At 33.7% G+C, this 72,089-nt stretch overlaps 2 protein-coding genes and 2 pseudogenes across 7 annotated transcripts; all 4 read left to right on the top strand.

Annotated features, from left to right (window-relative positions):
* Positions 1-17,914: 17,914 nt before the first annotated feature.
* Positions 17,915-21,516, top strand: LOC133831810 (uncharacterized). Of its 4 annotated transcripts, XM_062262227.1 has the most exons (7): positions 17,920-18,254; positions 18,356-18,423; positions 18,652-18,717; positions 19,285-19,372; positions 19,486-19,575; positions 20,611-20,692; positions 20,799-21,516. In XM_062262227.1, the coding sequence occupies exons 4-7, from the start codon at positions 19,302-19,304 to the stop codon at positions 20,892-20,894; spliced, it is 339 nt and encodes a 112-aa protein (XP_062118211.1). In that variant the 5' UTR covers positions 17,920-18,254; positions 18,356-18,423; positions 18,652-18,717; positions 19,285-19,301; the 3' UTR covers positions 20,895-21,516. The 4 variants fall into 4 exon arrangements, with proteins under 4 accessions (XP_062118219.1, XP_062118214.1, XP_062118207.1 ...); XM_062262235.1 differs by lacking the exon at positions 18,652-18,717 and having other exon boundaries at positions 17,915-18,254; XM_062262230.1 differs by lacking the exon at positions 18,356-18,423 and having other exon boundaries at positions 17,915-18,254.
* Positions 21,517-22,226: 710 nt separating this feature from the next.
* Positions 22,227-43,406, top strand: LOC133805649 (putative callose synthase 6). Of its 3 annotated transcripts, XR_009878991.1 has the most exons (11): positions 22,236-22,417; positions 23,468-23,542; positions 23,769-23,864; positions 23,941-24,005; positions 25,974-26,040; positions 26,346-26,400; positions 26,805-26,857; positions 26,950-27,010; positions 42,650-42,748; positions 42,868-42,900; positions 43,379-43,406. XR_009878991.1 is itself a non-coding variant. In XM_062243821.1 (9 exons), exons 4-9 carry the CDS (start codon positions 24,003-24,005, stop codon positions 28,105-28,107), a joined length of 372 nt encoding a protein of 123 aa, XP_062099805.1. In that variant the 5' UTR covers positions 22,227-22,417; positions 23,468-23,542; positions 23,769-23,864; positions 23,941-24,002; the 3' UTR covers positions 28,108-28,150. The 3 variants fall into 3 exon arrangements, 1 of the variants encoding a protein (XP_062099805.1); XM_062243821.1 differs by lacking the exons at positions 42,650-42,748; positions 42,868-42,900; positions 43,379-43,406 and adding an exon at positions 27,970-28,150 and having other exon boundaries at positions 22,227-22,417; positions 26,810-26,857; XR_009878992.1 differs by lacking the exons at positions 42,650-42,748; positions 42,868-42,900; positions 43,379-43,406 and adding an exon at positions 27,970-28,095 and having other exon boundaries at positions 22,239-22,417.
* Positions 43,407-48,399: 4,993 nt separating this feature from the next.
* On the top strand, positions 48,400-54,481 carry LOC133832583 (uncharacterized; annotated as a pseudogene).
* Positions 51,499-55,171, top strand: LOC133832588 (ureide permease 1-like; annotated as a pseudogene).
* The last annotated feature ends 16,918 nt before the right edge of the window (positions 55,172-72,089 follow it).

Below are 72,089 nucleotides of genomic sequence, written 5' to 3' on the forward strand. Positions count from 1 at the left end.
ATCAAACATCTGTTTTTAATAAAATTTAATCGTTTATAATCAAAATTCTTTTAAACCTAATCTGTTTGTGTAATTAGATACACAATTTGAATTAAATGACTTGGTTAGCAAGTCTTGCACTATTTCAAACACACAATGTAACGGTCTTGGTTATCCAGGGCGTTACAGCTATGGACTTCGTGACAGGTTTGCCAAGGACGAATAAGCAGCATGATTCCGCTTGGATAGTAATAGATAGACTAACCAAGTCGGCTCATTTCCTGTCTGTTAAGACTTCATACACGGAAGACCAATATGCAGATATCTACGTCCAAGAGATAGTACGGTTGCATGGAATCCCCAAGACAATAGTGTTAGATAGAGAATCGGTGTTTACATCGAGATTTTGGGGAAGTTTACAACAAGCTATGGGTACTAAGTTAAGTCTTAGTACAGCTTTTCATCCTCAGACAGACGGGCAGTCCAAGCGTACGATTCAGATTTGAGAAGATATGCTATGTGCATGTGTACTTGATTTTGGAGGATCATGGAATAAGTACTTGCTGCTAATAGAGTTCTCCTACAATAATAGCTACCAGTCAACGATCGGGATGGCACCTTATGAGTTGCTATATGGAAGGAGGTGCCGATCACCGTTGCACTGGGACAAGGTAGGAGAAAGGCAGCTTCTAGGTCCCGAAGCTGTTAGACAAGCTGAAGAAGCAGTAGTGCTTATTAGACAGCATATGCTTGCTGCTCAAAGTCGTCAGAAAAGCTATGCGGATGCCAAGCGACGCAATGTGGAATTCAAAGTCGGAGATCAAGTCTTCTTGAAGATATCTCCTCGGTTTGGGAAGAAAGGCAAGCTTAGTCCTCGATTTATAGGTCCTTTTGAGATATTGGACAAAGTGGGAGCAGTTGCGTATAGACTAGCCCTACTGCCAGCACTAGCAGATAGTCACAACGTATTCCACATCTTGATGCTACGCAAGTATGTGTCAGACCCATCTCACGTCCTCAATTACGATACGATAGCACTCTAGAAGGACTTGAGTTACGAGTAACGACCGGTTAGCATCCTGGATAGGGGGTGAAGCAGTTACGGTCCAAGAGCATTCCTACAGTCAAAGTCCTATGGAGTAATAGTTCTGAACGAAAGGCAACGTGGGAGTTGGAGGAGGACATGCAAGGCCGGTGTCCGGAGTTATTTGGTAAGTAAATTTCGAGGATGAAATTCTTCATAGTAGGGGGGAATTGTAGAGTCCAAGAACTTTACTTAGCTAGTTAGATAGTAGTATAATAGTAATAGTAGTAGTATTTTTATGACTGTGGACTTTAGTTCAGATTGGGATTTATTTGGACACTCATAGTAACACTTGTAGATTTTCTAAGTTTAACCTATAGTTTAAGAATATTAATTTTAACCTAAGGTTTGATTAATATGAGTGATATTGATGGTAATATTTATTATATTATAAGGTTTAGATAGACCCAATAAGAAAGTAACACTTGTCATGTGTATGTTTAATGATAATTAAGTATTTTTGAGGAATAAGTTTATTAAGAGTAATATTTGAATATCCTAGGGTCTGTCAGCCGCTTTGAAAACGTTAGAGGACTTAGTCAAGGCTGTTTACTCAATTCAAATTAAGCTTAAAATGTGCAATTTCGTGTTTAAATATTCAGCGTATGCCGATATATCGCAGCTATAGGGGGCGATATATCGCAGTACGGGGATACGAAAAACACGTAACTTCGCACGAGCACCTCGACGAGCCTCGGGCATGCTGGCCCAGGCGATATATCGCCTACAAGGGGCGATATATCGACTCCCTTAGCATACTTTTGAATATTTTTGAAAACGTTCTCATTTTAATCTTTAACCTCTTGATAAGTCCAACATCTTTCTGACCGAGTCTTCAGCCTCTGTTGAACGACAATTCAAATATTTTTCACTTAAAAAACCATTATTTTTATTCAAGTTAAATGAAGATCTTTTCATTCTTGAAATCTATAAATAGGACCTAGTACCCAGCCATTTATTCATTCATCAAGCTAAGTTCAGAGGCTGCAAGCTGCTAGGTTATTTTTCTGAGTGTAAACACTTGGGTTGGGGATTATAAGCTTACCAAACACTTGGGAAGTAAGGTTTATAACTCATTTCGGTTCAAGGTTTAGATTGGTCATAGAAGCATTCAAGGTATTCCAAACTCTAGTTCATTTTGGTATCATTTTCTTTAAGTTCTTATAGTTTTCCACTCAGCATCCTAACTTTATTCTTTATTCTTGGTAAGTATATTTTGATGGTATAGTTCTTTCATCACTTTCATCCCTTTTTCTTTAGTATACTCACCCTTTCATTTATGGTTTATAGGAGTGTTCCAAAGTCCCAAACCTGTTCTCATATCCCGGTACTTTTGGTAAGGAAAATAGGATAGGATTTTATATGTTATGTTATGTGTTATCTTATGATTTAAGTGTTATGTATATGTTATATGCTATATTATGTATGTTTGTAGACTTGGGCATATGACCTGTATAACTAACAGGCCCCAATAAATTTATGGGCATATGACTTGCTTAACTAGCAAGCCCCACAAATCTAATGGGCATATGACTTGTTTAGTTTACGGGACCCCAGGTAATAATGGGCATTATAGTATATGTTACGTATGTTATGATATGTTTTAGTATATGTTGATATGAATATTATGTATATGATTTATGTGTTAGATTTTCCTTGCTGGGCATTAGGCTCATTCCTTTATGTTTAATATGTGCAGGAAAATAGCTTTGGTGGCGGGAAAGGTTCTTGGAAGCTTGGGGATGTGTATTGAGGCGGAATGGAGTCAAAGGACCGAGTGTTCGATTCGAGGATGAAGTCTCTTTAATTATGGTTTTATATGTATTTTTCGCACTTTATTATGTAATCAATTTTATTTACAATTATGTTATGTTTTATTTTAAACAATGGGATCCCATATCCTACTTTAAACTCTATGTAGTTTAACATTTGTTTTACAAGTTTTAATGAAGTAATGATTATTTCACTTGTAAGTTTTATTAAAAATTAGTGTCTATGTATAGTTTTCGTTAATGGTCCAAAGTCTAGACTAGTTGGGTCATTATATGACATTACAGTCACCTGAGCCTTTGGTCCTGACCCTATGTAACTAGGCTTTAGATAAGACAAGCGCTTTTGATTTCATCAAACTTATGGTCGGTCAAGCATTTCATGCTAATGATGATAATGCTTATGTCAATTAGATCTAATATTTTCAGCTTGCGTTAAACACACTAATACCTTTCTTGACTCATAGGTCAATTCCATATGACCAGTGCTCAGTACTACTGTCAAACTTAACTAATAAGTCACAGCTTCATAGTCAATACTGAAACCATTGTCGATTCTTACTATGGAGTCAGTTCCACTCACAAGTGAGCAATGCATTCTGGTATCTATCATATGTCAGATATCCAAATATAAGGCTTTCGGCATGCTTAATCAATAATCTCAAGCATAATTATAATCATGCACAATTACAGAGACTCAAGCTCTGGGGAATTCCATGTTTCACATTCATGCTATGCCATAATCACATATATCGTAATCAGATGAGCTGCTAGCATTTACAATGCAATCATTGTCCATATATAGAGCACTCAACATGCCTCATCAAAAACCATGCATGTCACGTACTGGGTGTAGTTTTCTTACCTCTGGTTCGATCGTTAAATAATAAAAGAACGACCCTTGAGAATGATCGTTCCTTTGGTCCCTTAGCGGTCACCTAGTCATAACCAAATATGGAATTCCATCAATAAAATCAACAATAAAAGGTTCATGATCTAAACCTCGCTCCCAGGACCTCGAATCCTACTAATTAACACGGTTAATAAATTCGATCACAAGCCTTAAGAATTGAAACCCCAAGCCAAAAACCCTTAAAAGTACCCAAAAGAATGCCTTGGAAAAATAGGGTAGCGCTACAGCGTTGCCCCCCAAGCGCTATGGCGCTACAACCAAAGCTGCCATGCCCTGAACAACGTTGTAGCGCCAGAACTAGGGTATTCGAGCCTTGGTTTGTACCCTTCGTGTTCTCCAATTTCCAAACTTCAAAAGCTGCTTCCAAACCTCAACTAAACCTAAAAATGAACTCAAAAACCAAACCTACAAGTCTTAGGCATCCAAACCCAATCAAACTTTCCCAAAAACTTCATTGAATTCACAACTATCAAATCCAAAATTCCAACTGAAACTCAATTAAAAAAACAGGGCATAAACCAGAGTTTCCATGGCTGAATTCTTACCTCAAGCTCAAGATTAAACCCTCTTCAATGGTAGAACACCATCCTAGACCATCAAGGCTTGATTCCCTAGCTTTAATCCTCAATTGGAGCTTCAAAATTTCAAAGGAAGAAGAAGAAGAAAGGATGATCGGGAAGAAGAGGAGAGAAGCTCTGTTTTTGGTTCCTTAAATCCATAGCCTTCCTACTTTAAATATATCCTTTGGTCAAAAGACCAAAAATGCCCCTAGGTTAAATAATTTCCTTTGAAGCTAGCAAGGGAAAAATCGTCCTTTCCCGTCTATCTCGTTAATTATAATTAACATCCTCCAATTCCCGTTATTCCCAATATTTTCAAATACTAATAAATCATATCCCATTACCCTATAATTCTCGGTAATGTACTAATCATGAAATTACCCCGAGACTCACCCCGAGCCCGTAAATTAACCCCGTTATGACCAAACCGTTAACTTGCATCCAAAGATCGTCTTATGCCGAGTAGCTCGAAAAAATCCACATTATAATGTGGCCTCATTCATAATTCACCATCATGCATGAAAATATACAACTATGCCCTCAACGGGCCAAATTACAAAATGTCGTTATAATGAAAAGTGGATCCATATGCATGCATTTATCATCATATAATAATATAACTCACATAATCATTTAATGGCATAATAAATCAATTATGCCCCCCCCCCCCCCCCCGCCCCCGACCTCCTAATCAAGGTCCTAAGCCTTATTAGGAAATTTGGGTAATTACAGCTACAACTTATATAATTATTTAATTTAAATCATGTTTAAAAAGAATAATTAAATAAACAAATTAATTTGAAATAAAAATTCAAATCTCAAGGATAAGAGTCTCTGAAAGTGGTGCCACACACTCACTATGCAGTGAGTGTGGCATGAGTCACTCTCTCTCATTCCCTGATTTTCTTATTTGTTTTTTTAATTGATATTTAAGATAATATATTTATCAAAATAAATATAAGTCAATGAAAATTAATTTTATCTTAAAATATCTGTTTTAAATAAATAAATATCTTATAATAAGATAATTATTTATTTCTCTCTATATTAGTCCAAACATCATTAATATTTATTTTAACATAAATTTTCAAAATAAAATTGTATAGTTAAACAATTAATTAATTCAAAATTAATCAATTGCCCATAACTATCTCATAATTATATTTCTTGCCTTGAAAAATTAATCTTTTTGCAATTAAGTCCATCTCTCTACAAATCTTTTGGTTTGACATCCTTACCCTTGATAGTGTAGGACAGAGGTGACCTAGGGACCATGAACTTATAATATGAAGCTCCAATAAACCAGATTATTAATGAAACTCTTTAATCTAATATTCTTATTTATTAATTCCAAGATTACTCCAATATAAATATGGAATTTCACTCTAAGTATTTATAGAATTATATTTATAGAGTTTTCTTTGTAGTCCATTGATATAATCAATCAATGTAGTTATTGGTTCGTTAAATAGAGCTGGTCAAAATTATTGTTTTACCCTTCTAATTACCTCTTGTTCCTTAAGTACCATTAATTCATGAGCGAATAATTAATCTATAATCAAATTATAGATTTGAGCTCAATAACTATTCACTTCGAGAATTAACCCTTAAGGGAATAATTATTCAATCCATTAGGAAAGTATGGATTCGATTATTGTAAATCATGTTCCTAGCCATTCATGATATTGAATATCCAAAACAAAAGTCACTAGCCTCATTATATTAAGAGACCTTAACGAGCGAATCAAAAGATCCAATAAGCAGAAACATGAGTTCATGACTACTCGAGATTTAGACTGGTCTACAAATGATCATCTATTATGATAAGAATTAAGTGTTTATGGAAAACAAAAAGTTTATAGATATAGTTAATTCATATTGGTCATGTCATATATAATCTCTATTATATACAATACATTTTCCAAGATGTCTATCCACATCAGTAATTTGAACCTAGATTACTTGCATCCTGTATGCTTAGTAAACCGTACTAGTAACCATTCATTGAAGATTCCTTACTTTAATATGTTACTAACTATTTTATTCATTGTATATGATCTTAATTCTCTCATACTAATACAAGATCATGTCCTCATAAATGAATATGAAATTTTCTTGATATTCATATAAATTATTCAAACAATAATTATAACATTCAAATATAATAAAATTATACTTTTATTTAAATCAATAAAATATCTTTACATATTTTTAGGGCATAAATCCTAACACATACAAGGTCCAAAAGACATGAATTTAAACATTTGTCTTATTAATTGATTAGGCCTACTATAATCATGCAAAAAAATGAGTCTTCACAAGTGGAATCATGCACAAAAGAGGAAGTTAACTTTCATATTTTCTAGTGGTCCCAAATAAAGCTTATCAGATTATGAATGTTTTATTTTGCAAAAATACTATATATTACCAAAACATATGGGCCATCACTATATGCAACTAAGCCCAATTTCACAAATGTCATTTTATAATGATGCATGACATGCTAATAATTGGATGAGCCTAATATGTTACTATATGATCATGTATTATTAATTTATGCAAATATACCACAATAATAAATAATTTTGCAAAAATAACATAATTAATTAACATAGAATTCATCAAACAAAATTCAATATAATTAATTAAACAATTTGTAAAATATTAAATTATTTAAAATATAATTTATCAAACAGAATTCGATTTTAAATAGTTAATTTAAACTAGGTTGTTAGGAATGAAAATATATATTTTTTAAAAATATTTTCACCAATTTTAAAATATCAAAAATATCCTTTAACAAAAATATTTTAAAATATCAAAATTATTAGATAGCCAATTTTAATATTTTAAACAATAAAAATATCTTGAATAGTTTGATAACCAATTTTAATATTTTTATGATAACAAAATAAAAAAAATATCTTAAAATATCTGAATTATCAAATAACCAATTCAAATAATTTTTAACACATCAAATATTTGGAATAATTAGACAATCCATTTTAAATATTTTGAATTTAACTAGACAAAATATCTAATTTAAAAAATCAACCAAAAGATAAAAATATCTATTTTAAAAAACCTCAAAAAAATCAAATTTAATTTTTTTTATGTGAATAGAGCCCTGACCGTACGAACACCGTACGGATCCGTACAGCCCCGAAACCCGGCAGCCTCCTTGGCATGCATGTCAACAGCCACCCTCGTGGTGCACTCAAACAGTCCAAAACAAAATTCTTTGCACTTTTTCAATCCCAAAAACTAAAAACTACCAAATTATTGTTAAATATACACAAAACATAAAAATGCATCAAATAACATGTTCCATCCAATTAACATCCTAACATCTCAATCAAATTCATACATATTCAATCAAAATAAACTAGCAACCTATGACTCTGAGGCGAGTTGAAGGAAATACATATCACATGATCTTGTTTATTTTCATGTGATTCACATATTATCAAACAAACATGCAAATTCCTAGAATATGCTCATATGAAATTGACATCATATAGAGTAAAGTAATTATTAGTAACTTACATAACGTAACGGAACTGGAACAACTCCTCATTCAAGTCCTCTAACCCTTTCAATCTTGGTAGTAGCAGGGTATATTTAAGAACTTGGACTGGATCAACAACACAGTTATCCTCACCAAACCTTCGATCAACCTAGAACTAGTGTTAGTTGGTTCTCAACACATAAGATAGATTCTAGAAGAGAAGAAGCGAGAATGGCTAGAAGAGTGTAATTCTAGAGTTTTTTATGACTGAGCACTTACCAAAACTTGTTCTCTGTCAACAGTCATTTGTAAACCCTAGATATAACACTCTATTTATAGACACATCCATGAGCTTATTTTCATAATTAAATTAATTAAAAAATAAAATGTAAATAAGGGCCTATCATGGCTGGCCCACACCATATGGGTTGGGCTCATGATATGTCTTAAATTTAAGGCCCAATGGACTCAAATTCAAGACCCTTTTATTTATACATTTTATAATTAACTAATTAAATCCTTATTCAAATCAACTATTTATAATTTGAAACTCGATTTAATATTATGTTATTATTAACAATATGCACAGTATTCTCTTTTATTCTCTAAATCACATATTTGTGTAAAAATTTCAAAAATTGGCCTAGTCAACTTTAAAAATCCTAATTGATAATTAAATCAATTAATTGAGTCATTCTAGATGATTTACTCAAAGGTGATGCGGGGACCATGAATCCATGAAATCAAGCTCCAATAAGTTACTTTGAATTTATTTAAAAATAATTTCACTACCTTATTAATTCGTTGTGACTCCACCATAGAATCGAAATTGCACTCTTGAATTCATAGAATGCTTTGCACAAAATATAAATACGTTATCCACTGTTACAACCATTATCGTCATTGAAACCTCTATAGATGATTTACTAATGAGATTGGTGCTAATTAACGTTTTACCCCTCATTTATGCTTTTATCCTTAAATACCACTAAGTTCCTTGCAAATGATATTTTCGTAAACTTAATGACAAAAATTAGATCTCTATCATTTAACACTTGAACTAAGCTACAAGAAAATCATCATTTCACTTCTTAGATAGACGCTACAAATTTCATATCTATGATAAATACTCTCGCTCAATTATACTACCAAGTCCCCAATATGTAAGTATGAGCTAGTCCGTAGGGTACACTACAAGAAAAAGACTCTACAGCAATGACTTTTGTCGTCGCTGTAGATAAAGAATTCACCGTTGTAGATATACAGTGATGACATGTCGTCGCCAAAGTGCGTCGCTGTAGGTCTGTATGTGTAACAACCTACAACAACGACATGTCGGTTGCAGTAAGAAATCTCTTTTTTAGGTTGCACTAAGATATTGCGACGACATGTCATCGCTGTAGATGGTTACAAAATTTGAAAATTTGAATTTCAAAAACTCCTACAACGACCACATGTTGTCGTTGTAAGTCTGTCGACCACCCACATCTACAACGACAATATGTCGTCGCTGTTATGAACAAGTTTCCTAATACACAGCGGAATAGTGATGGGATGGCCCAATGTACAACAAAAAAAATTGTAACATATTTAAAATACCTTTAAATATGCGGATCCATTAATATACATACATTAATCATAAACAAGAAAAGAATTTAGAACATTCCTCTTGATGCCTATCAAGTGTCCTAGCTATCTTTTCGTAAAATAAACGATCTTCCTATCCAAGCTGCTCCCAGATACTCACACCAAGATCTTCCACAATGTTCTCTACACCTCAAGAAGTGTATGGGCACTTAGAGAATAAAGGACGGAATTTTTTTGATTCAACATGATGTACGCAACACATGAGATCAGGAGAATAGGCCTGAGATTGGTTCTGTATCTTTTTTAGGGAGAGATAGAAAATATCGTTCTTTTTCTTAGACCGAATAAATTCAGTATCTTATTTATTTTCTGATAAGTCTAACTTATATGGAAAATATTTAAATTTAAAAAATAAATATGTAACCAATTTACAATTTATCTTTTAATTAATTAATTATCTCATTAATGAAAATATCAAAAACTAACCTTTCAATTTTCCATTCATTACTTAATTAAATAAATAAAATTGAAAAATCTATCCCATATTTTTATATAGCTGTACGCCACACACAGTTCCGGGACTGTGTGTGTCGTGCAGCACCCTATAAATTAGGGATGTTTGATTTTTTCCAAAACTATTTAATTATTTATTCAAACTACCTTATCAGATAAAACCCAACAACCTGATAATTAATTCAAATTTGAATCTATCATCTTTCTAACTAATTATCAAATATAATTAATTATTTGAATAAATATCAATCTTTGAAGCTCAATCCAATTTTAACTTATTAGATTATTATCTCCCACTCAAATAAAGATATTTAATTAATTCTACTAATTCATTAAAACCAATTGTAATTAAATACTAATTTCAAAAATTAAATATTTGTTATATTATAATTTTGAAAATTATAATAAATTAATTATTCATATAATTTGTAAAATTATAATAAATTATTATTTATATAATTTGGAAAAAAATAAAATAATTAATTATTAATTAATTATTATAATTATAACTAATTTGTAATTAATTAATTAATCACTATTACTACATAATTGCATATTTGGCCCGAAGAACAAATTTCTTCTTAAATATGTCTTTTCACTAGTTTTACCCTTTATATCAACTCTTGCCTTGAATAGTGTTGATAGAGCCGCTGTGGGGACCTATGGACCTATAATTCCAACCACCAATAAATTTGTGATTATTAATTAAACTCTTTAATTAAATAATATTAATTTATTAATCTCATGATTACTCCACTATTAATATGAGACTGCACTCTTGTAATTATAGACATTTCATTTACTAAGTACTTTATAATAATAAAGCGTCCATTGATATAATCATTACATACAAATCAACCCTTTAATAATGGTTCATAATTAATTGGGAATAAAATTACTGTTTTACCCTTTTAATTATATCTTGTTTCCTTAAGTACTATTGACTTCACTAGTGAAGGTTAATTCATAACTAAATTATGAATTTGATCTCAATAACCTTTGAGTCCCAAAAGTCAACCCTTAAGAGAACCATTATTCAATCTCCTTCGAGAAGGTATAGATTCCATATCTGTATACTATGTCCCTAGCCATTTACATTAATGAGTTCCCAAAACAAAAGTTTCTAGCTTGATTATTCTAACAAACCCTAACGAGTGAATCAAAGAACTCATATAACATAAGCAGGAGTTCATAGTAACTTCAGGATTAAGATATTTAACTAAGTATTAATAAACATATCTGGTCCAGTTCTATATATTCTCTAATATATAAAGTACTTCCACTAAAGTGTCCTACTACACTAGTAATCCGGATCTAGATCACATGTATTCATAATACTAGTGGACCGTACTTGTAGTAATTAATCTAAAGATTCCTTAACTTTATTTTATTGCGAACTATTGAAGTTCATTTATCTCAAATAGAATCCTCCCGTACCAATACATGGTTAGATCACATATATGAAGTTAGGCATTTTTCTGATATTTACTTAATATTATCATAGAATAATATAGTCCATAAAATATATGCATGAAAAAATCAATTTATTTATTTATTTCTTAAAACAATGTCTACTACATATGTTTTTAGGGCACAATTCTCAACAATCTCCCACTTTCCCTAAAGCAAATGAGGCATCTCTCTCATTCCCATGTTTCTTACATGCTCCTTAAAAGATTTCATGGATAAAGTCTTTGCGAAAGGATTTGCAAGATTATGCTCGGAAGCTATCTTCATAACTGCAACATCTCCTTGATGAACTATCTCTCTGATCAAGTTATATTTCATCTTGATGTGGTTTCCCCTCTTGTGACTCCATGGTTCCTTTGAGTTAGCTACTGCCCCACTGTTGTCACAGTATTGGACTAGTGGCTTATCCACATCTGGCACTACTTCCAGATCGGAATAGAACTTCTTGAGCCACACAGCCTCCTTAGCTTCTTCACATGCTGCTATATACTCAGCTTCCATGGTGGAGTCTGCAATGCTGGTTTGTTCAACACTTCGCCAGACTACTGCTCCTCCTCCAAGAGTAAACACTGATCGAGAAGTTGATTTCTGATTATCTCTATTTGATTGAAAATCAGAATCAATGTAACCAGTGGGGTTCTAGTCTCCACCTGAATATACAAGCATATAATATCTAGTATTTCTAAGATACTTGAGAATATTCTTCACTACAATCCAATGACTCAATCCATAATTGGATTGATAACGACTGATTATCCCTAGTGCATAACAGATGTCAAGTCTTGTACATAGATTAGCGTACATAAGACTGCGTACCGCTGAGGCATAGGGATACTATTTCATATCTTCCTCTTCCTGAGGTGTTTTGGGATACTGCTCCTTGGAAAGGACTACTCCAGAATGGGTTGGCATATCACCCTTTTTGGAGTTTTGCATATTAAAGCGTTCTAGCACCTTATCAATATAAGTTGCTTGAGACAGTGCCAAAGTCTTGTTCTGTCTATCTCTAAGAATTTTAATGCCTAGAACATACTTGGCTTCTCCCAAATCTTTCATTTGGAATTGTTCAGCTAACTAGTTCTTTACCTTTGATAATGATGTTACGTCATTGCCAATCGGTAATATATCTTTAACATAAAGAACGAGGAATACTACTACACCATCTTTGATTTTTTTATAGACACATGGTTCGTCAACATTTTGTTCAATACCAAACGTTTTAATTGTGTCATTAAATCTAATATTCCAAGATCTAGAAGCTTGTTTGAGTCCATAGATGGACCTAAGAAGCTTGCAAACTTTTTCCTCTTGACATTTTACTTCGAACCCTTCTGGTTGAGACATGTAAATGGTTTCGTCAAGGTAGCCATTCAAAAAAGTTGTTTTGACATCCATTTGCAAAATCTCATAATCCATGCACGCTGCAATGGATAAGAATATACGAATGGATTTTAGCATGGCTACAGGAGAAAAAGTTTCTTCATAATCAACTCCTTCATTATGTGTGTAGCCTTTGGCTACAATCCTTGCTTTGAAAGTCTCTACTTTCCCATCCGCTCCTCTTTTCTTCTTGAATATCCACTTGCAACGAATGGGTTTGATATTCTCAAGTGGATCTTCAAGAATCAACACAGAATTGGAATACATCGATTCCATTTCTTGGTTCATTGCGTCTTGCCATTTTTCCTTGTCAGAATCATTCATTGCATCTTTGAGTGTCAATGGATCGTCTTTGTTTGTGTCAGACATAAGAATTTGAGTTTCGCATTCATAGTATATGGGTACTATTCTGACTAGAACTAGCAGTTTCCTCTTGCCATTTTTCATTTGTTGTTGCTGGTGACTTTGCAACGTCATTCGAGACCATCTCCTCTAGTACAACCTTACTGCGAGGTTTGTGGTTATTAACATAGTCATGTTCAAGAAAAGTTTCATTTGTCGATACAAATGTTTTATTTTCTTTTGGACTATAGAAAGTTCCACCTCTAGTCTCTTTGGAATATCCCACAAACATGCACACTTTAGAGCGTGATTCCAACTTCCCGGTCTTTCCTTTAAGCACATGTGTAGGACACCCCCAAATGCGAAAATGGTGTAAACTAGGTTTACAACCATTCCATACTTCCATGGGTGTCTTCTGGAGAGACTTAGATGGAAAAACATTCAATATGTACAGCGCACATTGAATCGCATAGCCCCAGAATGATAGTGGTAATGATGAGAAACTCATCATTGATCTAACCATATCTAGTAACGTTCTGTTCTGTCTTTCTAAAACACCATTTTGTTGTGGCGTTCCAGGTGCCTTGAGTTGGGATTGAATGCCATGCTCCCGCAGATGGTCCTCGAATTCAAAATCCAAGTACTCTCCTGTAGTGTCCCAGAATTTTACTTTGCTAGACAGTAGTAGTAGTAGCTGTAGAATTTTAGTTTTCGTGAATATTGGTCAAAGTCGGGATTTAGTTAGAAACTCGTAGAAATAGTTATGGATTTTATAAGTTTAACCCATGGTTTAGAAATATTAATTTTAACATAAGGTTTGATTAATATCGTTGGTCTTAAGAATATAATTTATTATAACCTAAGGTTTAGATAGAATAATTAAGAGCGTGACACTTGTCACAAGCATGTTTATTAAGAATTTAAGTATTTTGATGAATAGTTTAATTAAAAGAAAGATCTGGAAGCTCTACAACCTTCCATTATCTATTAGGATCACGTTTTACACAGTCAAAGTAGTTTTTGATCAATTTCAAATTATCCTGAAATGTGCAAAAAATGTGTTTCAAATATCAGTGTATGTCGATATATCGCAGCTATAGGGATCAATATATCACCTATGATTGATACGGAAAACAAGTCGACTTCGGGCGAACGAAACCACGGACCCTCGATATCATGGTAGGGGCAATATATCGCCTACCCTAGGCGATATATCGGCTCCAGTGGCCAATATTTGAATTTCGTAGAGTTCTGAACTAGAAACAGCCTTCAACAACCTTGACTCATTCCTAAACGTTTTTTACTGAGTTATGGGCATATGTTGAATAAATAATAATTTATTCATTTTTAATCATTTATTTATTCATTGAAATGGGAGTTAGTTTCACTCCTTGAACTCTATAAATAGGACCTTTCCTCAGCCATTTCATTCATCATTCAAGCATAGTTTAGAGACTCCAAGCTGCTAAGATTATTCTAGAGAGAAACACTAGGTTTTGGGGGTTAAAGCTTTCAAATCTAAAGCTATTTTAAACACTTGGGAAGTAAGTTTTTGTGTTTTCGTTGTTCGAGGTATAGATCAAGGTTCTAAGCTATCCAAGGTATTCATTATCTTCAGGTTTAGTTCACTGTAGTTTCTATTATTCTTTCATTTTTCTTCAAATCCTAACTTTTGATAGTGACTTTTGGTTAGGTGTTCAATTCCTTTGAAACATAAGGTTTCCGGTAAGTTCTTATCTCGATGGTTTGGATCTTCTCTTAAACTTCATTTCCTTAGAAACTTATGGTTTCTTTATGTTTGGTTTTAGGAGTTCCAATCCCGCTCTTGTCTCCAATATTCCAATTTTTGGTAAGGAAAATTAGGTAGTTTAGTATTATGACTTAGTTTATGTAATTTATGATATAGTTTATGTTTGTATGACCTAACATTTCAGGTACAATAAAGGGGTAAGTGTGTCTAGATCTATGCTCTCCAATGATGTATGACGGACTATGTCCAGTAGGCTCAGTTGCTAAAACTTTATGACAGACCTAAGTGATCCGGTGTATGACGAACTTTTGTCCGGGGCTTAATTGCCACCCTTGTATAAACACTTATCTTTATATTATATTTGACTTGTTATTATGACCTATAGTTATGATTATGATTTATGACTTAAACCCATAGTTATGACTTATGACTTATGACCTATGATTTGTGATCTATGACTTATGATTTATGACTATGATTATGACTTAGATTATGATTTATGATTATGACTTAGGCTATGATATGACCTATGGTTTTGTGATGTGATATGATTAGTATATTTAAGTTTTTGTTATGACTCTAGTAGGATATGTTTGATTATATGATTATATGACTAACGTTTGTATGTATTTTCCTTTCTGGGCTTAGAAGCTCACCCCTTATGATGTTATTATTTCAGGCAAATAATGATAGAAAGGCCGGTGGCGAGGGGGACCTAAGAGCTTCGTGATCTACTCGTGGGGATCATATAGTCGAGGAAGATCAAATGGGCCTATTTTTTTTATAAAAGCATGTTATTTTAAAGTTTTATATAAATGTTGCTCATTTTTGTGTTAAAGACAATTCTTTTTATTTTTTTGTAAAACCGTGGATCAATGTATGTATTTATTTTCATGTTTTTATTGAATAAAAGAGAAATATTTATGATTATGACCCAACACTGTGTTCTCGGTAATCTATGAGAAACTAGGGAGTTACAGGTGGTATCAGAGCCCACGGCTATATTGGTTCTGAACATTCCCACGAAATACACACGATTGCTACAAAGGACCTACTCGTTACCAAGTAAGTATACACATTTTTTTTCCAAATATGTTTGTAATGTTTTCTTCTGTTATTTTTAGAAATTAGCCCAATGGACTCAAGTGTGGTTAGAAAGGTTAAATCTATAAGAAGAATACCAGACCCTGAGTATGATAATGGATCTGATGTGGAGGATTAGACGTATATAAGAACGCATCGTTAAATTTATGATGTTTTAGAAATTTTTCGCTAGTTTGTAAATTTTTTTTATGAAACCTATTTTTTGCTTTTATTATTATTTCATTGTGTAGTAAGTGTTAAGAAAATTTTGGATTCAGTTGAAAGTGTAAAGTTTAAATTCCTCTCTTATGGGTTAGCCCATTTGTGAAGGCCCATTTGGTTTGCATTATTAGATGAATAACAATTAATTAAGCAGGGGTTCAAATTCCTGTCTTTTGGGTCCAAGTGGAAGTTAGGGGGCCTTAGTAGTGGGTACTGTAACACCCTCAACTTCAGGGACCGTTACGGTGCGCGTTATAAACAGTGCTAAACTCACTAATCGAGTTATTTGGCCATAAATGTGTAACTAAGTATGATTAGCGGTTTAGGGATTAAAAATTTTGGTTAAGATATAACGTTTCATTAGAACGTTTAGTGTATACATTGGGATCTCATAAATATAATTTAAAGGTCTATTATAAGAAAATAATTATAACTAGCCGATCTAAGCGGCAAAACAGGGTTTAACCCTAGTTCAGCTTTCAACCATTGGCCGTGGCGGTCGAGCAGCCGCATATGTACACGTCCTCACCTAAGCTCTTCAACTCAAGGATGGTCCAACTTTCTTTTTCCTTTACCTGCAGCACATACCACCTGTGAGCCGAAGGCCAGCAAGAAAACTCAATATGCACATGAACAGTAATAACATGTCATTGAATCATAATGTCATGCCTAGCAATAATAGCTTTCATCATGAATGCAAATAAGTTGAAATAAATGATTATGGGGTCCTGCATCTGAATAGATGACTAATGAGTCAATCTCTGGGGACCTGCTTCTTTGATAAATGACTTGTAAGTCAATCTCGGAGTGGGTGACTAATGAGTCACACCCTGTATAGGTGACTAATGAGTCACACTTTGTATAGATGACTATGAGTCATACTCTGTACAGAAGACTAATGAGTCTCACTAAGTATAGGAGACTAATGAGTCTCACTCTGTATATGTGACTGATGAGTCACGCTCTATATAGGAGACTAATGAGTCACGCTCTGTATAGGAGACTAATGAGTCTCACTCTGTATAGGAGACTAATGAGTCTCACTCTGTATAGGTGACTGATGAGTTACGCTCTGTATAGGAGACTAATGTGTCTCACTCTGGAGGTCCCATACCCTCCTAGCCATGTGACATGCAGGTCACCTTAGCCATTCTGGTTCTCTATTTAAATAACTAGCCCTTAGACTAGACAAGCACTTTTTAATTTTCATCAAACTTGAGGTCAGTCCGGCATTAATACTCATTTGAGCCATTCAATACAGATTTCGATTAGATCTAATCTTTTATCGACTTACGTTGACATGCTAAGGCTGTACTTGACTTATGAGTCAATCCCATGTGACCAGTGCCCAGTACCACTGCCGAACTTGACTAATGAGTCATAGCTTCATAGTTGATACTGACACCATTTCCAATCCCTGACTAATAATTCAATGCTTCCTCATTTAGGTAGTACAAACAGACATATATTATATTTCAAATAATCAGATATAAGGCATTTGGCATGCTCATTCAGTAATCAGAAGCATAATTATAATCATGCACAATTACAAAGACTCAAGATCTGATCAATCTCATAATTAACATTCATGCCATGCCCTAATCTCATGTATCTTATGCATTTTTAATGCAATCAATATCCACATATAGAGCACTCAACATGCCTCATGAATAATCATGCATGTCAGATATGGGGTGCAATTTTCTTACCTCTGGATCGAGCGAGAATTAGAACAAGAACGACCCTAGCACTACAACAAAAACCCATTTCCATAACACAAAAATTTAACTCTTTTCAAAAAGTATTATAATATATATAAGTGTATATGTATATAGGCAGGACTTAATTGGCGCCTAATTTTCCCTAGCCCCCCAAAAATTTTCACACGGTCCAATTGACCAAAAAAAAAGTAAAAAACCCACCAGTCGGTCCCCATTTCCCCTTTCTCTCTCTTGTTTCTCTGTGTTTACCCCCTCTCTCTCTCTTCGTTTACCCGCTCTCTCTCTCTTCATTTCTCGACCAATCTGCCCAGGAGGACGACGACGACGCTGTGTGTGTCTTCATCACCTCGACGCATGGTGGAAGCAAGATCTGGTATGTTTCCTCTTGGATTTTTTTTCTTATTTGTTGTTGTTGTTGATTGGTTCATGGTAGTCCTTGGATTCCCACCTAACCGTTCTCCCTCTTTCTCACAGGTTAATTAACTATATATATATATATAAATCTCATGTTTTCTTATCCGTGGAGTTCTGATAATATGGAGGTCAGAGAGACCTTTATTTTTTCTATATATTAGCAGTTTACAAAATCAAAATCATATATATAAATATGTATATATATATATGTATAGTGGAACTAGTAAAGTTATGATTCTGTGACTTTTGTTTTGATTTTTTTACTTTGTTTTGTTTGCTGGCATTATTTTGTAGTTGGAACTTGGGTAAGAAAATTTGAAAATGAAAATGGTTTTCTTTTATGAATGTGATTATAGGGTTTCTAACAGATTGGAAGTCATTCACTTTGTGGAGATTTTAAAAAGTTGATCTGCATAAGTTTGGTAACGCTCTAACTTGCAATTTGATTCTTGGTATATATGTTATATCACTTTGTCGAACCACTGCTAAATTTTGAAGTATTGTATTGACTATTGTAGAGTTATTTTGTTGAAAATTTATGTATTTTTGTGACTATGATGCCCAATTAGTTGTCGTGTTGCATTTGAGTTGTGTAAGGTTTATTCTGCCATATATAGCTTGTATTGCCCTAAGCTATTGCAAAAGTTCAACTTAAAAGCTCTGTTTTTCTCCCTTTTTTCTCTCTGTTTACATTGTTGATTTTGGTGCTAATACTAATAATATTGAATCTATACCTATATGAATCTTCAATAATAAGGAGTTTAAGGCATTCTTCTCACCCTCCACTCTTCTTTGTGATTGGTATTTGTGGCTGTAATCTAAGATGTTTATGGGAAGGTGTTTCTGTTTTTGTTTTTGTCTTTCACTACATTTTAGAAGGAGCATTTTTGCTACTGCCTGGGTTGTAATACAGATGATGACTGTCATCTTTTTATTCATACAACTTGCTTTATCAATAGAAAAATAATATTAAATCTATACTTATTCAGGGCTGAGGCAACTAAAGATGATAGATTTGGAGCTTTCAGTAGGTCACAGTAAGGTCTTGTTGACCTTGCAGCTGCTTTATTTTATCGGGTAGTTATTTCTATTCATGTTATAAAAGTTGTGATTTATGTAAGATTTCCTGAGATAAAGATTCAGGTAAGAAGTATCTAATGTGATTTTGCTTCTTAGGCTTATGTTAACAGAGATAAGCCATCATCATCTGCGAAGCGGGTGAAGAGAGAGCATGCTGATGCACGTTTAAGAGAAAAGCTCAAAAAAGGAAAGTGGTTATGGTAAATCATAAACTGATTGATTTGGCAATATCAAGGTTCCTTTTTTGTAATTGTTATTACTTTTTATAAAGAAAATGCAACAATTCTCCCCTTCCTTAATTTAGGAGTCTAATAGTTTATGAGTTGTGTGATGTGAACATTGTAAAATATATTAAGGGAAACTAAATATATAAATAACCACCCTGGTTACCGGTTTTAGATGAGCTGTAACAAATTTTTGTTAACTTTGGATTAGGAGGTTAGGCTTCTTAGTGTGACGCAGGACGCTTTGGTTAGAACAGTTATCATTGTCTTGTCTATATTGATGCTCATCTACTGAAACGAGGCTCTACTCTTTATAGGTTTGGAAGTATTTTTGCTTCATATGTTCAGAGTGGACTGCAGGAATTAATGTATTAGCATTTTTTTTTATGTGTGGAAAAGGTAGAAAGAAGTTCAAGAAAAACTTGGTAATGTACGGATGTAAGTAGGGGATGGAGTAACATTTCTGGACATACTAGTCTGGAGATTTTTTTTTTAAAACAGAGTTTAGCAGCTAGACTATGTGAGGAAAGTGGTGATTTAAAAAAAATAATTGGTTAGTATCAAGGATGAAAAAATCGATATTATCGGTGATATTTCTTTCGAAATATCTGAATTTTCCAAGGTTCTGATATTTTTCTGAGTATAAAACTTTATCTGTCAAAATATAGCAGAAATATTGTGGAAACATTGATGAAATGTCAGAAATATCAATTTAATTTTGAAAAGTATCAAATAAAACATAAAAGAAACAATTTAAATCATATTTTTTAATATGAAAACATAATTGATAGAGACTCTTGCAAGTAATCTTTGTAGAGTATCTTGTAACCACTTTAACATCATTTATGATTTTAGCAACTATAGAATGAAATCTTGTGATAGTTACTACTCTGAGGTTATGATAGTTTGTTGTGGACTCTGAGGTATTAAATAGTTTGTTTCTTTTCAAATTCTCTCCATCTCCACCTTTCTTTTGTGAGCTCATACGTTTCTATATTTTTGCATCTAAAGGAGTTTGCAAGAACTCTCTTTTGTGTTACTGCTACCAGATTCAGAGGATGCAATTTCATCTAGTTCTTCCTCTTTAAATGAGGTACACATTTGGATTTTTATCCTGATAGATTTTGTCTTTACAAACCTTAAGATTGAATGCTTTATATTAACTTCATTGTTATATTAACTGGTTTGTTTACATGTAGGAGTCTTCCATTTTAAATGAGCACATGGTTGTGCTGTTGCCTGGAGCTGTTTATGCTCTTTCTGTTGGTTATAAGGTATTTGGTGATCTATCTTAGTACTAGCTGGCTATAAATTTATACATCCAGTATTCACTACAAAACTAAAACTAGATAATTGTTGTTGTAGACAGAAGAACTTGAGCAGGACTCAATGCACGAACTTTTTGAATGCTCCATTTATGTACTTGCGAATATTGATCAGGTTTCCTCTGTTAAGGTATTGGGGTTTTGTATCATTTCCTTCAATTTTCTGTTTTGCTTTTCTTTGTGTTTTTTTTTTTCTTGTTTATATTAGAAATTATATCTTTTTTCCTCATTAGATGAATGTTACATGTATGTATATATGCATTGCTGAGTTGGGCCATCTCAAATTCCATGGATATGTAGAAGAAGATAATTGTGATCATATAGTCTAGTAAAGCATGCCACCCTGTATGCACCAGTTTTTTCTGGCTGCATACTTGATATTTCTTTCTGTATGTAATGAATTAGATGCTAATTTTTTTAGCAACAATTATCTGGTGGGTTATAGTAGAAATATCAATTTTTAACTTCAGAATGTTTGATTGAAAAAGGTATTTTAAACAATCACGAGAAATTCAAGGCAGATTGGGTACTTTGTGTATATTTTTTTTTACCAAATATGTATTATATTAACTTGATGTGGACCTAGTCTTTATGTGTGTCATATACTCCAAAGGATCTCTTTGGCACTACACTACTGATTTATAATACTAGAAGAACCATATATTATTTATATTAGAGGATCTCTTTGGCACTGCACTACAGGCCTACAATGACACTAATCATTTATATTATCATGGATTTTATTCCAATCAGTATATTGTGCTCTGCATTTTGTATAATAAAAATAATTTTTATACATTTTTTATCTATAAAAGTAATGCATGATAAGAACCATGATAAGTTTTAGTTAATTTAACCATGTATATTTTAAGAATCATTTCATAGTAATATCATAGAACTTAGATAATTCAACCTTCTTTTGGACAGTCCAACCTCTCATTATCGCTTCTTGAGTAAGATTTTTTTATTTTTGGTTTCTGTACAGTTTTTCAATTTGTGGATTTTGGTTTTTAGATTTTTTATTAGTCTTATGACTTCCAACACTTTGGTTTTGAGGGTACTGCAAGAGTACTGATAGAGTGGCTATTAAGCATGTGAACAATTGAATTCATAGCTTGTTGCAGTAATTAGCTAGAAAAGGAAAGCCAGACTTGTTCTGTTCTGCTTCTAGTTTTATTGATGTTGTTATGTCTACCATTTCTCTTGCTTCTGATGGTACATTTAGGTTTGCTTCTAATGTTGTACTTCCTTTGATAATTCTAGATATGCATGTGCTTTGGTTTCCTCTATTTTTATAGCTTCTTTCATTGCTGCAATTTTCAACTTTTATGTTGGATGACTAATTATAAACAATGTTTAGTAAACTCAAAATTTTGTGTTTGATTTTTAGTATCTAGCTTCTGTTCTGCTTCTACTTCTGGGGGTCTCTATTATTGGAGTACCAAGCTTGCTGGCCCAAAATGGTCACCATTTGCTTCATGGATAACTGGCTGGTATGTAATAATATTATTTTTCTAACTATTAACTTGGGAAAATGTCTTTCTTCAATTTTTTCTAGTTGACTGTTTATACTCTGGCTTGGAGCTTTTAGAGTTTCATTTGGGGTCTAAGACTGTAATGCCTGTACAGTACAAAGTCACCATTAGTAAGTATAGCACATACTTTAATCTTAGCACTAGACCTTATATATATATAATTTAGTTAAATCAGTCAGTTTAGTTAAGTTATTGAGAGTAATTTTGAGCTTAGTACTAGACCTTATATGCCTAAATTAGTATAGCACATAACGTTATGCATACAAGAAACAGATGGCAGAAAATGAAATAGATTTTCTTTTGCTTCTGGCTTGCAACTAAAGTTGAATGATTAAGCATAAAGTATGATTGATTTCTTCTATATCATATATAGACCTTTTCTTCAAAAATCATAAACTTGACACTAAAGCCAAGAGTTTAGAACACAAACAGGAAACTGAAATTTAAGACATACCAGAAACCGTCTCCTCAAAACATCGATTCTTGTCATGGTGCGAAGTGAAGACATGAACTTTATGCCCATGTGACGCATGTTCAATAGTCGCATCAACAAGCAATCTCTCAACTCCACCTAGCGAGATCATAATAAAGTCACGTCGTCACGAATTAATTTGTGAATTAACTATCACATTTTGTGTTAGGCCACCACTAAATTAATGAATCCCATAACACTTATTCAATTAGCATAATGACATAATATGATGGAAATGCTAACTGAAGCCGACCAATCAAAAAAAGCTTGGATCTTTACAAAATTTCATACTAACATTAACTTCTTTAATTTTTCCCCTGCTGTATGTGTTTTACATTAGATTGTGTTGTTTCATTGGTTCACATTCTCTCTGTTCTTGTTGTTTCTCCTAATCTTGCTTGCTGTTTTGAACTTGTGTATATTCTTAGTTTGTTAATTTTCACTATCCTTATAAGAAATTTAACCAAAAGATCTTAGTTAAACTAGATTTTTTATATTTAGATTTGATTTATACATGTCTCTAATGTTTTTTGCAGCCACATGTTGACTTGGGATTAAAAGTACTTGGTGCAAATGCTATGTCCATTCCTAGCCTATATAGGTTTGTCCAGGTAGAGTGCTCGTTTAAGTTTCGTTGATTGAGGCTTAGTTGAATAAACACATAAATACATGCATCCATCTTATAGACAAACATAATTTTCTGAGAGTACATATTAATCCTAATATAGTAACTAAATGAATATTGCTTGCAGTTTTTACTTATCTTTTTTTTATTATTCAGAGATGTTTCATTCTGTTCCTTAATACTATTTCTTTTATTATTATTTTCTGCCTCAGGAAATGATTAAAGATCAAGTTCCAAACATGTATTTATGGCTCAAATCTCTAGAAGTACAAAGTATGGATCCAACAAAGTAACGATCTGAGCCCAAGGTCAGTATACATTTTCTTTTTCAGTCATGCTTTTTGTAGTTGTGAAGTTTAGGTATCTCTTTTTCCATTATTTCAGGTAAGGCATCTAGGACACTTAGCCGGTGGTGCTTTAACCAATGCATTGGGTGCTGGAAGAAAATGGTAAGCAATATAAATCAATTAGTGAAGGATTCAACTCTGTTTATTTTAGTCTAAACAATTATTGTTCCAATGTTGAAGAGTCATGCCAATTCAACAACATTATGGGAAAGAATCTGTAGGCATAAGAAACCTGTTGTAGAACCTAGACAATCTTCTTTGTTTTCTGAGTCACTTGAGGTTACTTACATTAGTACTAGCTATATAGACATTATAAGCAAATAGGATTGGCGATTTAAAGTTCTCACTTGTATGTCTAGTGTTTTTGTATCTGAACTTCAAGATGGTTAAGTTCTTGGATTAGTTTTTCTGCCTTTGCTCTTTTGAATTCTGATTCTGGCTCTTTTCTGATTCTGATTCGATTTTGAATTATTTTAAATAAAATAAATGGGAAAGAGTGAGTTAGGGTGGGGAATTATTTTGAATTATTTTCATAGACCTTCTCTTGTGCTTTTTAGTGGGTTTCATGCAATGCACTGGAGAAGAGAAACAAGTGTATCCTTTAGTTGGACTGTTAGGTTGCCAGTAGATTGACTGTAGCCATATAGCCTTGTTGTGCATTTTCACATTGTTTAATAATCCCCTTTACTTTGCTGAAATTCATTCCATATAAACTATTCTTTCACTGGGAAAAATGTGTCTTGCCTTAACATATCCCTGCATGTACTGGTTAATAGAAACAATTATGGTATTGGATTTATAATTATGTTTTTCTATATTTCTTTTATTATTGTTTATTTATTTTATCACATGTTCTCCATCTGCAACCCTTTTGTCTAATTACTTTCTATTTATGCTGCTGGGTGCTCCTTTTGTATAGTTCTTTATTCTGGCAATTAAATAGCCTCCATTATAGTTGCGTTTTATATTTTTCTTTTTCTCTTATTGGTTGGATGTAGTGTATGTTGGGAAATTTTTTTTTTACCCTTGTGGTTTTTCTCCTATTCTTTTCTTTTTTATTTCCTTCTTTCTTGCTTTACTTATTTGTTAAATCAGAGATGCTAGGCATAATTGTAACTTTATTTTTCTGATATGAGAAAGAAAAACAAAATAAAAATCAATTCCATAGTTTGCTAACTAAATAAACAGAGTCATTTGGCTCTGTTTCTTTGCTGTTGGGAGCTGTTCTTTTAGTTTTGTTCAAGTTTCTATTGTAAGTTTATTAGGTATAGAGTTTCTTTTCCTGTTGGAAGACTAGGTAAGGGTAGACTAGACTCGTTTTCCCATACAGCTGCTTGAAGAAGACTTGAGATTCAGTTAGGTCAATCACTTTGGGGACTTTCTTGTCCAACTTCTTTGTTTGAATTCCATGGAAGAAAAGCTACATGTAGAAATGCAACTTTTCATTTCTTGAGAAGAAAAATCATGACCCACCTATGATATTTGGTGTCTTGCTTGGTCCCACCTTATGGTGCTTCAAGCAAGGCCTTTCTTTGTTATTTTGTGTTTTTTGCTATATCCTATCCCCTGTTTGCTATTGTTTTATACTTTCAATGAATTAGGCTGGACCTTTCTTATGTTCATAAAATATTATAGTTTCCCTCTTGAAATGAATTACCACATAATATTATGAAAGCATCTCTTCCTGGCAGAATTTTGATGAGGTTTCCTTTTTTATAATGTCATATTCCCATATATGAACTTAAAACATGACAATTTCCAGAGTTTTTGTTTGATACTTTAGTTTGTCTTATACAAGACATAGTAATTATCTAAATAATAATATATCAAATTGGCCTTTACCCAATTTTTCTGCAACAAATCCATTTGATTTTCAATTTTTGATTTTTACTTATAAAATGAATTAAAGTCATGTTTGGATGGATTGAGCTTTTATGAATTGAGTCACAAGAGCCACTTGCATGAGATAGAGCCCACCTGGAAGTGATTCTCATATGAATATGTTTCTGTTTTATGGAAAGATATTTTGAAAGGTGTAAATTTTAACAGTACCTTCTAAATATGTTTCAGGTTTGTGGAAATTATGGCTCCTGTCTTTTCTTGAAAAGCTTGGCGGTGTGTATGGCACATGATTCAGGTATGGTGTGTGTGTATGGTTATTTAGTTAGGCTAAAAAACTTAAAAATTTATGCAACTAGAAATCTTAGAATTTCTCGTGAAATCTAAGTTGGAAAAAGGAAGGAAAATAAAAAGCTAGTGCTTTTCTCTTATAATAATGAACAGATTTTCTTGATTTGGTTTTCTGTGTTTAATGGTAAAACATTAGACCTAACCAATCCATCTGTTTAGTTTGATTTGGTTTCTCGAGTTTCAAATTGTAATTGGAATTTATATGATACCTAATATAATTGAGATGGTGTTATATTTTGTTCCTACTGTTAGAAAGAACATTGAAGTATCCAATTAGAGAATATTCACTCTACTTGCTTGGACACAGGTAAGTTCGTCACAAAGTCTTTTTTTCAACTACATAAAAGTTCTAGATCAATCTTGCACCAAGTTTTTTCTTAGAGGTTGAATTTAGCAACTAGCATTACTTTGAAGGTTTAAGAAATATACTAGAATTCATATTTTTGCTATTATTTCGCTTTCTTGACAAGAAATAGATTTTAGTTTATTAATACAAAAGATAACGAATCATCTTAAACAGTACACTTTAAAATCTTTTTTATTAAATATCCAAAGATCAACTCAAAATTTGATTATGCAGTATGCCACATATTTGGCCAGCTAAAACTGGTCATGTAATTGTACCCATATTCAATTTACTTTCTTTGTCTGATCAACTTCTGGTTTTAAGCTTTGTGTATATTCCCTAAAATATTTGTTTTTATCACATAGCCTAGATTATATGTAGAACGTGGGATGCAAGAAAGCCATGTCTCTGTGTTGAAGTAATTTCCCATTTCTCCCTTCTAAATTAGCTATTGAGTTGTCTCTATTTTTATCATTTCCCCTAATGTGTTATAATTTGTGTATTTTGTAGGTACACATTGTTCTGGATACTAGTACTATTGAGCAGATTTTCTTTCAACTACTGGTTTGAGGTAAGTTGTCATGTGCAACTACATAATAACTCCATAATACATGACTATTTATTAGATAATTTACTAATAAATCTTTCATTTTAGATTGCCATAAATATCTTTCTTTAGTGGAAATTGTACTATCTAATTCTCAACTTTCGACATAAAATCAAAGCTAATTAATTCTTAGTATTTCTGTTCATTGTAAGTTACATAATATTAAGTGAAATTTAACAAGGATATATATATGCAATTGTCATGGAGTGGAAGTTACAGGTGTGATGGCAATTGCCCTTGCTAATGGTGAAGTGAGTAGATTAGTCCTTAAATTTATTTTCTGTTCATTCCACAATTATTTTCACCTAGTCTTGACATTTATTTCACATTTCAAGGGGAAGGTACATATTAGATATAGTGATATTTTATTATTTTGTTTTAGTAATCTTTTTAAGGGCCAGCAAATAATAAACTAGATAGATGCATATTATTTTTATTATTGGACTTGTTTGTAGATGCTTTAGATGAGTAAAGATGATTGGTGTCAATATGTAAGCATGTCCAATTAATTTATCTATTTCTTGTTTTGGATTATCTATGTTAGATTTATAATTTGCATTCATTTTTGTTAATAATTATTATATTGTGTTGTATAATTGAGTCTTTGTTGGCAGATTAATTTATTATGTATCTATGTTTCTTGACCATTCATATACTCAGCTTTTTGATATCTTTGACTTTAGTTCTGGGATCTTCTTAGCTGCACAAGTGACATTCTTCTGTCATTTTATTAGAAAGAGTTCTTTTTTCTAACTTTATTTTTAGTTTTATTGCAGAAATTGGGCTAAACCTTATATTAAAGATGCTAAAGAAGTTTCCAGGTGCTTTTTTATTTTATTGCTTTTCTTTATGATTTTCTTGTATAAGAAGTCAAAGTGTGATTCTGTTTTTATTCTTTAATTTTTTGGGGGATATATTGACAGAATTTAGAGTTCTGGAATCAATTCTTCCTCACATACTTTTTGATCATTGAGAATGATATATTTGTTATCTTGATACATTTCACAAGCCTTATTTTAAGTTGCATGTTTTGTTGCTTTAGTCGTTGTTTTGCATGGTAGTATATCTTGCTATACCCTGCTGTTTCGTCAAGTTTTGCAGTTATTACAAATTTAATTTAAACTTTATATGCTTACAGGTGGAAACTAGCTTATGTCTTATGTTCTTAATAATAAAAGGACTTTTTTTTTACAATGTGCAGGTATATTGAGATGATTTCTTTGGAGCAATTCTTGACAACATTTGTAGTTGAGGCCTTTAGAATGGAAGAATGTATTTCACTAATTTTTGTATACATTTCTTGTTTTGTATTTAGTGATAAAGGAATCTGAATTGGGCATAAATTATGTTGTAATATGATTTATTAAGCCTAGACTAGTAGACGAAATATTATAATTACATTTGAGTAATTAATAAAAATATATTTATGTTACCTTATTTGGCTTCAACTTTCATATTTGTTTTCCTAGTTTTGTGTAAGTAAAAAATATTATGTTTCTCTAAGCTAATATAACACATGTGTTATACTAAAGTGTAGTATAACACAAATAATGTGTTATACTAAAGTGTAGTATAACACAAAAAATGTGTTATACTAAAGTGTAGTATAACAAAAATTTATAAGTATTGAAATGTGTTATATAATCGACTATAAATAACATAATTAAACACTTATCTATTTATTAAAATAACACAGAAATTGCGTTATCGTTGACAGTATAATAACACATCTTTATAACAATGATAAAGTATTATGTAAACTACCCTGACCTACGATAACATAGTCGGTCTTAACACATCAAAAAGTGTTATGGTATGTTTTGATAACACATTTTCGGTGTTATTAAAAGAATTTTTTCTTGTTTGATCCTTTAGCAGTCACCTAGTCATAACCAAATACAATCTCCAATTAATGAAAATCATCAAAAAATAGGGTCTTGACCACAATCCCACTCTTGGGACCCCGAAATGTACCCACACGATGAGTAGATTCGATCCCGGGCCTTAAGGATTGAAACCCCGAGCCAAAAACCCTTAAAAACACTCAAAACGGGATTCTAAAGAAACAGGGTAGTGTTGTAGCGCTACCCCCCTAGCACCCCAGCGCTCAAGACAGACCAAAACTGCCCTAAAGCCACCCTGGGTAGCGCTGTAGCGCCACCTTTTGGGCGTTGTAGCGCTACCTCCAGCCTGAAGTGCCCCTGAACCTTTCTCCTTCGACTTCTTCATTCCCAACTTGATTCCAATTCTTCCCAACATCATTCTAAATCTTAACTGAACCCAAAAACCATCCCTACATGTCCTAGGTATCACAACCTAAGAAACCCTAACCATAAACCACATAAATTCCCAACTTTCCAACTCAAAAACCAGTTGAAACTCAACTAGGAAAACAGAGCAAGAACAAGAGTTTTAATGGCTAAAAACTCACCTCAATCTCAGCTTAGCACCCTCTTCAATGGCAGAGCATAACCCTAGATCGTCAAGGCTTGGTTCCCTGGCTTGATTCCTCAAAAATAGCTTGAAAATTCAAAGAGAAATGAAAGAGAAAAACTATCGGGAGAGAAAGAAGAAGTGATGCCATGTGTTTTATAAGCTTCTACAGCATTAATGGCTGGTATAAATCTTTAAGGGTGAAAAGACCTAAATGCCCTCAAGACTAAATAAAAGCCTTAACAACCACCAAGGGAAAAATCGTCCTTTCCCGCCTATTTCGTTAATTATAATTAACACCCTCCAATTCCCGTTATTCTCCAAAATTCTCAAACATCAATAATCCATATCTCGTTACCATTTAATTCCTGGCAATGCTCTAATCATTAAAATCACCCCGAGACTCACCCCGAGCCGCGAACTTAAACCCGTTATGACCAGACCGAACACTTACATTTCATGATCATCTCATGCCGAAAGGCTCAAACAAATCCACATATAATGTGGTACCATTTATAACTCACCCACATGCACAAAAATACACAATTATGCCCTCAACGGGCCAAATTACCAAAATTCCCTTATAATAAAATGTGGACCCATATGCATGTATCTAACATCATATTATAATATAATTCACATAGACATGCATATAATCATTTAATAACATAATAAATCAATTATGGCCCTCCCGACCTCCTAATCAAGGTCCTAAACCTTATTAGGAAATTTGGGGCATTACAACTATCCCCTCCTTACAGAAATTTCGTCCTCGAAATTTATCTAAATAGTCCGGAATAAGAATTCCGCACAACTGATTCCAATTTCCCAGGTCGTTCCCTCAACCTCACTATTTATGTAACATTACCTTAACTCAAGGTATAACTTTGTTCTTCAGGACCTTATTCTCTTTGTTTCATATATGAACTGGCTATTCCTTACAGGATAACTTAGCCTTATTCTCCAGATTCTCAAAACTCAACCCATGAGTTTCCTTCCAACCCATGTCCTCAACATGGAAATATAAAATACACTGTATACCGCTAACATTGCCAAAGACATAGCTAATCCAAAGACAACCTGACTGATCTTATCCAGGATTCAAACGGTCATCATAATCCAGGCTCAATTTGCATTTATCTCCTCATTCCTTTTCATGGCGATACTTTAAAGAAGATACAATCTTCTACTTGGAACTCCATGTTCCTACATCTCGAATCAATATAACTTTTCCGTCTACTCTTGAGAAGTAAGCATCCAAGCTCTAACCTTTTCAATAACCTCTATGATCCCCTGAACTACCTCATGATCCTGATATAGTATCTCATTCATCTTGTAAGATGTTCTTCCAATAATAATTGGATAACTCTCTCTCTCTCTCTGATTTACTATCAGTCTGAGAGTATTAAACTGTGTATTTATCACCTTCTGCAACCCTTCCAAAAACTTGGAAGTAATACTAGAGTCTTCATCTGATAAGATGGACCTTAAATTCACTAGAAGGCATTCTATCTCTTTCACATAGAGATTTGAAGACTGATCAGCTGCATTACTTGTCCTTATTGATAGAAATGAACTCACTTGGAATACTGGTCCATAATAACCCAATGCCAACTCATACTGGCCCACTATCCTGGGCAGCCCCACCGCGAAACCCATCGCAATGTTTTCCTATTTCCACTATGGAATGCTCAAAGGCTACAATGGCCTCATTGATTTCTGATATTCTGATTTGACCTACTAACAGGTTAAGAACTTTACCACGCATTCCATTATGGCCCTCTCCATCCCAGGCCATCACTATAAGACTTTCAAACTCTGAAACACTGGCATGATGCCTGAATGAAGAGAACCAACGAGCAGCATGAGATTCATCCAGAATCTCCCAATCAATCCCAGTGTCCATCAAATTCCAAATCCGATCCTTATACCTCAATAAACTCATACCTAACACTGTACAACTCTTAGATAATCCAGCTAAGACTGTCCACTCAATCTTTCCTATCCGTGGTTCACTTAACTATTATACTTTTAATCCTCTTTAAGATAGTAATCTCAAGCACAAAACTAACCACCTAGCCCACCAGAAACTCTACTCTAGTTCTGGTCAGATCCTTTAACCAACATGTTACATAGGTATTCACTTTTCTTTGTCACTGAGGTGTCATAACAACCTCCAAACTGATTCTGATTTGCAAGAAGACTCATAATTCTTTCTCAAGGCATATATAATATCCTTACTACCCAAGGAAACTCTTGCCTACCAAGGCGTTCCTTGACCTTGGCAAATCTCCGTAGAGAATACACCATAATACCATCGTCCTAGACGATCACAAATCCCATTCAAATAATCCTTTGAATGCTCTATTCATCTGATACATAAACACACACATTAAACAAATTCTCAAAACATACTCAGCACTCTCAGTGCTCTTATCTAACATAACAAAAACCTTCTACTTATCCTTTTTCCTGATCTCTAGCTGGTAATAACCAGATCAAAGATCCACCTTGGAGAATACCATCTTACTTAATAACTGAGCCTTAACTCTTACAGTTCTGCTGAAGCTGCTCAAAACAATGCCCTAGGCCTGATTCCATCTCTAGCACAAGTCCAGTCACCATTCTATCCTTTTTATGTAAGGGTAACCCAGGCAAATCACATGGAAATACATCCAGAACTTCACAAACTAATTCAGTCTGTCCTGATCCCCTTGCAACAACCTAAGTGGTCTCCACCACACTAGCTAGGAGTTCCACGCATCTCCCTGCCATGCCTGAGGAACAAGTCTCAATCTCCGACTCCGATCGCCTCAGAATGAACACTCGAGCTGGAGTCAAGTTGTCCATCCCCTTTTGCTCACTTGCTCCTTGCCTTGGACAATTCTTCATGAAATGCCCAACTATTCCACATAAGTAACATGCCTTTGCTCGACATTCTCCCAGATGTCTCTTACAATGGACACATTTTGGATAAGTCATCCAGCTCTTTTTCTTGCTCGCTCCAATAAATGGAGGTGTCACTGTCTGAGTTTCGTGCTTTCTGGCAATCTTCTTCTCATTTCTTATGCTCTCAACAGCAAGACCCTTTTCTACCACCTGAGCGTAGGTGGAGGTTTCATGCACTGGGGCAACTCTAATGCCCTGAGCTAACTTGGAATTCAATCCTTTGATAAACTTTTCCTTCTGAGCTACATCTGTGGGAACCATGTCAAAAGAAAACTCGACTAACCCATCAAATATGTTAACATACTCGGTTACTGTTGCATTGCCCTGAACCAGGTTCATAAACTCGTTCATCTTAGCAATCTGGGTCGCATCACAGTAATACCTTTCGTTGAACAGCTGCCTAAATTCTTTCCAATCCATCACAGTTGTATCTCATGACTAGGATATTACTTCCCACCACGTCCGTGCATCATCCCGCAGTACATAAGTAGCATAGATCACCCTATCTTGACCCACCAGCCCCATACTATCAAGAATAGAACTGATCATGCCCATCCATTGCTCTGCTTTGAATGGACCTAGGCCTCCCTCAAAGACTGGAGGGTAATATTCCTGGAACCTTCCACAGACAAATTCCCATCTGTTCTCAACCCTAGGTTGAGCCAAAAATGGTGCCACTCTTGGCATAACAAAGGAAGAGGTATTTCCCACAGATTTTGCTGTTGCTTCAAACACCTGATCTCTTCCTCTTGCCTCTGCAATCTTAATTACATATCAGTAAGCACCTGCTGAAAAGTCTGAGGGGCAGGTGAAGAACTCAAACCCTGGTTGTAACTCCCAGCCCCGGTATAACCACCATCAGGTCTCATTATCTGTCTTGGATACATACCTGCTGGTCAAATCTGCAGTCAATAACTTGACCCATTAAACATGTTGAGCATATCAAGAGCTTTCCCCACAAGAACAATGTTACCACACCACAATCATAACCATTTGCAGTGCTATAAACAGGCCCATGACATTCATACATCAATCATAATCCCTGCTCTTCTAACATTCATATCATGCCTCCAACTCCAGCATGCAAATATCACAATTATATATATTCATGGAGCAGGTAATCATATGATCACATTTATATATATATATATCCACGGAGCATATAATCATATAGTCAAGAGCTAGGCTGTATCAGAATCTCATGCTCCATAATACAATGTGCAGGTAAAGCATTTACATTCTATTTAAGCAGTTAAGAACATAACTACAGAAATAGTTACCATTCCCTGAGTGAAGCTATCTTCAGTGACAAGTGTACATGTCCAGCTTGTCTTCAAGAACCATAAACCTTGGCATGCTCTGATACCAAATTGTAATACCCTCAACTTCAGGGACCGTTACGGTGCGCATTATAAACAGTGCTAAACTCGCTAATCGAGTCATTTGTCCATAAATGTGTAACTAAGTATGATTAGCAGTTTAGGGATAAAATTTTTTTGTTAAGATATAACGTTTCATTAGAACGTTTAGTGTATACATTGGGATCCCATAAATATAATTTAAAGGTCTATTATAAGAAAATATTTATAACTAGCCGATCTAAGCGGCAAAATAGGGATTAACCCTAGTACTGCTTTCAACCCTTGGCCGTGGCGGTCGAGCAGGCGCATATGTACACGTCGTCACCTAAGCTCTTCAACTCAAGGATGGTCCAACTTTCTTTTGCCTTTACCTGCACCACATAGCACCCGTGAGCCGAAGGCCAGCAAGAAAACTCAATATGCTCATGAACAGTAATAACATGTCATCGAATCATAATGTGCATGCCTAGCAATAATAGCTTTCATCATGCATGAAAATAAGTTCAAATAAATGATTATGGGGTCCTGCATCTGAATAGATGACTAATGAGTCAATCTCTTGGGACCTGGTTTTTGGATAAATTACTAGTATGTAAATCTCGGAGTGGGTGACTAATGAGTCACGCCCTGTATAAATGACTAATGAGTCACACTCTGTATAGATGACTAATGAGTCATACTCTATATAGAAGACTAACGAGTCTCACTCTGTATAGGAGACTAATGAGTCTCACTCTATATATGTGACTGATGAGTCAAGCTCTCTATAGGAGACTAATGACTCTCACTCTGTATAGGTGACCGATGAGTCACACTCTGTATAGGATACTAATGAGTCTTACTCTGTATAGGTGATTGATGAGTCACGCTCTATATAGGAGACTAATGAGTCCCACTCTGTATAGGTGACTGATGAGTCATGCTCTGTATAGGAGACTAATGAGTCTCACTCTGGAGGTCCCACACCCTCCTAGCCATGTGACATGTAGGTCACCTTAGCCTTTCTGGCTCTGGCTTTAAATAACTAGCCCTTAGACTAGACAAGCGCTTTTTAATTTTCATCGAACTTGAGGTCGGTTCGGCATTAATGCTCATTTGAGCAATTCAATGCAGATGTCGATTAGATCTAATCTTTTATCGTCTTGCATTGACACGCTAAGGCCGTACTTGACTTACGAGTCAATCCCATGTGACCGGTGCCCAGTACCACTTCCGAACTTGACTAATGAGTCACAGCTTCACAGTTGATACTGACACCATTGCCAATCCCTGACTAATAAGTCAGTGCTTCGTCATTTAGGTAATACAAACAGACATATATCATATGTCAAATAATCAGATGTAAGGCATTTGGCATGATCATTCTGTAATCATAAGCATAATTATAATCATGCACAATTACAGAGACTTAAGCTCTGATCAATCTCATAATCAACATTCATGCCATGCCCTAATCTCATGTATCTTATGCATTTTTAATGCAATCAATATCCACATATAGAGCACTAAACATGCCTCATGAATAACCATGCATGTAACCTATGGGGTGCAGTTTTCTTACCTCTGGTTCGAGCGAGAATGAGAACAAGAATGACCCTTGAGAATGATCAACCTTTTAATCCTTTAGCGGTCACCTAGTCATAACCAAATACAATCTCTAATTAATGAAAATCATCAACAATAGGGTCTTGACCCAAACCCCACTCTCGGGACCCCGAAATGTACCCACACGATGAGTAGATTCGATCCTGGGCCTTAAGGATTGGAACCCCTAGCCAAAAACCATTAAAAACACTCAAAACAGGATTCTGAAGAAACAGGTTAGCACTGTAGCGCTACCCCCCTAGCACTCCAGCACTCAAGACAGACCAAAACCGCCCTAAAGCCACTCTGGGTAGCGTTGTAGTGCCCCCTTGTGGGCGTTATAGCGCTACCTCCAGCCTGAAGTGCCCCTGAACCTTTCTCCTTCGACTCCTTCATTCCCAACTTGATTCCAATGCTTCCCAACATCATTCTAAATCCCAAATGGACCCAAAAAATATCCCCACATGTCCTAGGCATGACAACCTAAGAAACCCTAACCAAAATCCTCATAAATTCCCAACTTTCCAACTCAAAAACCAGCTAAAACTCAACTAGGAAAACAGAGCAAGAACAAGAGTTTTAATGGCTAAAAAATCACCTCAATATTAGCTTAGCACCCTCTTCAATGGCAGAGCATAACCCTAGATCATCAAGGCTTGGTTCCCTGGCTTGATTCCTCAAAAATAGCTTGAAAATTCAAAGAGAAATGAAAGAGAAAAACTATCGGGAGAGAAAGAGGAAGTGATGCTATGTTTTTGATAAGCTTCTATAGCTTTAATGGCTGATATAAATCTTTAAGGGTGAAAAGACCTAAATGCCATCAAGACTAAATAAAAGCCTTAACAGCCATCGAGGGAAAAATCGTCCTTTCCTGCCTATTTCGTTAATTATAATTAACGCCCTCCAATTCCCGTTATTCTCCAAAATTCTCAAACATCAATAATCCATATGTCGTTACCTTATAATTCCCAGCAACGCTATAATCATTAAAATCACCCCGAGACTTACCCCGAGCCCCGAACTTAAACCCGTTATGACTAGACTGAACACTTGCATTTCATGATCGTCTCATGCCGAAAGGCTCGAACAAATCCACATATAATGTGGTACCATTCATAACTCACCCACATGCACAAAAATACACAATTACGCCCTCAACTGGAAAAATTGCCAAAATGCCCTTATAATAAAATGTGGACTCATATGCATGCATCTAACATCATATTATAATATAATTCACATAGACATGGATATAATCATTTAATAACATAATAAATTAATTATTGCCCTCCCGGCCTCCTAATCAAGGTCCTAAACCTTATTAGGAAATTTGGGGCATTACAGGTACGATATACTGAACCCAGCCCTCCTCCATGGAAGATTCAATTGTTAAGGCCCATTTACTTGAGATGGACTTAATTGTAATAGGGTAGTTTTTATAGATAGATGGACCTAATAGACAATAGTACACTAGGCTAAGTTGTAACCTCTACTGGTTTTGTTTGTCTTAGTTTTTCAACTTTTCTCTTTTGGGGAAACAGCAAAGACACATAGAGCAAGAACCAAGAAGATCTGAAAGACTAAATGGCCAGGGAAGAGGCCGAGGTAGGGGAAGGGGGCAAGGAAGAGGAGTAGCTGCCACCCCCATGTTTGAAGAAATTCCAGTAGCCCCAGGAGTGCCAGAAGCACCCAATGTAATGGAAGAGTTGGCAGATGCTGCTACTCGAATAAATTTGGAAAGGGAGAATGCTTGTCTTAGGGCATAACTAAGGAAAAGGGAAGAAGAGTTCCAAAGAAATTCAGGGCAACAACAACAAGTGGCGTATCAAGCCATTCCTCAAGCACAATTACTATAGTTGGCAGAACCTCACAACGAGGCATTGTATGAATGCTTTAGAAAGAAGCAACCACCAAACTTCGACGGCAGATCTGACCCAATAGAAGCAGAAGAATGGCTTCGATCGGTGGAGTCCATATTAGAACACATGCGGCTGGGAAACAAAGATCGAGTCTCATACGCTTCAAGCTTGATAAAGAAAGATGCTCGTAACTGGTGGGATATAGTGAAGCAGACTAGAGATGTGAACGTTATGACTTGGGATGAGTTTATCCAAGTGTTCAACAAGAAGTACTATAGTCCTACGATTCTAGCCACAAGGGTGGATGAATTCATCGCGCTTACTCAACGGAATTCGTCTGTGACCGAGTATGCCAGAAAGGTTGATAGGCTGGTTATGTTTGCGGCGAACATGGTACCCACTGAGACGCTAAGAATTCAAAGATTCTTGGAGGGACTGAAACCTATGATAGCCCATGACGTAAAGTTGATCCGGTGGATAACCACTTATGCAGAAACATTAGAGATAGCTTTGGAAGCTGAGCAGGCTGAAGAAAGAATTTGGAAAGAAGGCGCGGCCAAAAGGGACGCTAAAAGAAATAACAATGACCATAATTACCACAAACAAAAATATGACGGTGGTCAAAATAAAAAATTTGACAAGAAGAATAAGAATGCATTAGAAGGTAACGGGAATAAGAAGCCATATGTGGAATATCCCCAGTCTCCAATATGCGAGAGGAAGCATTCAGGAGAATGCCGATATAAGACAAACGGTTGTTTCAATTGCGGAGAAGGGCACATTAAAAAGAATTGCCCTAAGATGAAGGATCAAAAGAAAGATGACAAGCTTATGCTAGCAAGAGTTTTTGTTCTTTTTAGAGGTGAAGCAGAGACTATTAATACAATGGTAACAGGTCAGGTCACTATCTCTGGTAAACTATGCAATGTTTTATTCAATTTGGGAGCTACAAATTCCTTTGTCTCTATGAATATGATTGATAGCTTAGATAGACCATGCAAACTTTTTAGAGATAAGTTTGTCACGGAGTTACCCCCGGGGGAAAGAATGTTATCTAGTAGAGGGGTGCGCAATATTGTAGTTAGAATCGAAGAGAATTACCAGTAGATTTGATCGAGTTAGACCTTAAGGGTTATGAAGTAATTTTAGGCATGGACTGGTTAGCAAAATATGGGGAAATGATAGACTGTAAGGGTAAGACAGTCAACTTTAAAACAGAAGGTGGAGAGTAGTCCACCTTCAAGGGAGAAGTTTCCTAAACTCGCATACCTATAGTCTCAGCTCTCAAAGCTCAACGGTTAATCAATAGTGGTTGCCAAGTGTTTCTAGCTAGTGTGGTGGACAAAAGACGAGAGACGCAGCTCGAGCCAAAGGGTGTACATACTGTATGCGAATTTCCCAAGGTGTTTCCTGAAGATCTACCGGGATTACCTCTGAGTAGGGAAATCGAGTTTGAAATAGAATTGGCACCTGAGACGGCACCAATTTCAAAAGCTCCCTTAGAATGGTGCCTACCGAGTTAAAGGAGTTAAAGATCTAACTCCAGAAGCTATTAGACAAGGGTTTCATTCGACCAAGCTATTCTCCATGGGGAGCAACAGTGCTTTTTGTTAAAATGAAGGACGGGAGTATGAGCTTGTGCATCGACTATCGAGAACTGAATAAAGTGAAGATTAAGAACAAATACCCTTTGCCTCAAATAGATGATCTTTTTTATCAACTACAAGGATCTACGATATTCTCGAAGATAGATTTGTGGTCAGGGTATCATCAGCTAAGAGTACGAGAAGAAGATATCCCAAAGACGGCTTTTTGGACTAGATATGGACACTACGAGTTTCTGGTAATGTCTTTTGGCTTAACGAACGCACTAGCAGCTTTCATGGATCTTATGAATAGAGTATTTAAGGACTACCTAGATAAGTTCGTTGTGGTGTTTATAGATGAAATATTGATCCACTCAAGGACGAAAGTAGAGCATGAAGAGCAACTACGACTGACGTTAGGACGACTCAAAAGACATCAGTTATATGCTAAGTTTAAGAAGTTCGAATTCTGGCCAGAGAATGTGGCATTTCTAGGACACATTGTGTCTAAAAATGGCATAGAAGTAGATCCAGCCAAGATCAATGTAGTGAAGGACTGACCCAAACCCAAGAGTGCCATCGAGGTGAGAAGTTTTCTGGGATTGGCAGGATACTATAGACGATTTGTTGAAGGGTTCTCCAGAATAACTACACCCTTAACAAATTTGACGCGGAAGCAACAAAAATTTGTATGGATGGAAAAATGCGAAGAAAGCTTCCAAACATTAAAAGACAAGCTTATATCAGCCTTAGTTCTATGTGTCCCAAGCGATAAGGGAAAGTTTGTAGTGTATTGTGATGCTTCGAAGAAGGGACTTGGATGCGTTTTGATGCAAGATGAAAAAGTGGTCGCATATGCCTCAAGACATCTAAATGAGTACGAACAACGGTATCCAACCCATGACTTAGAATTGGCAGCAGTGGTTTTCACTCTAAAGATTTGGAGGCACTATCTATACGGAGAAAAGTGCGAAACCTATACGGACCACAAAAGTCTAAAATACTTCTTTACGCAGAAGTAGCTCAATATGAGGCAACAGAGGTGGTTGGAGTTAGTGAAGAACTATGATTGTACGATCTTGTATCATCTAGGAAAGGTTAATGTCATGGCAGATGCACTTAGTAGGCAGAGTTACGGAAGCTTGTCAACACTTAAGGGGATTACTCAACACTTACAAGATAATATTAAGAGGTCAGGAATTGAGCTAATAACTAGACAACTAGCTGACCTCACAATCAAGTCAAATGGAGAAAATAAAGGAGAAACAACAAGAGGACGAGTTTCTTCTTAAGATGAAGGCAGCATTACAAAGCTCAGAGAATGCCGATTTCTCCTTAACAATTGAAGGCATGTTACGATATAAAAACCGAGTATGTGTGCCCAAATGTGGTGAATTAAGAGAAAGTATTATGAAGGAAGCGCACACTACTCCATATTCACTTCACCCAGGATCGACCAAGATGTACAACGATGTCAAGACAATGTACTGGTGGTCGGGGATGAAGGAGGACATAGCAGAATTTGTAGCAAAAGGCCTTACATGTCAAAAAGTTAAGGCCAAACATAAAAAGACCCGCTGGAACTTTGCAAGAATTAAAGATTCCCGAATGGAAATGGGAAGATATAGCTATGGACTTTGTGACGGGATTACCAAGGACACCAAGTAGCATGACTCTGTTTGGGTGATAATAGATAGACTTACAAAATCTGCTCACTTCTTGCCAGTAAGAACAATTTATAACGCTGAGCAGTACGCAGAGCTTTATGTGGCGAAGATAGTGAGATTACATGGAGTTCCAAAAACGATTGTCTCCAATAGAGGATCAGTTTTCACATCAAAGTTGTGGGAAGGTCTACAGCGTGCAATGGGCACTAAGTTAAAGTTAAAACTAAGTACGACATTTCACCCTCAAATCGATGGTCAGTTAGAACGTACCATACAAATATTAAAAGATATGTTGAGGGCGTGTGCTTTAGACTTCTCAAGATCATGGAGCAAGTATCTTCTGTTGATAGAATTCTCTTACAACAAAAGTTATTAAGCGATGATAGGCATGGCACCTTATGAGACGCTATGTAACGCCCCACGTCACTATGGCTGCTTCCTGGAATGACGACTGGCCCTACAAACCAACACGAGTCTTTCCAACGTGCTTTGTCCTCACTAGCATATTTCCTAGGAAAACTTCCCAAAAGGTCACCCGTCTTGAGATTACTCCAAGTCAAACACGCTTAACTTTGGAGTTCTCAAGTGATGGGCTACCGAAAAGAAGACGCATCTTGTTGATATAAGTAGTACCCATCAATCCATTTAAGCCATCTTCAACTGTGTAGTCCCATACCTACATAGTCTTAGAATCATCACACTTGACCTTCCCCAAGCAATGTGGGATTGCACAGCTTTACCCGGTCTTTCCCCCTACGGATCACAGGATACTAATTGTCACAATCACCCCCCCCCCTTAGGAGTCCGACGTCCCCGTCGGCCACACTTTCGGCTGGGTCAAGGCTCTGATACCATTTGTAACGCCCCACGTCACTATGGCTGCTTCCTGGATTGACAATTGGCCCTACAAACTAACACGAGTCTTTCCAGCATCATCACACTTGACCTTCCCCAGGCGATGTGGGATTGCACAGCTTTACCCGATCTTTCTCCCTACAGATCACAAGATACTAACTGTCACAATCACCATCCCTTAGGAGTCCGATGTCCCCGTCGGCTAGACTTCCGACTGGGTCAAGGCTCTTATTTCCATTTGTAACGCCCACGCACTATGGCTGCTTCCTGGAATGACGACTGGCCCTACAAACCAACACGAGTCTTTCCAGCGTGCTTTTTCCTCACTCGCATGCTTCTTGGGAAAACTTCCCAAGAGGTCACCCATCTTGATATTACTCCAGGTCAAGCACGCTTAACTTTGGAGTTCTCAAGTGATGGGCTACCGAAAAGAAGATCCCTCTTGTTGATATAGGTAGTACCCATCAATCCATTTAAGCCATCTTCAACTGTGTAGTCCCATACCTACATAGTTTTAGAATCATCACACTTTACCTTCCCCAGGCAATGTGGCATTGCACAACTTTACCCGTTCTTTCCCCCACTACACCAAATACCCATTTCCATAACACATGAATATAATACTAATAAAAAAAGTATTATGAAAAAGTATTATATTGGGCAACTTAATGAAAAAAGGGCAGTAATATTTAATCATCCCGCCACTTAGCTTCTTTTTTTTTTTCATTTCCTTCAACATTAATTCAACAAAGAACAGACCCATTTCCTTCAACATTTTGACACAAAGAAGAGACCCATTTCTTCGGCTTGGTACGGTCTCCGAACTCCTCACTCTCTCAAATCTCCTCCATCCCTCAAATATCCCTTCTCTCTCTCTCGTCTTTCTCTATCTCTCTGTCAATCCATTTCCTGTCGTTGGGCTTCTCAGATTCGTTCTTCTCTTCGGTCTTGGCAAGCCAGGTAAGTATTTAGTTGTAGATGTTAGATTTATTATTGAATCTCATAGAATCTATAAAATCTGTGGTTTTCAATATTAATTTTCGATTTTGCATATTGCTGGGGTTTTTTCAATCTGAGGCCTTAGTCTATCAGTCTCATTTCAAGCAACTCTGATGACATGCTCGCTATTTGACCCTTATTTGAAGGTATATATTGCTGCTCTTTTTTTGGGAAATTTGTTTAAGTTAAGAACCTAAAATATTATGATTTTCTTTTTTAGTGTTCCTTGCTAACTCTTGAATCCATGATACCTAGGCACGTATTGCATCTACCTTAACTCTGGCAGTCATGTTGGATGGACCTTCTTCAGTTTTTTTGCAGGTAGCAGAATACAAGGAACCTTCAAAATCTGTATCTTTCACAGCACTTTCAATTTCCTTGGGGCATATCTTGATGCAGTTGCATCCAAGTTTGAAAGAAAGAGCTCTTGGCCGTACACCCTTTTCCTTAGTTTTTTAATTCGTCCAATAAACATCATCTTTAGATTCTAAAGTCTTAAGTTACAATTTCCACATATTTCTGGTGTAGGTATTCTTTACTTGATTCAGCGGGAAATCCATGGTAGATTGCTGGTGTCCTTGCTCAAAATTCTCATGCTTTTGATATCATCCACACCATATAATTCATTTCCTATTCACATTATTTTGTTTAACTACATGTCTTTTTTCTATCTTTTAACCTCCAAATCCAATGACAGGTTTACTATTATGCATTGCTTATTGAGCTGATTAAGCTTGATGCCATTCATTTTTTTTAAATAAAATGTCTCTTGTTGCCTGGGTACCTAGCTACTATTAGCGTCATTTAGGTCATGAATTATACTATTATAAAAACTGGGAATTTCACAACTTGGTTAACTTAAGTTTAATTAAATTTCCACTATATTTGCTAGCTATTTAGACACCAGGGAATAGTATTTAGAATGTTGTTGTACCTGTAGGTTCAGGATGCTCTTGCTCAAAGTGACTTCCTGCTTTATCCTGCTTTTTTATTTTTTTCACTAAATCCTATCTTTACTTATTGTTATTTTGTGTTACAGATATTCAAGAATGATTGCTGAACTATTGCCAACAGTTATAACATCTATACAAAAAAGGATTGAAGTCGGTTTCCTATCAAAAATGACCAGACAGGTCTACTGGTATGGTTCCCTCTCTGTTATAACAATTACATAATTTTATTCACTTCATTGCATGCCTCAGTCATTGTAATTGGATTTAGTTATACAATTTATGAAAGATAAAATAGAAGCGAATAGAAGATTTGAGAAGTATATGCTCAAGCTTTTATTTATTAGACTAACAATGTGAAATATTTAATGTTGTCTTTGAGGAAACCATTTTTCTCTAAGCATTTATTCATATGCAATTTTACATTCATATTTGAAGACGCATTGAACTTTTCTCACAGTATGTACGAGTATCCAAGTCTCTACTGAGGACATTGCGTGCGATGAAGCAGTTGACCATCAGGAATTTCTAGATGATGAAAAATCTCAATCTCTGAATCAATCTTGTGATTCTACAACTGTAAAGAACGCCCTAAACTAATACTTATAAAACATTCACATAACATTGTTCATAAAAGAAAACCGCTTATTATCAAGGTCTCAGTGGGGACTTGCTTAAAACCATGCAAGTTGGCACCATTAGTTTTAAAAGAAAACATAAATTTTTATGCAAATTTCAGAAGAAACAAAAATTAAATAACTAAGTCCCACTGATAATTTGGAAAGTCTCTTAAAACATAACATAATTTAAATGGCATTCTAAGATGATCGTTTTTCCGTCCATAGGATGCCCCACGCCATACACCCCACGACGATAGAACTCCTCACGTCACCACGCGTGCCATAAAGAAATCCTATTTGCTACGTGGAAGGAAAGTAAGGGGAGTGAGCTAAAAGCCCAGTAAGGAAGTACAAACAATAAGCAAGTAAGGATACAACAAAAACAAACACTAACGTTCATCTAAAACATCATGGCATATCATAACATTTTCGTAACATATCATCATAGCATATCATAATGTAATCGTAACATATCATCATATCACATTCATACAGCATACATGATGAGCATGGCCCGCTAGTTGTCCATGTCACCCTAATCATATTCATACAGCATACATGATGAGCATGGCCCGCTAGTTGTCAATGTCACTCTATGAGGTAAACAAGAGTCTCTGGTCCTTCAATAACCTCGGCGCATCCGCCCTAGGAGTTACGTCTTTATATCCTTAGTAACTCGTTTGATGTGTCGCGTTCATCACGCTAACATCCATAAACATATCATATTCATACAAGCCAACATATCATCACATTATGGCATTCATAATTCATAACAATTCATTCATACAACAGTCTTACCATTCATAGCATAAAATCATAGAATCTATCTAACTTCCTTACCTCAGGTCCGAGCTAAGAAATTTCACAACCTCTCAACGAGCCAATACCATAACCAAAACAACATTTCTTAGGTTCATAAAGTTACTATATTGCCCTTCCATACAACCCATGTGTGCATGGGCCATGCACACATAATAATAGTTACACACATGCAATTATTCTTAACTACACATAATAATGCTCATTTTACCTATTTTACATGCATGATTTACCTATTTTACATGCATGATCTTTCTATAAAAACCACATAGTTGAATAATGAACATAATTTTGGACGTAAAAGTGGATTTGCATGTAACATGCATACGTGGGAACATTGCGTAATTGAGACGTTTTAAAAACGATAATTCTACATTTCTTACTTTTATCGTTTTAAAATTAATAGACATATAACATGCTTTATTTTTCTTAAAATTTCTAGGTTGAATAAATTTCTCAAAACATCATTTTATTTTATAAAATAATTTGATTTAGCTTAAAAATAAAATATGTGACAATTTCATTTATTAATCTCAAATTACAAAGAATTAACAAAAATCTTGGAATTAATTAAAATACCTATGATTAATATGTTTCTTTAGAAAAATCAAATTTGATATTGGTTAATTGTGTTACATAAATGATGTCAGATAAATATATATTTATGTGTGAAAAAAATATATTTTTTTTAAAATTATTTAAGACATAGTTTTATGTAACATAAATCCATATGTGACAATTAAATAAACATTTTTAAACTTTTTAAACCAAACTTTCAGCCACTATTTAAATTCTTTAAAAATCACAAATAAATAGAATCTAAATATTTTTCTCAATCAAAATGAAGGAAAATCATAACTTATCAAAATATGCATTCATACCATTTTAAAATACCATTTTTCAATATTACCATAACTTAGGATGATAATTTGTTCCAAAAACTCATCAAATTTATTTTAGTGAAACACACTTCACATTTTCTTACAAAAAATTCCAGCAACTATTTTTACCTTTAAAAATCACCACATTCAATTTAAAACCTCAAATTTTTCTAAAAAATTCAATAAAATTCTGTAGGTAATTATTTACACACAATATAATTTCAAAGCATAATTAAACTTCACATTAAATTTCTTAAAACATCAAAATATTTGCAAACTTTATTTGAGCACTCAAAACATTAATCTCATCATGAACAACATCATTTTTGTACAAAAATCAGCAAGCACATTAAATCATAAAATTTCTTCCTTTCTTTATATTCACAAAATTCATGCTCAATTATGCACAATATTTCAACACAAACCCTAGCATGCTTCTAACCTCTTTATCCATTTTAATCACATCATGAGTATACAATAATTCATCATTCACCATAGAACTTATTCACAAGTCATGAACAACAACCACCATTGATCTTGTGTTACATATATTCTCAATACACTACTATCATGCAATTATTCCAAAAATCACAATCATCATAACATCATACAAGATCTTGCCACAACCTACCATGCTTCTAAAATTTTAATTGACATAAAACATAATAAAAATAACAATCATGCTTTTGAATACCCCTCTAGGCCGAAACTCATAAAATAAACAAATAACGTATTCTTTTCATGTTTTTCAAATACTCATCATCACTACACATATTCTTATTGCACAACCATAAAAATCAAGCCCAACAACATAAACTCATGTATAAAATAATAAGAAAACACTCCATCAATCCATGAACATCATAACACTAGGGTTATAGATTTTATACCTCTCTTGATTGTAAAATCAAGAATACAATATGATCAACACCCAAACTTCACACCCCTTGTTCAAGCCTAGGGTTTTTGTTGAAATCCACCATGAGGAGGAGAAAGAAATCCAATCACACACAACAAATAAACCAAGTCAAAATCATATAATCAAGAAAAAGAGATTAGACAACAAAAATACAAGAAAGACATACTCTAAACCTGGTTCCTCTTCTCCTTCTTCTTCTTTATTTCATCTTCTCCTTCTCTCTCTACACGCCACACTCTCTCTCTACCTCTCTCTCTAGGTCACGGCAGCCACACAAGAATGCCCTCCTCTTCTCTTCCTTTCCCCTTTATTTCCATTCTCTCATAATGACCAAATAAAAGGAAAAATGTAATTTTCCTTTCTTCATTTTATTTTCTTTTAATTCCTTTTATTATAAAAGATTGGAGTCAAATGGTAGTTTCCCAAAATGTCTATCCTCATCCAATTTAACTTTATTTACCTTAGAAAATAATGAAAAAACAAATATCACTCCATTTCCCTACACCACACGTCCACTTACTTGCCATATCCTTTATTTTTTTTTTCCTACTTATTAAAATAAAACTACCCAAAAATATCAATAAATGGAAATTATAAAATGTGTAGAAAATCCACACATGTGCACCCTATTACCATATACTAGCACACACTAAAACACTAGGGTGCATCACTATCTACCATGCACCTTAGTGCATTCAACCATAACTCACTTAATTACCTCAATTGTCACACTTATTTAAAATGTAACACTAATAGTAAAATAAACATGTTACACAATTATTCACTTATTAAATTAATTAACCAAACAAACAATTAACAAATTTAAAAAGATTATACCAAACAATTCTAACAATTAAATAAAATAACAAACAATCAAATAAAACAAACAACAACTAAATAAAATAAACAACATTTAAATAAAACAATTCATCACACTTAACATTTAAATAAAATAAATCACAAATTTTAAATAATCTAAAAAAAAATTTGGTGCACTACAACAACCGTGGGACAAATGGTAAATGTTTTTAATGAAAAGTGTTTACTTTTTATATGACATGCAGTAGTGGTCTATTATTATATATATTTTTTCATATGTAAGATCATTTTAAGTAAACAATTGTTTTGTATGAGCTTTTCAAATATAGAGAAAATTACATTGAATCTCCTTAATTGTGCCAAAATTACAATAACACCTGCCGAAATACAACACCATGTAAGATTAAAAGGAAAAAAAAATTCAAGCACTCTCGACAAGTCAGATTTGACTAGTATTTCATTTTTGCTGTTTTTTTTATATAATTTTTTTATTATGAACCACTTTTAATTAAACAATAATTATTCATTTAAATTAAAGAATGATATAGCTGAACAATTGGACACAATATTTAACATAATAACTCGAAAAAAGTTTATATTTTTCTCTCTCTCTCTCTCTTATCAATGGTGGTTCTAATTTACTTTTGTACTTACGTATCAACACTTTTTCGTTTATTGCAGGAGTTTAGCCATGCTTTACCACCATGACTGGAGACTATTTTTTCTCCTTATTTGGAGTCCATTGAAGTTCGTAGTGAAGCAAATAAGGACAGTGATGCAGGTTTGAGCATTCAATACTAACAAATTTCTTTAAGTTGTCGGCTGGTAAGAAGCAGTTGTAGAAGAAAAAAGAGAGTAAATGCATTCCAAACAATACATATTCGTCCTAGCTATATTTTAGCTTAAAATTTATCAAACATAAAAAAATAGTTATTTTATGCTTCTTGTGTAAAGCTTATATTTGATTTGTTTTTCTTTCATTTATCATCAGTATGTAGTGACAAGTATCCCAACATTTCTTGGTTAGAAGCAGATGAAAGTGATGATAATAGATGTTCAGGTGACTATCAATATTGTGATGTGTCAGAGTTCTACATTTCTGACATGATCGTGTCAGACTTTACCTTTGGCGGACTGCATTCAATGATACTAGCGAATCAAATTGCTTTGCTAATTACGAGCATCTAGAGCCAAACATGTTGTTAGGTGTTGCTGAGCAATTTTGTGTTCTACCTTTACTAGAGGACTCTATTAGAAGCAGTAGTGCCAATGATGAGAAATCAGATGAACAAGCAATGATGGATCCAATGTCTAATCCAATTCATTGCCCAAGGAAACTTCAAGAAGGAAGCTTATAACTCTAGTACTTGATTTGGATGGTAAGTGGATTGAGTTGCTTGTATCAAGTCATTACATTTATTATTCTGATTTCTGGAATGGTCATAATTTTCTAGTTAGTTTGTCAATTGATTTACTACTTCCACTATGTTATCATAATTCAGAAGTGTACATATTACTTGAAAAATATAGGTAATTTTGATGATAATTTTAGGTTCTTTATTGAATTAACCAAATTCATGGTATCTATTATATATTGCAAGAGGTCCCTACATGGTCATGAACCATTGAAGGTGAAATAATTGAAAGTAAGATAATTAAATTTGTTGTGGATTTACCATCCAAAGCGTATTGATTGGGCCATGTGATTGTTCATGAAGTTAATTTAATGGCTTAAATTAAAATACATATTAAAAATTATATATACATATATGACTGTTTTATTTCCTTTTTTAACAAGTGTTAATTTTATGAAGAGGAACAACCTTTTCCTATTGTTTTTACTTTCCCATAAAGGAATATTTGTTTGACTATATGATTGATATTTAACATCCCATTTTCATACATGAGAAAAACTTGTCCATTCTACATTGGAACCTTGTGAAGATGCAGACTTCACCTTTACTGTTTTTTTCAACATGAAAGAGCGCACTGTGTATGTCAGAAAATGGCCTCACCTCAAAATATTCTAAGAGTGAGTTGCTGAGATGTTTGAAGTTATTATTTTTACTGCCAGCCAAAGCATATATGCAGAACAACTCCTTGATATTCTAGATCCAGATGGAAATATCATCTTTTGGCATGTTTATCGTGAATCGTGCATCTTTTCTGATGGCAGTTACACTAAAGATTTGACAGTTTTAGATATTGATCTTGCAAAAGTTTCTATAGTTGATAATTCTCCTCAGGTATATCTAATGATGAATTTGCAAAAAATTTCAAACTTTGGTTCCTTCTTTAATTTAGATGTCTAACCTTATTTCAGTTGCATTTTATGCTATCCTTTTCATATTTGGTTACTGGGGTTTCAAGATTAGTTACACCGTGCATTTGATGTTAAATGTGCCTTAGGATAGAGCTACGAATTCAGCATTTTTGTAGGCTTATCATAAGTAGAACATGCCTTGTTTTAGAGCTACAAAGCCAGTGTGCTTTTAAAGAAAAGAGCTTCTAGGAGCAGGCAACAGGATCCTGTATCGTACATTGATACGAGCTAATGTCTTAGTATTACTCAGAAATTTATTGTTCTTCCAACCTTGGTATTTGTAGGAAGTGGTAACAAATATTAATCTAATGAGAGAGAGGCAGGGGAGTTATAAGGAACTTTTATTGGTAGAATTTAGGTAAATTGAGGAAGGAAACAATTTTTTTTGCTCTATGTCATGTACTTTAATTCCTAAGCCTTGGTCTCTTTTAATCCTTTCAGGTGTTCCGCTTGCAAGTGAGTAATGGGATTTCCATAACGAGTTGGTTTGATGATCCATCGGACTGTGCACTAATTTCATTACTTCCTTTCTTAGAGACCCTTGTAGATGCAGATGATGTTCGCCCTATAATTGCCAAGAAATTTGGTAATGAGGCATAAGAGCCCTTGCGATTCTCATTTTCTTGAGTATAGCAGCTCCTTATCCCTTACATATTTTTAGCAAAATGTGACATAATATATGTTTTTTTTTCTTCTTAGAGCTCTCTAGATATTAACTATATGAGCTATTATTTGTGTTGCTTTTAAGTTACTCTACTGCTACTTTCTCTTGTCGTCTCAGCTGGGAACTCTCCGGAATCCTCTCTCTAAGTGTTGTTCAAAGGTAATTTTAGGGATTGTCTTGTTAAATTAAAATATACCATCAGGTTTTAAGACAGTGATATGATTGTAGTATGAAATTTACTGTTGGTGTCTAGAGTAATACAATGACTCTTTATGAAATAACATGTTGAATGCATTTTATAATTTAATGTATTTTTGTTTGTCTAATTATATGACATATTGAACCTTTTTTTTTAACCTTTTTACCACATATATTTATTAGACATTATTTAACTTTGTTTATTTCCTTTGTTTGGAAAGCATCAGTATTTTTGTATTATAGCCTTTAATTTATACAATTTCTCTTGCTTTTTCTACTATAACATGTGCTTTTTTTTAGTCTAGTTGAGAAGTCTTGTTTTAATATATAATCATTAGTTTTTAATATAAATGAAAATAGTATTAATGAGTAGTGATAATAATACAAATAAACAATTGTGTAAAAGGAAATCAGACTATAAGAAAATAAAAATAAAATTTCAAAAAGAAAGCTACTATCCTTCACAGAATCTTTTACATCAATTAGCCAAAGAGCCAGTCTAAATTTAATTTTGGCATAAACAGACCACATTGTCTTCAACATCTTTATATTTTCTCTCATTTCTTTCTGGTCATTTTCTTGATTCTGAATGCATCAGAATATATGTGAACATGTTGAGTTTTGACACTTGAATTCAAGTATTCAACTTTTCTAATGTGCAAGTAAATACGTGTATATATTTTTACTGACCTTTAAATGATCATAAAAGGAAAATCGTTCTTTTACGACGTATGAGACTGTGTAGTGTCTTGTGCAAGTTTCTAAATACTCTTGTATGTACCAATTTGCAGTTACATAAGAGAAAAAGAGATGGAAGAGGAGCTATTAATGCAAAGACGTGAAGAGGAGGGTAGAGGTAAAGAAAGATGAAAGGCTCTCTTGGAGAAGGAAGAACATAAATGGAAGGAGATAGAAGCTTCTCTCATATCCTCTATTCCTAATCCTGGAAGCAGGGAAGCAGCAGCCATGGCAGTTGTTGTTCGTGCAGTAGGAGGTGATTCTGTTCTTGATGTTTCTAGCATTGCTCGCAGGATATGTTCAACTCAGTTAGCTCGTCGAGCCCTTCAGGTTTGTTTATTATTATCACTATATAAAAGTGTTTACGCTGTGTAAGACACTTGAGACTCTGTAATTAGTAAGTTATACATCAGCCTCTCTAGCATGCTATTGCTTAAATTTTCATGTTTAAAATCAAACAAGGTGTGGTTCCATTAAAGCTCATTATTTCTTTCTCGAATTCATATACTGTCCAATGGGGTTTGAATCTTAATTAGCCATCTCAATACTGGCTTGAACAAATAAGCTCCAACATTGTTTTGGCCCTAAGAGCATGATACTCTCCACTCTTACCTTTGTTTTTAAGTTGCTGAAATATTGTTAAGAAAAAATTCAGGTGTGTGCTTTTGTTCTTACTTGGACTATGTGACAATTGGAAGATGTTTCGGCTAGAAAAGCAAAGGTTTGAATTTAGTTTTCTTATGCTATTTTTCTAGCATGCATGTTAACTATCTTTTGGTTGAGACAATTTATTCTTCAAAAACAGAATTTGAGCATAAACATTATGTTATTTTAACCATTGCAATTATACCAACTTAATTTACACTTTTAAGCAACACACTTCCAGCTTAGATGCACCAAGAAATTACACCAAACATTAAAAAGAAATAAAGAAAATACAACTTAAAGTTGCTTCAAATTTTATGATAAATATATAATCGAAAAAGTCTTTGACTATAGTATTAATCCTTCTAAATTTGCAGGAAATAGAATATTGCCCACTTAAAGTAATTTACCTGAACAAAATACACTGAACAAATAGTTTACCTGTGGTAGTTGTACTTAACCTTTCATTTGGGCTTGCTTGATGTATTGTATTTGAGTACCTTAAATTTGTGCTTATTTGTGGCAGTCATACTCGGTCCTTATGTGTTTTTGGTCCCTTGATATTTTTAGGAATGAAACGAATTGGATCTCTTTCTAATTTTATTTGGTGCCTACTTTTGCAGAATTTAACATTCATGTGATTTCTAAATACTATGAGTAAACTATATTCATGTGGTTTTCAAATACTTTTGCACATGTAGTTAGTTAGCTCTAACTGTAATATAGGTTCAGCTATCGTTAGTAGACTAGTGTGGTTAGTTTCCTGTTAATCACTTCTTGGTTTCCAGCTCCTTTTTCCCTCTCTTTGTATCTTTGTACTATTCAGCTATAAATAATAAAGCCCCATATCTCTCGTACATTTACAGAGATCATTTTATCCAATTCATTTTCTATTAAGTACTCTTATGTGTGTGTGATGGCAGCGATCACACAGGGGGGCCTATTTGGAAGTATGAAATGCTATTATTTAATCACAAAGGAATGTTGATGATACCATGTAGTACAGTGTGATGGTGCTCCTTCCTATGATGATACCATCTAGATAATGACCACTATTGATTACTAAGGCATGCCAAAGGCGTTTGTCATATTTTATTGGCCTATGTAATTTTCAGAGATTACCCCCAAAACAGAAGCTTCTGTTCTCCTTTTTATTTTTTTTTATTTTTACCCTAACAGAGCTGAAAATCAATTTAGCAAAAGTGAAAATCAATTTATTTTTATAGAAGCTAGAAGCTAAAAGTTAGATAACAAAATGAGATAAAAATATTGCTAGACAATTTTATTGTGACAGTCTTGTCTCCATGAAGTTTAATAAAAAGGTCCAATTATTATGAGACATGTCTAGAATCCATTCTTTTTTGTTTTTCCTCTTCTTTTTTTTATATAATTCTTTTGGCTGCTCCTTCTCATGATTAATTAAGTATTGATTATATTTTTTAGCTCATTACAAGTGTTGATTCACAAATATTCAACACTTGCATATATTTAGATAAAGTTTAGTTCATTCATTCTCTATTCTCTTTGATGAATGTGGTGCTATTTGGAGAGACCAGTGATAAGGAACACAACATAATGAAAATTTCATCTGTTTGCCATAATGGAGTTGTATTGTATTGTATGTATTTGGTTTCGATTCATGTTAGGGTGATTGGTGCAGGATAATTGGCCTTCTGTGATGTTTGCAATGGCAGGAGGGGTGGTACTTAGCCTCGGAAATCTCTCAACTTAGTATGCTTGGGCTTTTGTTGGCTTATCAGTCACAGAAGTGATCACTGGAAGCCTAACAGTTGTTATAGGTCCTTTCTTTCACTCTCTCTCTCTCTCTCTCTCTCAGACCATTTCTAAATGTTGATGTTTGTCTATGTTGCTCTTATAGATAATGAATTTTTCGCTTCTATTGCGATCTTTAATGGTGACATGAACAACCTTGAATTACTTTTTAGACAATAGAATTAATAGAGCAAAGATCCTTTTCCCTGGCGTTGGCTGCTTCTTGGTTGCAATTTGCCGTGCTTCTACTGTCCACTCATCTAATGCAGCTAATAATAAAGAAAAGGTTGAAGGTTTTTCATCTAAAGAGGGGTATGTTTCATTCATTAAATGTTAGGGTTTTTTATTCATTTTTAAAAATAAAATCATCGAGCTTGTTGAGTGATGCAATTTTTACTTAATTGTTTTATTTGATGATGCACTTAAGGATAATGAGAATGAGCAGAAAACTAGCTGTACCACTATAGATGGCACTGTAAAAGACAATACTTTTTAGTATGGAAAATCAATTAAAATTCTCACATTTAGATGAAAAGTGATAATCTTGTGTTGCAAAAATACTACACAACAATATTTGGACGTTCATCACCAAACATTCAAATCCAAACATCTCAGATTCTCTATCACATTTAATAATTATAACTCTTGCTACAGGTGTTTGGGAAAAGCACTCTCATTGGATTGTCCATATGTTTCTTTGCTGGTGTTTGCTTTTCTCTATTCTCACCAGCATTCAACTTGGCAACAAATGATCAATGGCATACATTGAAAGATGGGGTTCCTCACTTGGTTGTCTACACTACATTCTTTTACTTCTCAGTATCTTGTTTTATCCTTGTTATAATCCTCACATCACATTCCTTTACTACCCTATGCTGGACTTACCCAAATCATCAGTCAAGGCTTATATGAATGACTGGAATGGCAGAGGCTGGGCCTTAATGGCCGGTCTGCTCTGCGGGTTTGGCAATGGTCTCCAATTCATGAGAGGCCAAGCTGTAGGGTATGCTGCAACAGATGCTGTTCAGGTTGGTTCAAATATATTTTTTTTTGTCTTGATTCCAAACTTCTCTTTTGTGGGATAAACTTGTTTGTGCAAAATTTCAACTGAACCAAAATGTGCATCACATACTAATATGGACTTTTTTCGGGTGGTGATTGGCAGGCACTTCCACTAGTAAGCACTTTATGGGGAATTCTTTTGTTTGGAGAATACAGAAAATCGTCAAGAAGAACATATATATTGCTAGTAAGTATGTTGTCTATGTTTATTGTGGCTGTTGCTGTTCTTATGGCATCATTAGGGCATCAAAAGTAGGAGTCAGCTGCATACACAACCCTTTGCCTTTGTTTTTGGGTAGTCTTTTGTGTAAAGTAATAAGTTGGCCTATGGTTTGATAATACTGATGAGGATGCATTAACAAACTATACGAGAAACTGTTGGTTCAATTGATAGTATTATTTGATTGATTTGATAGGGAAGATGAGAAAGACAAAAAGATAATGGGGCCAATTTGAATTAATATTATGCTCATTACAAGTGTCCTCTCTTGTAAATAATTTCCATAGCATTTTTCTTGAAGTAATTTGTGATGCTAGATAATAACAATAAAATATTTCTTTGTATATTTTGCAGATGTGACAAGCGAAATAGAAAAGGATACTTAATTGTGAAGGCTTTGTGTTGGGCAGCTGTAGAATATTTTGTGCTGAAAGTAGTAACTTTTCAATATGTTGAATATTTAAGACTACTTGAATACTTCAAGAACATTTTATTGTTGATGACAGTGTTGAATGTTTTAAACTAATTTGTGGATTGTTAATATAATGTTGAATGTTTTTACTATTTTTTATTTGAAAATCAAGTTCATTTGATGATGCTAGTATATATTAGAAAGCTAATTTTAATTATATAAAATATATATATATAATAGAATAAATTAGTGTTATATAAATGAATATATAATGAGAATTTAAACTTATCTAAATATTAAAATAATACAAAAAATGTGTTATAATATCTATTACAATAACACTTATTATAAGTAAAGAATTTTGTTATGCAAACTTCATTATATAACACAAATAATGTGTTATACTAAAGTGTAGTATAACACAAATAATGTGTTATGCTAAAGTGTAGTATAACACAAAAAATGTGTTATGCTAAAGTATAACACAAATTTATAAGTATTGAAATGTGTTATATAATCGACTATAAATAATATAATTAAACACTTATCTTTTTATTAAAATAACACAAAAAGTGTGTTATCGTTGACAGTATAATAACACATCTGTATAACAATGATAAAGTGTTATGTAAAGTACCCTGACCTACGATAACATAGTCGGTCTTAACACATCAAAAAGTGTTATGGTATGTTTTGATAACACATTTTTGGTGTTATTAAAAGCATTTTTTCTTGTAGTACCCCTATGGATCATGGGATTCTGACTGTCACATGCTATATGGACGAAAATGCCAATCACCACTTCATTGGGATGAAGTTGGTGAAAGACGATATTTAGGACCTGAGGCTGTAAGAGAAGCAACTGAGGCAGTAGAAAAGATAAGACAACAAATGATTGCCGCTCAAAGTCGCCAGAAGAGCTATGCTAACGCTAAGAGGCGGAATGTTGAGTTTTCAGTAGGCGATCAAGTATTTCTCAAGGTTTCTCCGATGAAGGGGATTATGTGTTTCGAAAAGAAAGGAAAGTTAAGCCCAAGATTTATAGGTCCTTTTGAGATATTGGAAAAAGTAGGGCATGTAACATATCGGTTGGCTTTACCACCATCATTAGCTGAAACGCACAACGTTTTTCATGTATCGATGTTGAGAAAATATATATCACATCCATCCCATGTGCATGATTACAAGGCTCTAGAGTTAAAACAAGATTTCAGTTATGAAGACCGGCTAGTGCGCGTTCTAGAACGGGGAACTAAGGAGTTAAGGTCCAAAAGTATCCCTATGGTTAAAATCTTGTGGAGCAATAGCACAGAAAGAGAGGCCACATGGGAATTGGAAGAATATATAAGGGAGCGGTATCCCGAGATGTTTGGTAAGTAAATTTTGAGGACAAAATTATTTTAAGTAGGGTAGAATTGTAGCATCTCAGACTTTTACTTAGCTAGATAGTAGTAGTAGCAGTAGCAGTAGTAGTAGTAGTAGCTGTAGAATTTTAGTTTTCGTGAATATTGGTCAAAGCCGGGATTTAGTTAGAAACTCGTAGAAATAGTTGTGGATTTGATATGTTTAACCTATGGTTTAGACATATTAATTTTAACATAAGGTTTGATTAATATAGTTAGTCCTAAGAATATTATTTATTATAACCTCAGATTTAGATAGAATAATTAAGAGCGTGACACTTGTCACAAGCATGTTTATTAAGGATTTAAGTATTTTGATGAATAGTGTAATTAAAAGAAAGATCTAGAAGCTCTAGAACCTTCCATTATCTGTTAGGATTACGTTTTACTCAGTCAAAATAGTTTTTAATCAATTTCAAATTATCCTGAAAAGGGCAAAAACATGTTTAAAATATTAGCGTATGCCGATATATCGCAACTATATGGGTCGATATATCGCCTATGATTGATACAGAAAACACGTCGACTTCGCACAAACGAAACCACGAACCCTCAGTATCATGGTAGGGGCGATATATCTCCTACCCTAGGCGATATATAGCCACTAGTGGCCAATTTTTTAATTTCATAGAATCTTGAACTAGAAACAGCCCTCAACAACCTTGACTCGTTCCTAAACAATTTTGACCGAGTTCTGGGCATCTGTTGAACAGATAATTCAAATTTAATCATTTATTTATTCATTGAAATGGGAGTTAGTTTCACTCCTCGAACTCTATAAATAGGACCATTCACTCAGCCATTTCATTCATCATTCAAGCATAGTTCAGAGCCTCAAAGTTGCTAAGATTATTCTAGAGAGAAACACTAGGGTTTTGGGGTTAAAGCTTTCAAATCTAAAGCTATTTTAAACACTTGGGAAGTAAGTTTTTGTTTTTTCAATGTTTGAGGTATAGATCAAGGTTCTAAGCTATCCAAGGTATTCATTATCTTCAGGTTGAGTTCACTATAGTTTCTATTATTCTTTCATTTTTCTTCAAATCCTAACTTGTGATAGTGACTTTTGGTTAGGTGTTCAATTCCTTTGAAACATAAGGTTTCCAGTAAGTTCTTTTCTCGATGGTTTAGATCTTCTCTTCTACTTCATTTCTTTAGAAATTTATGGTTTCTTTATGTTTGGTTTTAGGAGTTCCAATCCCGCTCTTGTCTCCAATATTCTGATTTTTGGTAAGGAAAATTAGGTAGTTTAGTATTATGACTTAGTTTATGTAATTTATGATATAGTTTATGTTTGTATGACCTAACATTTTAGGTACAATAAAGGGGTAAGTGTGTCTGGACCTAAGGTGTCCAATGATGTATGACAGACTATGTCCGGTAGGCTCCGTTGCCAAAACTTTATGACGGACCTAAGTGATGTCTGGTGTATGACGAACTTTTGTCCGGGGCTTAATTGCCACCCTTGTATAAACACTTATCTTTTTATTATATCCGACTTGTTATTATGACCTATAGTTATGATTATGAGGCATGACTTATGACCTATGATTTATGATCTATGACTTATGATTTATGACTATGATTAAGACTTAGATTATGATTTATGATTATGACTTAGGCTATGATATGACCTATGGTTTTTTGATGTGATATGATTAGTATATTTAATTTTTTGTTATGACTCTTGTAGGATATGTTTGATTATATGATTATATGACTAACTTTTGTATGTATTTTCCTTACTAGGCTTAGAAGCTCATCCCTTATGATGTTATTATTTCAAGCAATTAATGATAGAAAGGTCGATGGCGAGGGGGACCTAAGCGCTTCATGATGTACTCGTGGGAACCATATAGTCGAAGAAGATCAAACGGGCCTATTTTTATAAAAGCATGTTATTTTAAAGTTTTATATAAATGTTGCTCATTTTTGCGTTAAAGACAATTATTTTTATTTTTTTGTAAAACCACGGATCCATATATGTATTTATTTTCATGTTTTTATTCAATAAAAGAGCAATATTTATAATTATGACCCAACACTGTGTTCTCTGTAATCTATGAGAAATTAGGGTGTTACATCTCCTCCTCGATCAGATCGAAGAACTTTCAGTGATTTACCTAATTGCCTTTCAGCCTCTCGAAATTATTTGAACTTTCCAAAAGTTTCAGATTTTCTTTGCATTAAGTATAGGTAACCATATCTTGAATAATCGTCCACGAAAGTGACAAAGTATTCATAACCTCCTCTTGCTTGTACATTAAGTGGACCGCAAACATCCGTATGTACCAGCTAAAGTGGTTCTATAGCTCTTGAACCTTTAGCAGAGAAAGGTCTCTTGGTCAGCTTGCCTTCTAGAAAGGATTCACAAATAGGGAGAGATCCAATAGATAACTTTGTTAAAGGACCATCATTTACAAGCCTATTAATTCAATCTAGACCAATATGGCCCAATCTTAAGTGCCACGGATATGTTTCACTTTCGGAATCAGTCTTTTGTCGTTTAATAGATGTAGGATTAGCTGTTTTAAATAATTCAGAATTAAGTAAAAATATTTGTCATTCATTATAAGTATGTAAATTTGTTTATCCCAAAGAATTTGTATAACAAGTAGATAAATAATTTCTTTAAATAATAACTATTTTATTAATAAAATAAATAAATGTCATGCAAAAATAGAAATAAGTTTCCAAACATTAATAATCAAAATTACTAATAATAAACTAAATTTCTAGACTGTAGTTTTCTTTGTTCAAAGAAATCTAGAATTTCTAAAACAAAATAAAATTTTAAATTATTCAACTAACAATAAAATTTCTAAATAAAAGTACTCTCCAACTCCTCCAGCTTTTCTTGCTATCAAAATCCTCATCAGTCTCTTCTTCCTTTTAAGGGTTCTGGTTCTACAAAAGGAAAAAAACAAAGAAAAATAGATTAGTGGCATATATTTTTTAATCTACTATCAAAAAATTTGAATATGCTATTCGTAGTATTTGAATCTACTATTCAAAGTTGGAAAAAAAAATGTAAATCTCATTTACCTTTTTCGTTTGATACAAACGATGACACTCCGCAAAGACTTCCTTTGTCATTGTTTGCCACATCTCATGGGCTGAGTCATAGTGTATATATTTTTCCTTTGTTTCGTCAGGCATGGTTGAAAGCATGCAATAACGTGCCAACTGATCGGATTTCATCCAATTCGCATATTTTTCTTCTGCTTCATAGCTAGTAGCGAAAGGTGGTTCTGTTGGAGGTTTGTTACAAACAGTTGACATCAACTTCTTATAAGAAAAATGGTCAAAATTCCTCGAAACCAGTGTTTCATGTTTTCAAGTTCAAAAACCAAGGATTTGAGAAAAGCATCGGTGTGTAATTCACCAATAGACATCTTTGTTGGATATAAATAAACAAAATGAATTTATGCATATAATGAATATCCGTAATTTTTGGAATAGTAAACGTGATGCATGAATGCAAAAATTAAAGAACACATAAAAAATAATTACTAATTCCACGATTAATTAATTTGAACATTAATGGACCAGCCTTAGGGTAGGTCAGACTAATTCCAAATTAATTTTGAGACAAATTCTCAAATTTATAAGTGAAAACTCAAATCAACATTTCTCTTTTGACTTATAAACAACCGCTTGGTTGGTCAAGGATACACTAGTCCGCTTGAAAGCCTAATGCACCTTGTGAGTGTAACCCATTATTTTAGATCAATGACTTAACTCAAGAGTGAGCCTTGGGGTCAGTCAAACTTGAAATACATCATTAAATCCTATTCTTGAAAAAGAAGTTTTCCTTGAGAACAACACAGTCGGAAGCCTTCCTTAGGGGGACACAAGCAATGGTGCCACGAGGCCCTCTCCATGTTACCTCGGTGCTAACTAATAATGGAGACCATTGGACTTATTGTCATAACTCCCTCTCCCACTCACTATTTTAAAATATGTGTTTTCTCAAAACATCATATGCTTTTTAGTTAGTTTGTACAAATAAAGTGATCTATTTTTACCAAATGATATTCTAATAATTACTAATCCAATCAAGCAAAATTAAAATTATAGAACTATGCCCTAATTAATTCAATTTTAATTTGCTATAATTACTCAGAATACCATTTATTATTTAATAAAATAATTTTATTAAATACTAGAAATTAAACTACTTTTGAAATCTATTTATGCTCTTGAACTAGTTAAAACTAGATTTATTATTGTATGGTCCATCACATAAATCATATAATCACATAGGATAATCCTAAGGCATGTTTCTACTCATATGAGATGCATGCTAATTTTAAATAATGTGTGGGTAATATGTATGGCATGTCAAAAATACATGCTAAAGTATTAAACAATTTAATCACATTCAAACATTTAAATAAATAAATACTAATTAAATAAATAAATAAATAAATGTGGGCCAGGTGTCTTGGGTATTTCTAGAAAAATTACAACACTAGCAAAATTATACACAAAAATGTAAGAAACTAAATAAAACCTAAAGAGATCTCTATCTTCAACTTTGGGCCTTCACAATTAGTCTTGATCCATTAAGACATTTATTCATTTAATTTCCAATTTAAAATTACTTTTAATTATCTTAAACAAATTTTAATAATAATTAACTGGGGATTTAATGCCCAATAAGGTATTAGGCCCACTTTTGAATTTGGGCTCAAATAATTAATTCAAAACAAAACAATTTTAATTATAGGCATAAAATAAATTAGGCCCACAATTTAAATAGATAACAAAGATGCAAGCCCTGGGGTGCTCGACATGGGGAGGTGTGGCTGGAAGGCACGTTGATGCAGGCACAGGGGTGTACGCGCAACAGGCACAGGGGCGCGCAGCAGCAGCCGTAGGGGCTCGGGCTTCGGGGCACGGAACCCAGGGCTCGGGCCTTACATAATTATTTTTTTCAAATAGTTGAATGCAGAAAATTAAATTACAAAAAATTCCTATGCCCCAAAATGGCTTACATTTTTCATCTATAAATTTAAGAACAATTCCTAAACCAAAAACACCATATAATTAACAACCCTTAAGAATAAACTTTAAACATACATACATCCATTTATTCACACATATTACGATAACATAAGAATGCATATTATGCCCACACAGTAATTAATGTATGCAGAGATTAATGACCGCTCTAGTACCAATTGTTAGGAACAAGTTTCCTAATACGCAGTGGAATAGAGATGGGTTGGCCCAGTGTACAACAACAAAAATTTGTAACATATTTAAACTACCTTTAAATATGAAGATCCATTATTATACATACATTAATCATAAAAAAGAAAAGAATAAAGAATATACCACTTGATGCCTATCCAGTGTCCTTATTATCTTTTCGTAAAATAAACAATCTTCCTATCCAAGCTTCTCTCAAGTACTCACACCAAGATCTTTCACAACGTTCTCTACACCTAAAAAAGTGTGTGGGCACTTAGAGAATAAAGGATGGAAAATTTCGGATTCAACTTGAAGTACTCAACACATGAGCTCAAGAGAATAGGCCTGAGATTGGTTCTATATCTTTTTCAGGGAGAGACAGAAAAGTATCATTCTTTTTCTTAGAGCGAATAAATTCAGTATCTTATTTATTTTCTGATAAGACTAAATTATATGGAAAATATTTAAATTGAAAAAATAAATATTTAACCAATTTATAATTTATCTTTTAATTAATTAATTATCTCATTAATGAAAATATCAAAAACTAACTTTTGAATTTTCCATTAATTAATTAATTAATTAAATAAAAGTTAAAAATCTATCCTTTGATTTTTATATAGTTGCACGCCACACACAGTCCAGTGACTGTGTGTCGTGCATCTCCCTATAAATAAGGGATATTTAATTTTCCACAATTATTTAATTATTTATTCAAACTACATTATCAGATAAAATCCAACAACCTAATAATTAATTCAAATTTGAATCTATTATCTTTTTTAACTAATTATCTCATATAATTAATTATTTGAATAAATGTCAATCTTTTAAATTCAAATCCAATTTGAACTTATCAGATTATTATCTCCCACTCAAATAAAGATATTTAATTAATTCTACTAATTAATTAAAACCAATTTTAATTAAATACTAATTTTGAAAATTAAATATTTCTTTTATTATAATTTTGAAAATTATAATAAAGTAATTATTTATATAATTTTGAAATTTATATAATAATTAATTATTAATTAATTTTCATAATTACAACTAATTTGTAATTAATTATTTAATCACTATTATCACATAATTGCATATTTGGCCCGAAGAACAAAATTCTTCTTAAATATGTCTTTTTACCATTTTACTCTTACCTTGAATAGTGTTGATAGAGCCGCTGTGGGGACCTATGGACCTATAATTCAAACCTCCAATAAATTTGTGATTATTAATTAAACTCTATAATTAAATAATCTTAATTTATTAATCACATGATTACTCCACTATAAATATGAGATTGCACTCTTGTAATTATAGACATTTCATTTACTGAGTACTTTATAACAATAAAGCGTCTATTGATATAATCATTACATAAAAATTAACCATCTAATAATGGTTCATAATTAACCGGGAATAAAATTACCATTTTACCCTTTTAATTATATCTTGTTTCCTTAAGTACCATTGACTTCACTAGTGAAGGTTAATTCATAACTAAATAATAAATTTGAGCTCAATAACCTTTCAGTCCCAAAAGTCAACCCCTTAAGAGAACCATTATTCAATCTCTTTCGAGAAGGTATAAATTTCATATCTGTATACTATGTCCCTAGCCATTTACATTAATGAATTCCCAAAACAAAAGTTTCTAGCCTAATCATTCTGAAAAAACCCTAACGAGTGAATCAAATAACTCATATAACATAAACAAGAGTTCATAGTAACTTCATGATTAAGATCTATTTGTATATGATCATCAGTTGATATATTTAATTAATACTTCGAAATGATATTTAACTAAGTATTAATAAAAATATCTGGTCCAGTTCTATATATTCTCTAATATATAAAGTACATCCACTAAAGTGTCCTACTACACTAGTAATACGGATCTAGATCATATGTATTCATAATACTAGTGGACCATACTTTCAGTAATTAATCCAAAGATTCCATAACTTTATTTTACTACGAACTATTCAAGTTCATTTATCTCAAATATAATCCACCCGTACCAATAGGTGGTTGAGATCACATAGATGAACTTAGTAATTTTTCTGATATTTACTTAATATTATCACAGAATAATATAGTCCATAAAATATATGCATGACAAATTCAATTTATTTATTTATTTCTTAAAACAATGTCTACTAAATATGCTTTCAGGGCACAATTCCCAACAGTCACTGTAGAGTGTGTGGGTTTATATGCCTTCAGCGACAACTTGTCGTTGCTGTAGGTATCTAATTTTTTTTTAAAAATAATTAATTATATAAATTAAAATTTATTTAATAAAGTATTAAATATTAAATATAAAAATAAATAAAACCAATTTATTTAATTAAATAATAAAAAAATTATTAATTAAATAATAAAAACAATTTAAAATTATTATAGTCTCCAAAATGTAAAAAATAATATATATGTAGTATAGTCTCCAAAATAAAATAAAAACTAGACAAAATATTAATAAGTTCAAAATAATACTATAACCAAACTAAACGTCATCTAAATCAATTCCAAAGTCATCATCATCGTCGGGCTGTTGTGGTGGCTGCGGTGGTTGTGGCTACTATGGTTGAAAGTTTGCCATCAAGGACTGTATCATATTCATGTCCAAGTTGACAGGTTGAAATTGTGGAGCTTGGATGTTCGGATTTGTAGCTTGCATAAATTGTTGCATTTGCTGGAAGTTGTTGTTTTGGGTCATAATGGCTTGACAAAAGTGTTGAACCATGGAATGGAAAACCTCAACTGTACCATTGGAGGGCTGACTGTGGCGGACGGAAATGGCGATGCCTCTAATTGTGAAGAGGATCTAGTGGCACCTGAGGCAAAGATACTAGTGTCCTTCAACTTGCGTCCAATACCTCGGTTGTGGCCACGACGTTGACCAAGTACCTTTGAGACGACTTGTGTCCCATCGACAGAGGCACTTCCTACTTAAGATTCAGATTAAGATTGGGATTGGGATTGGAATTGTGTCTGGACTTCTTGTTGTAAGGCATCCTACAATTCAGAAACAAGACACTTAATACATAATATAATTGAATAATATATATATAAATATAAAACTTAGAAAGTTACTTACATATGCATCCTTAGCATTTGTGTTCACCCATCCACATGTCGGATGATTGTGCATGTCATTGAACGTATCGATAATGCTAGGCAGTTCCTTAGTCGGAAGATTCATCTTTAGAAAACAAAATATCAGTTAAATATTGAAATTATTATTGAGATAACTAAAAATATTTCAAATTATCTATATATTGTTACTTACCTTCTTAAATCAAGCATAACTAAAATTTATTTTTTGCCACATAACTTGACCTTAATAAGCCACCTTTAGGAATATATGTTAAGGAAAGATTACAATAGACTTATCAACTAATTTTAGCTCAATTCAATTTTAGTCGTTGGTTCATATTGCTTGAGATTGAGGTAAGGAATGCTGCATAAAAATGTGTTAAAGTTTCATGTGTATCATACATATATATATTTATGGTATGTGTTCGAATAACTATAACTATTTATGGTATATTAATAATAGTTGAACTACAATTCTATTCAACTTAGTTTCTAACTTAATTTTTTATTTTGATTTTTGTAGTGTGGTGGGAAGAACACATATAACCATGAGGAAATCAATGAAACTTTAAATGAATGGGCAGCTATGCTCCTTGAGCGGATGAGCCGAAGCTAGGGTAACTTTTGAAATTAGAATTAAAAAACAAACTAATTATAGTTAAGGTTGTTGGGGTTTTATGCCCTAATTAAAACTCAATTTCTTTGTAATCTCATTTATTATCAATAAAAGAATAGAAATAATTTTTTTGACTTGGTCACTCACTTTGCTGAGATGTTTTATTTTCATGATTATTTGTTTAATATAAACTTCTATTAAATCCCGAGCATATAGCTAATCATATTTATAGTGACGTAATCACAGTGGAATATAAATATTATTATATGTTCAAAATAAGTTAGTCCTAAGATCAGTCAGTGCACAGGATTTACACTGACTTGCCAATCTATGATATGATCTACTTACACATCGCAATGTTATGTTCTTTCCAGAACATTAACAAAGTAGATAAGATTGGATTAATTTGTTACATCGAATTGGACCGATATTGACAGTAGATAGGATAAGTAAACATATCGTTATTATCTATTCTAGTCATATCATATAGTTGACCATAGGTCAATTCAATCTCAATTCTGAGTGGTTAGTATTCTAACTGATTGTATTATTTAAGTTCTTTGACTTGTTCGTTACCAACTTACCCTATGAACTAGCCCATACTTACTTCTTGGGAGCTCGGTAGTATAATTGAGTGGGAGTGTTCATCATAGATATGAACATCTATAGCTTCTGATGAAGAAGTGAAACGATGGTTTCTTTTTAATTTGGTTCAAGGTGCTTAATTATAGAGATCTCATTTCAGTAATTAATATTAGTTTACTGAAATATCATTTACAAGGAACTAAGTGTTTTAAGGATAAAATACAATGAGGGGTAAAATAGTATTTTAGTCCCATCTCATTGTAGACCGTCTATAGAGGATGGAGTGACAATTATGGTTGTAAAAATGGATAATTAATAACGTATATATATTTCTTATAGAGCGTTCTATGAATTCAAGAGTGCAATTTTTAGTCTTTAGCAGAGTCACGAGGAATTAATAAGTTAGTATATTTATTTGTTAGATTTATGATAATTTATTGGAGCTCGATTTCATAGGCCCATGGTCTCCAATGTACCTTGGATAAAATCATCTAGATAGTGTTAATTAATTAATTTAATTATCAATTTGAATTATCAAAGTTGACCAGGTTAATTTTGGATAGTTTCACAGAGTTATGTAATTTAGAGAAGAAAAGATAAATGATGGTAGATTTACTAATTAAGATAAATTAGTATCTAAAGTAATAAATAAGTCTAAATAAATGTTCAAATTATAAATAATTAATTTGATAAAGGATTTGAATAATTATTTAATTAATTAATCAATAGAAAATAATACAGGCCTTGATTTTAAGTCCAACGGACTTATAATTACATGGGAAATTTCACGGGCCCAAAGCTTGTGATAATTTCGACCTAGGGCTAATATTATCTATTATTTTATTTATTTATTTATTAAATTAAATGGCCTAATTGAGTCTATAAAAGGAGTGCTAAGTGAGAGATGATAGACACAAGTTTCTGAGAAGATCAGAAGATCTAGTAGGTTTTAGATTCTCTCTACAAACATAAGTCCATTTCTAAGCATCATTATTCTTTTCTCTTCTTCTCTCTGTATCTGTCTCATGTGTTGAGAATTGCCCACCCTAATCTAGGTGATTCTAAGGATACTTTGGATGGCTGTGAAGAAAATTGAAGAACGGTTCAGTTTTTTGCTAATACTCTACGACAAAAAGGATACAAGGTTTAGAGAAACTGAAGGAAGGACTCTATCATTCCGCTGCGTATAATGTAAGTGTTCTTATCATTATTTATGTTTGAATTCAATTTTAGAGACATGTTCTAGGTTATCTTATATTAATATGTTTAATATAAGATTTACATGAAAATAAATAAGATCTTGTATAAGTTTTCCCAAAAAAGGTATGCACTTATATAGTTAAGGCAAGGATTCTTACGTAGTTTTTTTTTTAAGAATGTATATACATAGATAAGGAAAGAATTATACATTTTAATATTGTAAGTTTAACTTTATAATATACTGAATTATGTTGATTTTGTATGGTGGGTGATTTTGTTTGGATTATACTGTAATTATACAAGAAATTTTGAATGAATGTAGAAATTTAAAATAGGAAATTTTTTTCCCATTTTCTGTGTGTGGTACATCAGTTAAAAACATTATGTCGTCTCATGTACTACATGACACAACATTTTCTTAAAACTTGTTGTCTCATGTTACAACAGTTGCCCATAAATTGTCGTATCATGTACTGTAGGGGATGATATTTTCACAGCAACTTTCGTCCCCTGTGGTACATGAGACGATAATTTTATTTGAATTTTTGTGTCCTGCTAGTACATGACACTACACTTTACGGTACAACAATATCAGAATTGTAGCATGAACATTATTACCATAGTTTAAAACTATGGTACCACGTCAATTTTTTAGTGGTGTTAAATAATTCAACTCTCTATAAAAACCAATGCATTAGTGCATGAAGTAAATTGTATTTCGACTTGAATTGTACCTTAGTGTAATTATCACAAAGTTTGTTAAAATTTTGGTTGCCGATGCATTGAACCACTATTCCTTGATAACAAACTGGTGATAATACACACGCTTTTTCTATGTTCACTTGAGAACCTCATGGCTCGCTTTTGCACCATTAATGGTCATGTGCACAAATCTATTCATGGACTTTTCTTGAGAATGAAATACCAATTCTCATGAGAGGCGGCACCACCCCTAAGTCCATATATGTGGAACTTTTATAGTATCTTGTTACTCTTAAGATAGTTGCATCTCAAGACTAAGTGCCATTAAAAACAAACATTTCGGTTTTAACCCTTCAATTAGTAACCTTAGACATCAAGCATGTCTAGATCACCCATATTATATACATAAAGCTTAAAATGATTTAGAATGTGGAATTTCATATCACATAACTTGTATATATATGTTGTAATAAGATGTCCAAATTAATCAATCATTTCTCAAAATAAATTGACTAATGTTGGATCATCACCCCCACATTTATCATAGATAATAAAATTTAATTTTAAAATAGAAATATATTCATTTCTATTAAGTCCTTCACATTATCCTCCAAGATAATACTAGAATTATAATTCTCAAAATTCATCATGAGTCCTTAAACCACATGATAATTTCACAATAAGTCAAAAGAAACAAAACCTCAATGTTAGTTTATTTTGACTCATTTACTTGTAAAAGCACGACACATCCATTTGAATGTAACCTACACTTGGTTTGCTTTCTTATGTATATTTATCAAAATGAAATATGCTAACACAAATACAATGTGAAAATTTCTCAAGCAAATAATCACTAATTTTTTATAATCTTAAAATCACTTAAACAACTTTTGTGCATTTTCTAAGATTCTCTTTGAGATTCTTTTGAAAACACCACGCTAAGATCAATTCGAAGATGTCAAAAACATTTAAATCAAAGAAAATAAACCCTCATTGATTTATTTAAATACTTTGATTTCTTATACTTCAAAATTTGTTTTACAATTAAAAATGTCCCCTCATTGAGATTAAATTAATCATATCACCATTTTATTATCTTTAACCAAAATGAACAAGATTCTCATCAATTCATTCACTATTTTGGTTTTAAGATTCAAAATTGTTTCCCCAAGTTTGTAATGTCTCCTAATTGAGATATTGAATATTTAAGAATTATTGTCACTAAATAATTCTCAAATATTTTTCATTTGACCACACTTTAGACTCCAAGTCTACTGGACAATATATTATAATTTTGGATCTACCTTGATCCAATATTTTCTTATCTTAACAAGATACTTCCACAAAAAGATGTAACCCCCTTAGATTCATATTTTCTTCCATCATAAAATGAGATGCTCATCTCTTTAAATGGAAAAATTAAAATTCTCAAATAATTTTTATTTACAAAATAAATGGTATCTCATCACAACATAATAGGATAAACAGATTCCTATTAGCATTACTTTAATTATCATATAACACATCATATTAATATGATAATTCACACATACAGATTGTTGACACGATTTTTCCTCAACATGGGATTTAGAAATCCAAGATAGAGAGATTAAGCTTTTTGTAAACCGAATGTACAAGAAATAATAAAAAATAAGAACACGAAGCACTCACATGATTTTACGTGGTTCAGTGGTTAAAATCTACCTAGTCCACGAGTCACTCTTATTGATCTGTTAGACTCTTGATGAAATTTTTTATGACAATTTCAACAGAGTTTTGGCATACAGAATGTCGGTCCTTTTTACAGCCCATTCCCTCTATATTTATAGGGGAAAATGGTGGACAATATTGGATAACCGTTCATTAATATGGTAACTAACAAATAAAGGTAACTCCCATTTACATTTATACATAACTACCTAATAATTCTATATTTGTTATATCGGGTAATAAATATATAATAACGTTTGGGCATTTATTTGGCGTCTAAGGAATCTCTGAGTCTATTGGGATCCTTCACTGTGGTCAGTCAGGCTTCTACAAGCTGAATAGTGCAAACTGACGCGAATCATGTTCGAAGCTTCATGAGGGCGACTTGGTCGATATGTATCTTGAATTAAGTTGTTGGCATAAAAGGAAATCTATAAGCTCAGGTTGTCACAGACTGTCAAGTAAGCTCGAGCTAGTCACACCGAAGTTAGAAGAAAATACTTTATATGCATATTTTCTTCATGTGTGTTGTCTACCAACTATATCTTGTGCTGAGTAATTCAACTCGGAATTTTGGGGTACATTTTTCCCCCCAAGCTCTTGCTTGTGTGTGACGTCACTTCTGATCAACACAATAGGGGATTTTTAGCTTTTGTTATGATAAAACGTGCCCACCTACTCACTATAGTATGGGACACATGTCTGTCTGCCATAGGCGCTTGTTTGAGTTTTGAGTACTGTGACAGTTGTCTTGTCAACTTTTTGCCACCGTTTGGTTTATTTAATTCTGGCCTTCATATCTTTTTCTACTTTAATCGTGTGGCTTAGATTTGTCCCTGAAGTTTACTTATAAATAGAATATCAGAATTTGAGCATAGCCACCTTTGCTTTCGAAACTTTCCTTTTGTCTTTCTTCTTCTCAAAACATTTAAACTTTCTCAAATCCCTTGCTTCCCAGAGATCCCCAAGTCCTCACACTCACATTTTTCAAGCACTTTCTATTCTTACTTTACTCATCGATCAAGAAACTAATTTGTAAGTATGTTCATCCCTAGTTTAAATTTCATTTTCTCATTTTCTAACAAGTTTTATGAAATTTTCCAGTACTTTGCCTTACTTTGGTTCTATTTGAGTTTAGTGTGGGTTTTTGTTAGGCCAAAAACAATAGCAATAGATCCTATTAGAAATAATGCATAAAAAATGGGTGATTTTTTTGGGTTTAAAGGACGAATGTTTGAATTTTTGGGTTTGAAGATTTAAGGGTTTTAGGTTCGGTTTTGGGTAGCTTAAGCGTTACGGTATTAGGGTGGTTTTGCATTAAACCACCTTTCGAAACCACACCGTCTGACACGCGAATCCTAAAATTTTAACACCTTCCCAAGATTCGGGCACGTGAACTAGAGATGCGCATGAGAACATGCACTGGGACACCACGTCTGTTCTTAACTAATAAGATGTCTTAGGCCAAGTAATGAAGCCTTAGAATTTAGGTCACCATTTCTTCCGCTATTAGAGTTATGTTATATTCCAGGTTGCCTTTAATGGATCATTTTGTAATTTGGTGAACTAAAATCTTTATCATGACCCCTAAGAAAAAGTCTGTGACTGGTTCTTCTTCTTGAGGTAAGGAGAAGCAGGTCAACCTGAAGACCCTTATTCCCCACTTCGACCCAGGGGTGGAGAGGGAGGCTGAGGTAAGCCCTGACAACTTCTATGAGGTCGAGTGGATCGTGTCTCAAATAACAACTCAGGACAAGGTCAAAAAGATTATGTTGAGTCATGGGATAAGGATGACCCCGGAGTTTTATGCCCGACCTCCTTTGGAAGGAGAACAGAGTTGGGCCCTGTTGGAAGATGACTTCGGAGTCTGGAGTGATGAGCACGTAAAAGCAGGTGCCTTCCTCCCACTGGACCAATACTTTGTAGATTTCCTAAACGACATTGAGCTCTCTCCACTCTAGCTTCCCCCCCCCCCCCCCCCCCCCCGAATTCATATCGCCTCCTTGTGGGGTTAAAATATTTATTCCTCAAGAACGAGTGAAGGTCCCACTCCAGAGGACCTACCACTCTAGAGGATATTATGTATTTTTTCCGTCTGAAAGCCAACCTAGAAATTAAAATCCGAGGTGATGGTTTCTACTACCTCCCCTGGTTTCCTATATCTGCTAGCGCCATCAACCTTCCTAGCCACATGAA

This window comes from Humulus lupulus, chromosome 1, assembly GCF_963169125.1.
Source record: "Humulus lupulus chromosome 1, drHumLupu1.1, whole genome shotgun sequence".
In the NCBI taxonomy this organism is placed as follows: Eukaryota; Viridiplantae; Streptophyta; class Magnoliopsida; order Rosales; family Cannabaceae; genus Humulus; species Humulus lupulus.

Excerpts from the sequence above, each read along its gene's own strand:
- LOC133831810 (XM_062262223.1), top strand. Across the intron at positions 19,373-19,485 it reads CAGCTGCTTTATTTTATCGG|AGATAAGCCATCATCATCTG; the intron begins GTAGTTATTTCT and ends TTATGTTAACAG. Across the intron at positions 19,576-20,610 it reads AAAAAAGGAAAGTGGTTATG|GAGTTTGCAAGAACTCTCTT; the intron begins GTAAATCATAAA and ends TTGCATCTAAAG.
- LOC133805649 (XM_062243821.1), top strand. Across the intron at positions 26,041-26,345 it reads GTGTATGGCACATGATTCAG|AAAGAACATTGAAGTATCCA; the intron begins GTATGGTGTGTG and ends TCCTACTGTTAG. Across the intron at positions 27,011-27,969 it reads CTTTCAACTACTGGTTTGAG|AATTTAGAGTTCTGGAATCA; the intron begins GTAAGTTGTCAT and ends ATATATTGACAG.